This window comes from Rhamphochromis longiceps, linkage group LG16 (assembly GCF_057381845.1).
Source record: "Rhamphochromis longiceps isolate RC_006_pf linkage group LG16, R_longiceps_female_GT1.1, whole genome shotgun sequence".
Lineage (NCBI taxonomy): Eukaryota > Metazoa > Chordata > Actinopteri > Cichliformes > Cichlidae > Rhamphochromis > Rhamphochromis longiceps.
In genome coordinates this window covers 11,292,998-11,365,086 of record NC_140572.1, presented here as the reverse complement: position 1 = coordinate 11,365,086, position 72,089 = coordinate 11,292,998, and the positions used below count along the sequence as shown (strand labels likewise).

The following is a 72,089-nucleotide window of genomic DNA, read 5'->3' as shown; positions in this document are numbered from 1 at the left end:
TGTGAAAATCTACAGCATAAAGAACATAAAAATATACCAGTCAAACACAATACAGTTGTAAAACAGATGAACGCTTCCGTTTTTTGCAGATCAAAGTGGAATGAATGTGATTGGTTGAACAATCGCATGCTGTGTGTTCTGTGTTATTTGTATTTCCATCAGTGTTAAAGATTCAGCAGCAGATTCAAATCAAGTATAATAACATTTATAGGCTAAATTTAATAAATGACCAAATACAGGCATGTTCCTGTGATAATGCGCCGCACTGTTTGGTGATTTATAATGAAAACGATCAAACCTGCTCTGACAATTTGCATTTTTATTCCCTCAGCTGCAGATTTGCTGCTGTTTAAAAGTTTGAGAGCAAATATTAGATATAAAAACAAACGTCAAATATGGGTTCAGTCTACGCCAGTGTTGCCAACTTAGCAACTTAGCTGCTGTCAGAGCGGGAAATGTTCACCCCTACCCTAAATCAATGTACTAAAATACATAATTCTAATGACACAGTCACTAACTACTTCGTCCACTCTGTGCCCCTCTCTGTGATATATAGCTAAACATCTAGCTAGCTAGCTCATGATCTCTCAGTCTAAACTGTACACTCAAAATACAGAAAAGAGTTGGAATCAAACCCTGAATTTAAGGGGTGGTTGAAGTGGTTTATTGGAGATGATTCACGTGCATACTGCCCGTATTGCAAGGCTAATTTCTACGTCAAACTGAGTGATGTGAAAAAACACATGACAACTCAAAAACATACTCAAAAGGAAAAGCGTTATAACAGTTCCACCCAAAACAAGTTGCCATTTATGATTTTAAAAAACTGACTCGGCAAAAAAGGCAGAGGCCACCGTAGCATTAGCTATCGCTGAACACTGTTCCACGCTGGCATGTGATCATATCGGAGAGGGATGTAGAGCTGCTTTCTCAGACTCCACTGCTGCTACCCATTTAAAAAAGCACGGGATAAAGCGCACAGAAATGATCAATGGTTATATCCCGTTTATCGTCTCCAAAGGAGAGCAGTCACTCTGAGAGAAACACAAGCTCCAGCAGCTCTGCACTCAGGGAACAAACTACATTTACTTATTTTGTGCAGCATATTGCGCCGACATTATGTTATATGGGACAGCAGCTGCCCACTTAAACTGTGACTACCACCAGGTAGCGTGTGCGTGCTTCCTGAATCAGCAGCAGGTGTTAAACAGCTGACAGGTGAACAGGATGTGTGCAGGTACACTGAAGGTCTGTCGAGCTGATCCATGGTATGGAAGAAAATGGAACACCGGGGCTGTGAGCTCGGTACACTCTGTAAGCTGACTGTTAGTGAAGCTAGCGACATCTCCGAAAACATTGGAGCACTTTTGCAAACATGTTCTACGTTGACAACCTGACCAGATACACAGCAAATCCAGCATGTCCAAATTAACACTGTCGGATTTGATTTTAACACTATTAAAGTGTCTATATGGGTCCACACCAGAGAGTGTTAATTTAACTCTTTTTGGAGAGTTGGTACCTTAACTCTGATTTAGTGTTAAACACCAAATCTGTCTGGAGTTGATAATTTAACACTTGGTGTTAAGAGTTTATATATTAACTCTCAAAGAGTATTTTAGTTTAACTACGTAAGAGTTATATTCTAATTCATTCTAAAAAGCGGGAATTTTACTGTTCTGAACTTCTAGAAATTTCTTTTGGAAATAAACATTTACTAAAAAGATGCAATGGTTTTTGAAAAACATTTATTCTGAGCTGTGCACCACAATTTCAAAACATTTTCTGAAAGATGTAACAGTATACATGTTCTCACTTTCATTAGAATTTTGTTTATCAAAAGGTCTGGTAAATGCAAATAACAGCATTCTCATCACTTATTTCTTCAATACAATATGCATGTCCTTCAGTCATCCCTTTGTGGAACTTCAACGCACTTCTGCTCTCCCCCATATTCCATCTTCACAAGCATATCCTGTGCGGAGATTGAATAAACATTTGTTGACACTAATTAATGGCACAAATAATCCAGTAAACAATTGCAGCACAGAAAAAAAAAAGGAATCCTCTTTGAGCCATTATTTGTGTAAAGTATTTTCCCAAAAGACAAAGACACAGGCAACAGGTAATACTGAACTAAATGTAAAACCTCAACCTTTTTAATTTTTACCTAAACCATGTGCACAAAACTCTGGAGGGATCTAAATGCTAACTTAGAATCCAGTCAGGACGTCTGCTACTGCTGTTTGCTCGTTTTTTTTTTTTCGTTTTTATGGGCGATCGTTTTCAGGCTTCAAGTAGCACCATTATACCAACATTTCACATTCTAGACATTGTTTTAGGTGTATTTGACCAAAGGTTTGACTGAAAATTCACATGCAAGCTTTTTTTCCAAGGCTGTGGTATTTGCCTGCAAACAATACCTTTCAGCTAGCTAAAACAGAATGTTATGCTATCACCGAGCAACATGGCTAATGCCTTTCACACAGCTTTGTCTCAACTCCAAAGAGCCACAGAAGTAAAAGCTCATAATAATAATTGAAACAATCTTTGAAAAAATGACTTACCAAGCATGGCAAACAACTCAAATATGTAGAGCAAAATGTTCTGAAATGGCTTCACTTCAGCTTCGATTGGAGCCGTGCTGGGGGCGGAGTCTGTGAATTTACTCTATTGGTGTCAAAGCCCCTGTAGGAGTTCAGAGTTAAGAGGTCAAGAGTTAATGTTTCCATTGTAACACCTCCAGATTTGACAGAGAAACACTCATTTTTAACACTCAATTTTAACTACTATCATTTTACACCTCAGAGTTACATTAAAAGAATGTGACTCTACTTAGAGTAAAATTAACTCTACTTTTTCAAGAAGACTATTAACACCAAAACATTTAACACTTTTGAATTTGCTGTGTATGTTAAGATTATGTCACTACATTCTCAGATAAAACATTATTAAAAGTGTAGTTGGTGTAAAAGTTTATTGCTGCTTGTGATTAGAAATGCATTCTGGGATACCCGGCTGCCCCAAGTCCATACTAGTTCATAGCAATCGATTATCTACACAGTAAAAAATGGAGTGTCAATATTTCAGAGTAAACCTATTTTAACCTAGATAGAGTATTTACAACTCTATGAGGAGTAAACCAGCTCTAACATCAGAGTTAAAAGTCAGTGTAAAGTTTGTTAGTCACGCAGTGAAGACTTCACTCCACACAGTGTTGATTATTACCAGTCCGCAGGCGTGTGTGGCCTCAGAGCTCTAATGCGCATGGAATTTTCTCCGAAGAGCTGCCACAGTCAGGTAAGTGAAGTTAACATTCTCATACTGGTAACATTGTTTAAAAGGTATTTTTAAACTAAGTAGCTCTTTATAGTTTCACTGATGTCGAGTGAGGACATGTTAGCAGCATTTACCCATAGGTTTAATGGCATTCCAGTAGCTACATGCTAGCAGTTGCTAAAAGTTAAGATGTTCGTTATCATCCAACACAAAAAGAAAAAGAGGGAAACAGCTAAACATGAGAGGTTTTTGGACAAAGTTTGTATTTTTTCCATTGTTTAAGCACTGCTTCCAGCTAAGAGTGATACCATATATGCCCCATAGCTGCAGAAAAGGCTAACATTGTTATCTTTTTACAAAAAACCAGCTGAATATGAGAGGTTTTTGGACCAATTTTGTGTTCTCCATTCTTTAAGCACCGGTTTGAGCACCGTTTGAGCACCGGCACCGTTTCAAAAGTACCGGTTTGGCACCGGTATCAGATAAAACCTAAACGATACCCATCCCTACTTGAGATACAATTTAGGCTTAGATATATGAAAAGTGAGATTTGCATTATTGGAATTAGCAGTGAATAAATGAAGTGAAATAGAAATATATCTTTGGTTCAATCATAACTGCTAAGTTGATTAAGCTTCATTTTGTCGTAATAAAGAAGCAATTTCACTAAATACATTTTGACATGATTAAAACATGACATGATGATGAAAGATTTTTAATTTTGTGATTATGCTTAGTTGTAGCTTCATTTAAAGGAAGAAGAGCTTGTGAATTGGAACCAACACAGGAAGAGAGATTGAAGCCATATGTGTAGAGGAATGCGGTGACATACGATACTACCTCCTGTTTTAAACAGACAAGCTGGTGCTCTCCCTCTCTTTCTCTCCTTTTATGGGAATGTCTGAATTTCTATACATACAAAGTTGCCTCCTTTTTCAGCAGATAAGCGAAAGGTTTTCTCCTTTTAAGGAAAAATGATCAGTTCCATACATGCCACTCCTACTGCTGTGGAAACTTGCTTTAAGTATAAATAAAGGATGTTCTGAATGCCCTGGGCGGTTTTTCTGTGTCACATCTGTTGAGCAGTGACTGCCCATGCGCATGTAAAAAATAGATATCTGAGTTGTGAATTTCTCCTCACATTTTCTTGGTCCTCCGAGCCGGAGGAGGAAGCATCGGTCGCTGTGTCCTGGCGTCGTGGAAACTGCACTGAAAGTCTGTCGACAGCCTCTTCGGAATGAAAGTCCAGAGACGTGAAATTCGGGTTCTGGCCAGTGTTATTAAGTGGTCCACGGCGCTGGGATCCAGTGGCTGACTTTCAACATAGCCAGAGAATCTTGGGAAGGTAAAGAAACCACTCACTTACACTCACGTAAAACGAATTTAGAAGTAATCCACCGAAAGGATTTTCAAAATAAAAGAATGAGTCTGATCCACTGCACGGATCTGTAAAAAGAGGACTAATCCGCCGAAAGGATTTTAAAATTGGGAACTTTTAGGACTGACCTGCCGAAAGGGTCTGCGGAACTGTGTAAATGTCTGTATATATGTTTGTGTTTTCTGTGTGTTGAGAGTGAATTGATTTGAACAGCACAATACGCTGCTGAATCACTCTCATTGTTATTGTCATTTTATTTCCTGTCAGTAGCTGAAGTAGTGGTGACAAAAGAGAATGGTTGAGTTCCGCCTCATAAAACTGACACCGCTCCACTAAATAGAGTGGAGTAGAAGGGCGTAGTCAGTAACCACTCTTTAAGTCTAATACCAGAGAAATCTCTGCAGTTCTGTTTTAATGGGTAATCAGCCCACTAAGTTTACTGTTGACGAACAGTGGTTAGAAAAAAAATGTCCAGGCGCCGGACAAATTAGTGTGCAAAGATGGAGAAATCCTAAAAAGACCAAATGTTCCACCTGGGAAGGAAAATGTAGCCCATCTGCACTATCACAACTTAAAGGAGCATTACTGAAAGAACTAGGAGAGACAAAAGGTTTAAAGAAAAAAGGAAAACGCACGCAAGAATTAGAATATTTCCAAGTATGGAAGCGAGAGGCAGATAGACGATGTGAGAATAAACAAAAGAAACAAGAAAAGAAAAAAGAAAAAGCAGAAGTATCATACCCCCCACCATATGCGCCCCTCCCTGGAGCAGCATCAATACTGAAGCCAACCCCCACTCCTGCTGCTGTGAAGCCAACCCCCACTTCCGCTGCTGCACGGCCAACCCCCACTCCCGCTGCTGCGACCCCCCTTAAACTATCCTGTGATCTGTTTAGACCTCAATCTGGTCTTTATGCAGAGGCACAAAACATGTTAGATGAAATGGCACTCGGCGAAAATCCACAGGAAAAAATAGGAAAAGATCGTTACGGACGAGATATGGGAGGTGATGTCGATCCACCTGCTCCTCCCGGCATTTTTCCTATGATAGCAGTACCAAACCCCAGATACGGCCAACTCACAGGGAAAGGTGAAGCAGGTGGAGAGGCACAACGTGATAATAACCCAACTACATTCGTGTTTCGGCCGTGGTCACAAAAAGATAGGCAAAATGTGTTAAAAGACGTTCCCCCTCTTAATGAAGGTTTCATACCCTGGAGAGATGCGGTAGAAATGATCAGAAGACAGTGGTATTTAAATGGTCATGAAATGCTCCAAGTAATACAAGACATACTAGGTTTAAAAATGGGAACGGTTAGGGGAGATTTCACAGGTAGCGCCGCTGATGGAACGCCCTTAACACCTGTAAGTCAAGACCTAGAAACCGCCGTCGCAAATTTATATGATCGCATCAGAGTACGATTAGCTCCAAGGGCTGACTATGGCAAAATTGGCGAAGTGAAACAAAAAGAAAATGAAACAGCGTCCGATTTTTTAGATCGCCTGCGTCCGGTTTTTAAGCAACATTCAGGAATGGATTATAATGAAGGTCCCGACGGTCCTTACCAACAGCAGCTAACAAATGCATTCCTGAATGGCCTGCTACCCTCAGTGAAATCCCACGTTGAAAAACACTGGGTCACAATGAATACGGGACCACTAGCCGACGCATTGCAACATGCCGAGCACGCTCTCCATGTAATAAAGAAAAAAACTGCAAGAACAGGTATTTTCACATTAGATCCAGAAACAGGGTTTATCGCATTCTCAGGAGGATTTAGAGGTAACAGACAGGGACAGAGGAGAGGAAATAGAGGCAGAGGAAGAGGAGGATTTAGAGGAAAGGGCCAGAGATACGTAGGACAGACAGACTTACGCGAAAGAAGTGAAGAAAGAGATAATACGTGCTGGAATTGTGGCAAGGAAGGGCATTTCGCCAGAGATTGCAGACATAAAACAGACAAACGGCAATATTTAAATGAATGACTAAATGAGAAAAAGCCCAATGAAAATGACAAAAGTATTTAATGTCCATCAATTAGTTTCTGAAGTAGAAGGCAAACCTACGCTGACAGTATATGTGAATGGCAAGCCAGTGCAGATGTTATGTGATACAGGAGCTTGTAAAACCGTTTTGAACAAAAAACCACAGGAAGTACAATTCTCAGAAGATACTTTAATAGTAAAATCAGCATCAGGTCATACTACAGTGCAACGACTGACAAAACCTTTATTTTTAGTATTAAGAGACAGCGGCAGATCATGCAAAAATCAGTGCATCTATGACCCGTCATGCCCCGTGAATCTGTTAGGAAGAGACGCACTAAAAAAGCTAAAGATAGGAGTAGTGCCAGGAGAACAAGGCATGCATGCAGAACTAATGCTAAATGATGAAGAAATAGAAAGCATCGAACCACGCCCAAATGGTTGTAAAGCGGGACCAGAGCCCCATTACTACTAGACCCTAGATCTTCCCTCATTAGAGCCATTACAACAAAAAGCCAAAATGTATTTGCCACCTACATCTGTTGTACTTCCTTATACAGAGTATCACAACACACTGCAATATAAATTAAGCCCAGGCCCAGATTCTCAATATGATGAACAAATCCACAGACTAGGCCCACAACGTTTAACACTGTAGCATTTCTATGTCACAAAAAGTGGAAATGCAGTGTGCTCAGTGATACAGAGCGAGAAAATTCAGGAAATAAACAGGATGCCAAACCCACATGTGTCAGTGGCTCATAATGATAACACAGACTGGAGAGATTTAGGGCGGGTCCTCAGAAGTGTAGAAACTGACAGATATGAGAAAACAGGGGAAGCTCAGGAAGGATGGCTACAAGGCAGAAGGACAAAATGCATGCGTTACACATTAGGATGGGTAATGACAACAATACCCACAACTCATCTATCGGACGGTGCAAACGTCTGTATGACACAGAATGATAATGAGTGACATTCATTAACAATAGAAAAGTACCCAGAGCTAGAGCAATTGCCTGATGAGTTATGGTCTTCAGGTTCGACCGACGTAGGTTTAATAAAAAATGCAGATCAAATAAAAGTGGAAACAACTACTTCACACAGACCTGTAAAACCACAATATCCATTATCTAAAGAAGCTATGGAAGGCATTAAACCTGTAATCGCGGATATGGAACAAGCAGGAATTTTAATCAAATCACATAAAGTATCATGTAACACTCCCATTTTTCCAATAAAAAAGGCGAATACAGGAAAGTTTCGTTTGGTACATGACCTTCGTGCTATTAATAGCATTACAAAAACAGTACCACCAGTGGTGGCCAATCCACATACAATATTAAATCAAGTGACACCAAAAGAACAGTGGTTCTCAGGGATTGACCTTTTCTGTGCCCCTGCACCCTGACTCACAGCATCTTTTTGGGTTCACGTTTAATGGTGAAAGATACACATACACAAGGCTACCACAAGGGTTTCAAAATAGCCCAACATTGTATGCCGAAGCATTGAAACAATCTATGTCACTGTGTACATTACCTGCACCGGGACAATATCTGCTTTACGTAGATGACATCCTGGTAACAGGACACACACAGGAGCAATGCAAAGTGAACACCTTAACTGTGTTAAAACATTTGGCTGAACAGGGGCACAAGGTTTCGCAACACAAACTGCAATTGTGGAGCCCAAAGATTACATACTTAGGGCATACACTCACGGGAGAAGGAAAGAAACTACTAGATAGTAGAAAAGTGACTGTGCAAAATGCCCCAAAACCTTTAACAAAGCAGCAAATGATGAGTTTCTTGGGCCTCTGCAATTTCTGCAGGACCTGGATTCCAAATTATGCAGCTGAAGTTCAGCCATTACAAGACGTGATTTATGGAAAAAACTTAGCATAAAGCATAAAATACAGTGGACTCCAGAGGCAGAGAGGGCATTTATAGATTTAAAAAATGCATTACAAACAAACACTGTACTCGCTCTACCAGACTATGACAAACCATTCTACCTGCATGTACTGTAGATGGTGGAGCAGGGTACATGAAAGCTGTGTTAACCCAAGCTTTTGGCGAAAAACAACGCCCATTGGCGTTTTATTCCAGTAAATTAGACTGTTGACACAGGATTACCTACATGTGTACAAGCTTGTGCAGCAGCTGCAGAAGCAGTAAAAAAGTCAGCTGACATTGTACTAGGTCATACTCTAATAATTAGAGTACCGCATGCAGTAACCTCTATTCTGTTGCAAGAAAACTTATCATATCTGACTCATGCAAGACAACTATCCTATGTTGGCATTTTGTTATCACAGTCACATATACAGATTGAAAAATGCGGCCAGCTAAACCCAAGCACACTTTTAGCTACGCCAGGACAGGGTGACCCACACTGTTTTATAGAAAAGCTTGATGAAGACACCAAACCACGTGCTGACATCCACAGCACGCCACAACCTGGTTTCAGCGATATTTTTGTAGATGGTTCAGCATCTAAAAGTAGCACTGGCCAAAACTGCGTAGGTTATGCAGTAACTACAGCAGACAGTGTGATTGAAGCAAAACCTCTTACACCCTCACACTCAGCACAGAGTGCAGAACTGAAAGCAGTTATAAGAGCATGTGAACTACACAAAGGCCAATCTATAAATATTCACACTGATAGCCAGTATGTTTTCTCAGCAAGTACACCATTTTGCGAGAATTTGGCAAAATAGAGGTATGGTCACATCCACAGGTAACCCAGTACAACATGGGGACCTACTGAAGACTCTACTGGAAGTGATCACCTTGCCAAAACAATTGGCACTTTGTAAATGTGCGGCACATCAAAAAGACAACTCTGTTGTCACAAAAGGAAATAACTTTGCAGACCAAACAGCAAAGCAGGCTGCACAACAAACGATAACGCTTCTAACATCCGAACGTTGTACACAAATACCACTTGACGTACTAAGAGATGAACAAAAAGCTGCAACAACCACTGAACAGAACAAGTGGCTGAAATGTGGAGCACAACTAAAAGATGATTTAATGGTTTGTGATGGAAAACCAATATTACCAAAGTCTCTACACAAAACAGCAGCCTTAGTGACCCATGGTATAACGCATGTGTCAACAGGAGGGATGTTAAAGATAATTAATACACATTTCTACACTATAAATTTTGAAACTTCAGCAAAAGAATTTGTAAGAACATGTCTAATCTGTCAAAAACACAATTCACAAGGAAATTTAAGACCTAAGAGAGGCCAGTTCCCCACACCACCTCATCCATTTCATACCATCCACATGGATTTTATTGAACTGAATGAATGTCAAGGATCAAAATATGCTTTAGTGATTATAGATGTGTTTTCAAACTGGCCAGAGATATACCCAGTAAAAAGGAATGATGCAATCTCCGTTGCAAAATGTTTATGTAATCATTTCATTCCCACTTATGGCATTCCTTCATTGATTAGATCTGACAATGGCACACATTTGGTCAACGAAGTTATCAGAAAAGTTTCAGAAGTATTAGATTTTAACATTAAAAATCATTGTGCATACCATCCTCAGAGTGCAGGATTAGTAGAAAGAACTAACGGCACTATAAAACAAAGACTGAGGAAATGCATGGAAAAAACAAAAAGACCATGGCCAGAATGCATAGGTCTAGTAAAAATGTGGATGAGACTAACTCAGGGCTCCCAAAAATTGACACCATTTGAAATAATTCATGGGAGACCTTTTCCACTACCAATAACAAGGGAACCAATAGATAAATCTGTTGGAGAGATAACTTTAGCAGAATGGATGGTAAAGCTACTAAAAAACAAGGACATTGTGTTGAACAATAAACTGCCTTGTGATTCCTCTCCAATCTCTTGCAGATTAAAGCCAGGCGATTGGGTCCTTATACGAGTACTCCAGAGAAAGAATTGGAACTCACCCCGGTGGGAAGGTCCATACCAAGTACTCCTAACGACGCCAACAGCTTGCAAAATCGCTGAGAGGCCCTCTTGGATCCACCAGAGCCATTGCAAAAAAGTGGAAGTGAGTGACAGCACAACCTAAAGACACCACCACCCCGACTCTTTGGTGATCTACAGGTGAAGGGAGGGCTGATCGGGTATAACCCGCCTTCTACTTCTCGCCTGTAGTCTACTCACCAGAGTAAATCGGTGTGTCTGGTCATCATGAAGATTATTCTGTTTACCACCTTGGCCCTGCTACTTACAACATGGACTCTGATGCACTTAAAGGATCAAGAAGCCAACCTGCATAGAAGGGCATGGACATATGACAACTCACACTTGGCTGAAGTGACACAGGACCACATCCATCCCTGGATGAACAACGCCTGGTATAGATAATATATAATCGCACAGAAGGCAAAGATTGTTATATATGCTCACACATGCCTGCTACAACACAGCATGCTACATTATATGGCAGACCTATGAACATGACTCAAGTGACATGCGCAGCAAGCTTTGCCAGTCTAGGTTATCAATATTCAGGAATTGTCTTAAACCACAGCGACACCCTGACTATTGGACTTCGAGATGGCACCTGTGACCAATTCTTTTGGGTTAACTTGAAGGTTAAACAAAGACATGAAGCACTGCATTTCCCGGTATTCCTAGACAATCCAATAAAATGGGAGCATATGAGATGTTATCGCCAGACGATAGGAACCATCGATTTAGGGACCACCAGGAACTGTGTAGGAACGTAAACACATGCACTTGGTGGCCCAGTGAAGAACAACGGTCCATCTAACGTACCGTTATTGGGTACAGGGAATGGCATGGTTATGTGGACAGCATGCCTATTTCGTACTCCCAGAGCAGTGGACAGGCACATGTGCCCCTATATTCATCTCTGACCACACATTCAAGATAACGGCAATCAAGAGCTTCCAATCTACGAGAAGGAAGCGAGAAGCCCAGCAAGTGGAGCCACATGATTCCGTGTGGGGCACTGACGTACTGAAAGAATTTAAAACATGGACTGCTGGACAAAAGATTGCCCATGCAATATTTCCATGGATTGGAGTTGGAAAACATGCCCTGCGTATTGAAACTCTAGATTATCGTTTTGGGCTGTTTTTAAATGCATTGACCACCATCAACAACGAGCAAAATCAGGAAATTGATGCCATAAGAATAACTGTTATGCAACACAGAGTTGCTCTGGACATGATCTTGGCAGAAAAGGGTGGACTGTGTGTTTTGTTCAATACAACTTGTTGCACATATATTCCAGACAATGTGCATTCTGATAATATGACAAATGCTCTACAATTACTTAGAAATGTTCAACAGGCACAGGTAACCGATTGGGCAAATTCACAAAGTAATTGGTGGGATTGGTTTATGAGCGGCTCATGGAGAACATTGATGTTTAAGGTTTTGATGTTTTTTGGCCTAATACTTATCATGTTTTGTATCTGTACTACATGCATTATCCCCTGTGTAAGAGGAATTGTATCAAGAATGATATTTCAATCTCTTGTTGCATATGTCACTGTGCCAGATGAGGAAGAAGGAGAAGACGATGAGTATGAAACTAATGTGATGAATGATTATGTTTGAATGATACACATTTTATGACGACCAGACCGAAAGCACTCACAATGTAGGGTCTGTGTCTGAAACACATTGATGTATCTCTTTAATTTCAGCTACAAACAGGAGGGAATGGTGAAAGATTTTAATTTTGTGATTATGCTTAGTTGTAGCTTCATTTAAAGGAAGAAGAGCTTGTGAATTGGAACCAACACAGGAAGAGAGATTGAAGCCATATGTGTAGAGGAATGCGGTGACATATGATACTACCTCCTGTTTTAAACAGACAAGCTGGCGCTCTCCCTCTCTTTCTCTGCTTTCATGGGAATGTCTGAATTTCTATACATACAAAGTTACCTCCTTTTTCAGCAGATAAGCGAAAGGTTTTCTCCTTTTAAGGAAAAATGATCAGTTCCATACATGCCACTCCTACTGCTGTGGAAACTTGCTTTAAGTATAAATAAAGGATGTTCTGAATGCCCTGGGCGGTTTTTCTGTGTCACATCTGTTGAGCAGTGACCGCCCATGCGCATGTAAAAAATAGATATCTGAGTTGTGAGTTTCTTTATCTTCTAACAATTTCTCCTCACACATGACCTCAACTATCTCATTGTTATCATCTCAGTCTCCCTTCAGGCAGAGAACAACTTCTTAGCTGACACTACTGTTGAAGTTTTTGAAATTTTAATCCTATGATTTATTTCATTTGATTTAATGGTGAATGAACAGGCACATTCTTGATTTTAACCATGATTGTAAAGTTGTATTTTCCTAGATTGAATCATGGACATATTAATGGAAATGATTAATATTATATATATTCTTTTGTGTCTCCCTCCAGGCAGCTTCGCACACCCACTAACATCCTCCTCCTCTCTCTGGCTGTCTCAGATGTTTTTGTGGGTCTCCTGTTACTGCCATTAGAAATATTTAGAAGCCCCCGAGGCCCGGGCCGGGCCTCGGGGGCTCGGGTCCTGGTTGGTGTGTTGCCGGGGTTGTGGGCGGGTGGGTGCATGGGGGGCCCGGCCCTGGAGCAGGGTGCCGCCGGTGCATCGAGCCGCCTGGGGGGCTCTTCAACTGGTGGGGGGGATGGTCACATCTGGCAGGAGCTTTCTTCTCTCAGGAACTCTCTGCAGGAGGGGGAGATACAGGAGAGGTGGAGGAAGATCTCAGCCTGGGCGTTTACCGTCTTATGTAGTCTGGAAGATGTGTGGTTGGTGGGGTGGGTGCAGTTTTCTCTGTGGTGGGGTTGGGTGGACTGTCCAGGGCTCTGTGGAGCCGGGGGGCGCTACTGCACTGGGCCCCGGTCTGATGGGCCTGGGCCCCCCTTCCCTGGCGGGTCGCGGAGGGTGGGAGTGCCTACTGGGGTCAGCGGGGGAGCTGGCCCCAGGGAGGGGTTACCTGCCCCTCCCTTCCTTCCCTCCCCATCTCCAGCTGCCTCCCTCTTCCCGCTCCTCCACAACCACCCACACATGCAGGGCCTTGGAGTGGGGGTATGTCACCAGGGTGCAGAGGAGGCTACCCCCCCCCCCCCCCGTCCCCTTCTGGCTGCCTCTGCCTCAATTTTATCCCACATCTTAGACATTCACATTATTCACACTTTCATTACACATACATATAGGATCTTGGGGGTGGGCACAATCACGGAGTCCAAATCACCATCAGGGTGTATACCTCACCCCTGACGTCGTTGCCCACCTCTCAATTTTAAATACACTTAGTCATTGAGGGTTAGCAGGAGGGACTATGCGCTTACCTGCTGCTCCTTGGCAGGTAGCTCCATGCCCTCCTGGGTTTTAATTGCACCTTAGAACACATATGCATCAACACTACAATGAGCGGGTGGAGGGAGGTTTGGAGTCTTCTCCCACCCCCATTCTCTGCGGCCTGCTGGAGCGGGAGGGCTAGTAGGAGGAGTTGGCCGTCCGACTGCGGTCTGGGGTGTGGGGCCTCCCTGCTGCTGCGGAGTCGGGGTGGTCTGCCTCTCCCCACCGCAGGGAAAAGGGTAACACCACCTGGGTCTGGGTGCAATTCCCCCCTCCAGGGGCAAGGGTACCTAGACCCGGATTGTAGAGTACGCTTGGGGAGTGTGATTGTGTGTACAGCGTCTCTTTATGTCTGTCTCCACGTTGGTTGAGTGTGGAGTGAGTGCATATGAGAGCATGAGGGTGGGAATGGATGTTTGTGTCTGTGTGTGCCTGTATGTCTGTGTCTATATGTCAGGTTGGGTATCAGACGCCACCTCTCTGGGGACACCTCAGGCCCTCCAAGGTTTGGAGGCCTATCTCCACCCACCACCACTTCCCCTGCCGGTGGCGGACTCCCTCAGGTGTCGGTGTGTTGGTGGTTCTTTGTGTCTGGGGGTGGGCGTCCGGGTACACACCGGCTCACTCCTTGGCGGCCGCTTGTCGGGGCCTGGGGCCTGGGGCTCGCTCGGGCCCCCTTTGGAGGTGGGGTGCCCCCGGCCTCTCGGCCTAGGGCTCGGTCACTCAGGCGCAGCTGGGGGCCGGCGGAGCTCACGGGCGCGTCACTGCAACCCCCCCTGGCTTCTGCTCCGCGGCTGCTGAGTGAGCCCTCATCTGGGACTCTCCTCAGCTCTTACTGGAACAGTGGCGCGGCTGCCCCTCTGTTGGTCTTCCATGGTCTTTTGTGTTCTGGGGGCCTCTGGATGTCTGGAGTTTTGATCTCCTCCATACCCGCTTCACACCCTGGAGGACGGGGCTGAGGCCCCCCCACACTCCCTAGCAGATCATTACATGGAGAAACCTTTGGAATGCAAGCATGCTGATCCACACAGGTATGCACACATGGGTATTCACAGACGCGGACTAAAGCTTTCTTGGCTGCTGCCTCAAAGCACACTGTGCGCTGTCTATCTTGCGTGCTGCACAATATTGTTTATTACTTAGTAAATACTGATATCTATGACTAGCTAGTTTATTGTGATGGTGCTTTGTTTTCTCTATTATTATGTTGCTCTTTGTTGTTTGCTGTCTCCTCTGTTTGTTTGTTTGTTTGTTTGTTTTTTTTTCTCCATACAGGTGACCCAGGAGTTTTTTTTTTTTTTTTTTTTTTTTGTCTCTCTTCCCCCCCCTTCTCACCGTCTCTTCTCCCCTTTGGTTTTCTTTCTTTCTCTCCCCCTCTCTCTCTCATTCATTCCCCCTGTCCTATTTATTAAAAAAAAAAAAAAAAAAAAAAAAAATGACAAAGGATGAACTGAAGCTCTGCCATCACGTAATGTCGCATACTGCTGTTTCTGATGTCATTTAGGAAAAAAAAAAGAAAAAAAAAAAAAAAAAAAAAAAAAAGAAATATTTAGAAGTACAACCTGCTGGGTACTTGGTGATCTTATGTGTTTACTTTATATTTATATGACCAGCAACATTGTCTGTGCTTCAATAGGGAACATAGTTCTCATCTCAGTTGACCGTTATGTGGCGATTTGTGACCCTCTGCATTACCCCACCAGAATGACTGTGGCGAGAGTCAAATTTAGTGTTTGTCTGTGTTGGTTTTATGCTGTTTTCTACTGCAGTCTCTACATGAAGGATATCCTAGTTGAACCAGGCAGGTATAATTCCTGCTATGGAGAGTGTGTGTTTGTCATTAATGATATTGCAGGGATTTTTGACCTAGTTTTCTCTTTTTTTGCTCCAGTTATTATCATCACAGTTGTTTATATTTGAGTGTTTGTGGTGGCTGTGTCTCAGGCTCGAGCCATGCGGTCTCATGTCACTGAATCAAGCAAACAAATCGGAGCTGAAAGCAGCCAGGACTCTTGGGATTCCTGTAGTTGTGTTTCTCTCCTCTCTTTGAACTCTTGCAGAGTCTCCTGCACTATTTTACAGACATACTGCTTGTTTTCATAAACCTCTGTGCAGTTTTTCCCAGAGTAAATAACAGCCAGAGGTCTCCTCACTTCTCTGTTGTATATGGACTGTTGCGAAACAAAGAGGGGATGCAACACATAGTAAACATTGCCCTTTCCCAGAGACGTGTTGCTGCCATCATATTGAAACTGATCAATGTTCCCCCCACACACTATTAGATACTTAAATGGAGAAACCTCATGAACACAAGCATGCTCCCACGCACAGATTTGCACACAGATACAGACTCACAATATCTTAGTCGACTGCTGTCTCTAAACATGTCATGTATCATTAATACTCTGTCCTGCTCAGTAACATTTAATATTTATTATTTAGTGGTACTTATGCATATGTTGGTTGTTGCTATGGTTTGCCTGCTATGTTGTTTCTTTTTAACAGGCGTTGAAGCAGATGTTCAGTGTGTTTTCAACAATTCTGATTGCTGCACTGCGAGACAGGGCAAGCATAAAAAGTTCCATGTCCTCTTTTTAAATATTTGGTGTATTTTCTGTTACTTGTTATTTTGGGAATACAAATTGTATTTATGAGGTTTACAAATTATTGCAATTTGTGTTTTCTTTTTAATGTTTTTGGCATTTAGCCACGCAAATAGCCTGGTGTGGAGTCAAATCCAGGCCTTGGCAGTAGATTTTTGTCGTACGGGCTGCCTGCTCAATCAATCAACAATGCCAGCACCCTGCATTCTGTGTTTTTTTTTCTTTTTTTACATTTTACAGAGAGCCACATTTTTTTCCTTCATATTTTTAAAGGGTGCACATTTTCAAGATTCAATCAAATAGAAGTGCCTGTAATTTAACATTTATTGTTCATGTCTTGTCCCACAAGCGTAATCACAGACAACAGTTGATTCTGTGACTGCTGATTATAACTACGTTGACAGAAAAACTAAAAACTGTATAAAAGTCTGTATTGTCACTGCAGTTACAGAATGACTGAAATCTCAGTGCTAGGAGGTTTTGTATATATGTTATAACATCATCATATGAAACTGTATGATGTCAGTTTTGTTGGAACAACACTAACTTAGGTATCTTGATTATAAATGAAACTAACATAAGCATCAATTACACAGTAAGAACAAATTAATTGTGCCATAAATCAAGGATTGTATTGATTGCCTGTGTGTATTCAGCTTATCTGGATTAGGTGCTGCATAAAATATTCATCTTAACTCTTACATACTGATTGTAAAAGGAGAACAGAGACAATTGGATGGCTGATTTGTAGATGACTGTTTTTAGGCCCAAGTTTGTAGTTTTGGCCATTAAAATGTAAATCTTCTGGTTTTAATTGTGATAGATATGTTTGGATGGGAGACGGAGAAATCAAAAGTGAAAAGTACAAGAGGTTGTGTGCACAAAAAGAGGGAGGATATCATTCTCCAGGGAGCACAACAGTAGATGGGAGGTATGGTAGAAGGAGATAAATTTGTTGTATGACAGAAAATTCTGATTAGACTGCTGCAGGAACCTGATGATGGAGATCCAGATGCATCCAGAGGCAGAGCTCTGTTTTCCAGAGCTACTGAACAGTTCCTGCAGGAAGCCGACACTTCACTGGTCCAAAACGGTGCTCCTGAACGTTGGGCTTTCGTCCATCTCTCTGATCACTGCTGCTCTTAATCTGTTCATCATCATCTCAGTCTCCCACTTCAGGCAGAGATTAACCTCTCAGATGAAACTAAAGTTCAACTTTTAGAAAATCAAGTTTAGTAATTAGTTAGTAAATTAGTTAAGTAATTAATGAATTATGTCAAGATGAATGTCCTGTGTGTACTTCATCATGACTGTATAGGTTTTATTTCCTTAATTGCACCATGCCTCTAATAGAACATCTTCATTGAAGATATTTTGACATGATTAATGTGTAATTTATAATTTTCTGTCTCCCTGCAGGCAGCTCCACACTCCCAGTAACATCATCATCCTCTCTCTGGCTGTCTCTGACTTTTTTGTCTGTTTTTTGTTGATGCCGGTAGAAATCTTCAAAAACACGGCCTGCTGGGTATTTGGTGATCTCATGTGTTCACTTTATACTTATCTGAGCTGCATTCTTATCAATGCTTCATTTGAAATGATTATTCTCGTATCAGTTGACCGCTATGTGGCTATTTGTGACCCTCTGCATTACCCCACCAGAATCACTGTGCCGAGAGTCAAACTCAGTGTTTTTCTGTGCTGGCTTTATGCTATTTTGTACAACATCATCTATACAAAGCATGCCCTGATAAACTCAGGCAGGTATGGTTCCTGCTATGGAGAGTGTGTTTTTGTTGTTGATGATATTATTGGAATTGTTGACTTTGTTGTATCTCTTATAGTTCCAGTTACGATCATCGTAGTTCTGTATACGAGAGTGTTTGTGGTGGTTGTGTCTCAGGCTCGTGCCATGCGCTCTCATGTTACAGCTGTCACACTTCAGCGGCCACTGAATCAAGCAAACAAATCTGAGCTGAAAGCAGCCAGGAACCTTGGGATTCTTGTAGTTGTGTTTCTGGCGTGCTACTGTCCATTTTACTGCTACTTTTTTCTTGCAGGCAATGATCCAGCTGCTTCTTCTGCATCTTCTATCCTCATTGTTTATTATTTTAACTCTTGCCTAAACCCATTAATGTATGCACTGTTTTACTCCTGGTTTAGAAATGCTGTTAAACTTATCATCACTCTGCAGATATTAAAGGCTAACAGCAGTGAGATCAACATACTACAGAGATAATGCGGAGTGACTTGACTAACATCTGCTATATAAAGATTTCAAATCCAGTAAATGAATGTGTCCATAGTCTGGAAATATAAAAATGCTGTCTTCTATGTATTGAGATGTGTATGAATTCAGTACGATAAAATTTGTTTAAATGTTAACATTTAAGTTAACTTGAACATGAAGAGCATTCAGCTTAAGCCACTTTCTATTTTATAACCAATAATGACATTGACTTTGGCTGTGTTTCTTAAACACACATTGATTTACAGCTGTGTTGTTTTTCTAGCTCTGATACAATTGTATCATATGCTTAATACCAAAATTTTTTTTTCTCAAAAATCAAAAGTTAGCTAACTATTTCCACACCTGTGAATATGGCTAATATATTAATTAGCATCTCAGTAAATGTTACCTTTTAAATATATCATAACAGTTTTGAGGAAAAAGAAGGCAATCATGCTAAAAATCCATCAATAGAAGAGAAGCAGGTATGTAGGTTGTTTAAGTAGATTGTTTTATCTAGTTAATAAAAATGTTTTTTCTAGCTTTAACTGCTGTTTTTAATGAACTTTCAAGATAATGAAGTTGACAAATATGTAAACTTCCTTGAGAAAAAGTAAAGAATTTCCATGAAGGAACTGTTACTAAAATATAGTTAAAAGTAGAAACTGATAGCACACCATTAAACATGCCCTGCAAAGTTTGCCTCCCCTAATTTAGCTGAGCTGAGCTGAGCTAACGTGGCTAACTAGCCTTACAGTTATGCTGTTTTTTGATGCATTAGCATTGCAGTCTTCTTTCAAACCTCACTTTTAAACTTAGTATTCTGTAAACCTCAGGTGGGTTACGTTTGCATCTGGCAATAAATATCTATATGTACATAATTTTTCTGTTGTAAGGATAGTTGAGACTTGCTAGAGTCTTAAGCTACTTTCATTTTCATTAATGCTTTATAATGGTACGACACTCCATTTACATGAGGTCAAACAAAATACTTAACAACTAGTAAGTGCCTGAATTAACTATGAATTACAATATGAAATAAGTATTAATAAAACCTCCATTAACACACTCAAACAATGCACTTATATCTTAATCATTATATATATATAAATGTGCTTCTAAATACTTGAATCACTTATTTAGACTTTGTACATTTTACCATGAACAAGTTATATATGAGCAACACTTTATAAATGATCAGAGGTGGAGGAAGATCTCAGCCTGGGCGTCTATTGTCTTGTGTAGTCTGGAAGATGAGTGGATGGCGGGGTGGGTGGAGTTTTCTCTGTGGTGGGGTCGTGTGGGCTAAGTCCTGGGCTCTGTGGGGCCAGGCAGCGCCGCCGAACTGTGCCCCGGTCCGGATGGGCCTGGGCCCCCTTTCCCTGGCGGGTTGCAGAGTATGGAGATGCCTACTGGGGTCAGCAGGGGAGCTGGCCCCAGGGAGGGGTCACTTGCCCCTCCCTTCCTTCCTTTCACCCCTGCGTCATTGCCCACCTCTCAATTTTAAATACACGTAGACACTGAGGGCTATCAGGACAGGCTATGCGCTTACCTGCTGCTCTCTGGCAGGTAGCTCCATGTCCTCCTAGGTTTTAAATGCACCTTAGAACACACATGCATCAACACTACATATGAGCGGGCAGAAGAAGCTTTGGAGTCTTTACACACCCCCGTTCTCTGCAGCCTGTCGGAGTGGGGGGGCTAGGAGGAGGAGATGGCCGCCCGATCAGGGTCTGGAATGTGGGGCCTCCCTGCTGCTGCCGAGTCAGGGCAGTCTGCTTCTCTCCACCCCAGAGAAAAGGGTAACACTACCTGGCTTGGGTGCAGTTTCCCCCCCTCCGAGGGCACAGCTGGCTGCCGGCGGAGCTCACGGGCAGCCCCCCCTCCTGGCTTCTGCTCCGCAGCTACTGAGTGATCCCTCATCTGGGACTCTCCTCAGCTCTTTCTGGGACAGTGGCGTGGCTGCCCCTCTGTTGGTCTTCCTTGGTTTCTTGTGTTCTGAGGGCCTCTGGATGTCTGGAGTTTTGATCTCCTCCATACCTGCTTCATGCCCTGGAGGACGGGGCAGTGGCTCCCCACACCCTCTAACAGATCATTACATGTAGGAACCTTTTAAATACAAGCGTGCTCATGCTCACAGGTGTACACACGGGTGCTCACACACACAAACTACACCCTTTTTGGCTCCTACCTCAAAGCACACTGTGCGCTGTTGTTTTTCCCTTTATCCCCGTCCCTCTTCCCTGCTGTTTTTCTTTCCCTCTTTCTTTCTCCCCTTTCTTTTCCCCAGTCAAGTCTGTCCCGTATTTAACAAGTGAAAATAAAATAAACAATAAAAGGTGAATCAAATTGACCATTACGGCAAGGCTGGGATGGTCAATTTGGTAAAGTAAATCCGTTGGGCATCTTTCTTTGCCTTTAGACATTAATTCTGATGGCAGAAGAGCCAAACGGGACAGGCAAAAAAAAAAAAGGGTTCATTAATAGGAAGGGATGTAGAAGTGAAACCATGGGTGTGGTCTGTACAACAGTTGGTCCAGTTTCAATTTCTTTAACACTATGACTTTGTGTTAAATGATTATGCCTCTTCCTGTTAACCATCATTTGACACATTGTTGTTATTGTGACCAGAAGATCTCTTTTTTTTTTATCCATGTCCACTTTCTTTGAACCCAAAGCCTTTCTTACTCCCTCTTCCCATGCTGCACGTGCCTTATCATAATTCTCTTTTGCTTTTTGATGCAGGGCTTGTATTGTATCATTAGTTGGGAGTGGTGCTCCTGGATGTGTAGTGAGAAATCCTTTTTCCCACGCCATCCAGACATCATCGAAGCATTTTTACGATTTTGCCCTTTTTTTCTTCTCCGTTTCTCTTTCCAACATTTGGCATTTACAAAGTCCTTGAGGTGTCTCATATTGCTGGGAGCTGCTAGTTCTTCTTCATTGAATGTTGCAGGGGTGGTAGTAGCCATTGTAATTTTTCTTTTATATTTCACTCTTCCTATATAATTATACCTTAATTATTTTGTTGCTCGTGTATTCATTTACTGTTTTTAATTTGTTATTACTTATTTCAACATCATCTGTTATTTTATTATTCTTCCAATTATTTTCAATTTCTTTCTTTCGTTGCTTAATCTTTTTTTGAATTGCCAGTATTTCTTTATGCTTTATCACTACTCTTTGTTGATCAATCAATTAATTTTTTTTATCCTGTCCTCAATTTTTTTCCTTAAGTTCTTACTCAATGAATTTATTTATTGTACTTGTTTTATTTATTAACAGTAAATGGACTAATTCTATACTACTTTGATACTACTTTTTCACTTTTATTCAGCCCTCCCTCTCTACAGGTTTTACACCTTTTAAACAAAACAAGTACCAAACCAAAAACAGACAAATACATACCACAACAACTACACGTAAAATAATCACATCGTGACGCCTCTGCCTTTCTAAATGGAGGGACATTAACTGCGCGTGTATGTAAGCGTGTAAAACCTGCAGATAGTCAGATTAACATTTTGTCTCTATCTGCCATTCTGCAATTTATTCCATATAAACAATAACGTGGCGCACAGCGTGACGTGAAAAAAGGCACATACCTTTGACATTGCGTGACGAACTCTGTATTTCTCGTCCACACTAAACGCAAAAAAGGAGTTTTAAAAAAATCTCAGTTTTCGGTGATTCGAAACGCCGTTTACGTGTGGACGAAACAGCTGCGTTTTCACAAATACCCGTGTAGGTGTGGACGTAGCGTAAAAGAGTTAGTAGTTTATTTCATTGCTACCTGTAATTTATTGCAGATTACTTGTATTTGCTTAATTGTTTACTAAATGTTTGAGGTGTGAAATAAACTGCAATGGAGCAAAATATGGGTGTTTGTGGTTGGAGGATGTGTGCGTGTGCACGCGGGTGCGTGAACATTTTTCTTGTAAAACAAAGGGGGGCGCAGCAAAAAAAGTTTGGGAACCACTGCCATAGACCCCTATGCTCAAAACCATATTCGGCTTGCTCCTTACTTATTGAAAAAATCTGTGTATATGCCCCGTTTTTTCCCAAGTTCAGACACGGGTTGATTCTCAAAGAAAATAAATAGCAACATTAATTTGACATAGCATAGACCTTGTTAGCTGATTGGAGTAAAACCTTAAATTGGAGGAACAGGTCCAACTTGCCTACACCAAGTCTACTTCCTGTGTGCAGAGATGTGTGGAGTCTGTAAAAGTCCTTAAAGGTTTCAAGTAAAATGTCCAAAAGTCTAGGGGAATGTGTGTGTGTGTGTGTGTGTTTGAAAGGGGACAGCAAGTTCAAAATGGCGTGAGATTTCTGTTGCAGCTGGCCTACCACACTCTGTTTTGGAGCACGGGAAAAAATCAACTGGTCCATCAACAGGATTGGCTCATCATCAATATCAGATCCAATCTAACGCATTTAACAAAAAACCTGACCTGTCAACGACAGTGTCATAGGACATACTGAGTTTGTAAAAATTAACACTTCACAATTTGTTAGCAAATAAAAAATTACTGCTTGTAACATTAACCATGCTTACAATTGAAAATAAAATACCAAAATATGTAACACTCTTTTTAAATGCTTCTTCAGTCTTCTCTCAATAATTTAAATATTTACAATTTCAATCACATTCTGAATAAAAAATACCACTGCAGGACATTGCCTCAAGTTTTCTTTTAAGCAAAATAAAGTATAGCTTTCTACAAAACATTGTAAACTATTTCTTCAGTAAATGTTAGAAATATTTTACTCACAGTGAACTCATAAAAAGTGAAAATAAATAATGAACAGGTAAAATAATTTGCTCACCGATCTCACAAGAGGACATTTTAGAAATGACACTCTCTCTAAGCCCTGATTTTCTACGACCAAAAATGCAGAGAGAATCAGAACTAGTTAATAGTAATTACATTTGAACACACTGTTTTAGCAGTATACATGCATAAAATAATTTTTAGTATCTGCAGTGAGTGCTAACTCTTCTTTCTGTATCATTTTTGTAAGTTTTACTGTGAATCTCGGTGTCCTTATTTTGTGCTAGTGTGCTCAGAGCTCATGTGGCAGCCACCAGAAAAGAGGAAGGTCTGTGCTCTCTCAGATGGAGATGGCAATTGGGACAATGCACCAACTACTAGAGATATTAGAGGAATATTAGAGATTGGATATTAGGGATGAGGTCCACAGACTAACCCTGATAGGTCCCCTTCTTCACTTTGATTGCTCCCTTCAGCCAGTTTACTAATAGTTTATTGTAAGAACAAATTATGTTCACCAAGTGAAAGTTGCATTTGAGAATACAATAGGTGAAGTGAAATTGGAGTGGAGCAGGAACTCCACAGGTGAAGCAAATGCAAAGAAATCAAAATTGCCCACATGAGAGAAAGACAGAAATAACAGGAGAGAGGACTGGGAGAGAGAAAAAGAGGCACAGCAGAGCAAAGGAAAGAGAGGTTGAACAAAATAAATTAGGTGTATGACAGTCCAAGAGGTTGTGCAGAGAGAAATAGGAGCGAATTCTACAGAGCATGAATGAGAGGAGGAGACAGATCAGACGCAGAGATAAATCTGCTGTATAATAATGAGATCAGGTCAGAGAGCTGCAGAGGTTGTAGTTGTCTGATGATGGAGATACAGAAAGGAGCTGAGCTCTGTTTTCCACAACTCCTCAACAGCTCCTGCAGGAAGCCGACGCTTCGCTGGTCCAAAGCTGTGCTCCTGAACATTGTCCTGTCCTGCATCTCTCTGCTCACTGCTGCTCTAAACCTTCTCGTGATCATCTCAGTCTCCTACTTCAGGCACATATAATGTTTCTAAAACTTAAACTGTATCTTCATTTAAAAAGTTTAACACCATGATTTATTATCTAAATTGAAATTAATTTGGCACATTCTTGGTCAATTTAAACCACAATATTTAATTTTTATACACCTTAATGTCTTTGTCTTACAGTCTTAATAATGGACCTTTTTACATTTTAAAATTACTAATATATTCTTTTTTGTTCTATTTCAGGAAGCTTCACACACCCAGCAACATCCTCCTGCTCTCTCTTGCTGTCTCAGACTTTCTCATGGGTCTCTTGCTGATGCCAGCAGAAATCCTTAGAAGCATGACGTGCCCCAGTAGAATTTCTGTGGCAAAAATAAGACTTAGTGTTTGTATGTGTTGGTTTTATTCAGCTTTCTACAGCACTCTTTGCACAAAGAATATCCTGATTGAACCAGGCAGGTATAATTCCTGTTATGGTGAGTGTGTGCTTGTCATCAGTGATTTTGCTGGAATGGTTGACCTTATTTTATTTTTTATTCTTCCAGTTTCTGTCATCATAGTTCTGTATACAAGAGTATTTGTGGTGGCTGTGTCTCAGGCTCGTGCCATGCGCTCTCATGTTACGGCTGTCACACTTCAGCGTTCATTGAATCAAACAAACAAATCTGAGCTGAAAGCAGCCAGGACTCTGGGGGTTCTTGTAGTTGTGTTTCTGTCATGCTACTGTCCATTTTATTGCTACTCTCTCACTGATAAAAATGCTGTCAATGATCCAGCTGCATCTTTTGTGATCTTTATCTTTTATTTTAACTCTTGTATAAACCCTTTGATCTATGCCCTGTTTTACCCCTGGTTTAGAAATGCTGTTAAACTTATTATCACATTGCAGATATTCAAGCATAACTCCTGTGAGGCCAACATACTATAAAAAGACTATGAACCCTGCTCCAGTAAACTGCTTTAAATCAGGAAATGGGCCCATGTGGTAATCTACTGCATTAATTACAGAGGGGGAAAAAAGCATTTTTGACCACTTCAATTCCACGAACACTAGCATTCAAATTACTTATGCCAGTAATCATCCACAACTATTTTCAGTTGCAGATGATAAAGGACTCAGAAACTTTATTCATGCAAGCCCATATGACAGAGAATGTGCATCTTTTTGCTTTGCATATTTTAATTTATATTTTATTGTGTTGTGGTTTGCAGTGTTTTGTGTTGTTTCACTTTAAATTTGTTTAAAAGGAAAAAGCTGAAATTTAAATAGTTAGGAGTTGAAATGCAAATAGTTGGTTTTTGTATTTTATAATTTATTTATTACATTTTACATGATGTGAATAAATAAAAGTATCACCCAAGCGAAAATATAACAAAGTGCGCCATACAGTCAAATGCCACAACGAGCAATCCCTTTCACGTCCCCATAGCATAGCTACCCGGAAGCCATTATGTCCTAAACTGCACCTAGCTGCTACTGTGGGGATACTTCCAGGCCTAACCTGGGCTTACCATAGAACCAAGTTCGCCAGAGCTCATATTATATTTTTACATGTTGTGGAGCCATTTTTGGGAGCATTTCAAGTTGATATACATCAGTACAACCATTATAGCCCAAATTTTAATAATATGTCTGCATTAAGTGCATAGTACTTACATAAATTGCAACAAAGTGCAATAAACTACAAAAAGAATTAAAATTGTTTTTTTTTAACATATATTTCTAGTTAGAGAAATTTAAGAGGCTTATCCCTCAAAACTGTAAATACAAAAAAGTTGCACAAAATAGTTTCCCACCACAGGAAATTTATTTTAAGTGTCTTCATATTATTATTTCTGAAATACACCAATTTTTATATACTGCAGCAAAAACGAAAATAAATATTATAATGCAAATTTGCAAAAAAAACCAGCATATGCATCAAAATAAACTATTTTCAGCAGTGCAATATGAGTCCTAAGCATCCCAGAAAATTCTTTATTTATCACATGCATAGTCATACGAGCACAACACACAGTGAAATGTTTCTTGAATGCTCCTTTGACTGTGCAAAAAACAACATTATATGCAAATGGTGTTAGAGGAATGGCTGTAACCCATATCCCTTATAATATAAGAGTAAATGGAACAACCAAGGTTAAAAAATAGTCCCAGTAATGCAGCGTATGAGAATCACACATTCTCTCTAGCAGGGATTACATCTGCCTAGTTGAATTGGATTATCTGTTGCAAACACACTGCTATAGAAAACAGAACAAGGCTAAGAATTGCTGACAAAATTGACCAATATTAGCACATGCATGAAGACAGACATGTCTGTCTGTCTTCCGAACTTGTCCCTTTGGGTCCCATTTGGAAACACTGTGGACAGACCACTCAAAGTGCAGGGCCTATTGCCCATTGGTACATTATTGCTACACAGCAAATCCAGCATGTCCAAATTAACACTGTTGGATTTGATTTCAACACTATTAAAGTGTCTATATGGGTCCACACCAGAGAGTGTTAATTTAACTCTTTTTGGAGAGTTGGTACGTTAACTCTGATTTAGTGTTAAACACCAAATCTGTCTGGAGTTGATAATTTAACACTTGGTGTTAAGAATTTATATATTAACTCTCAAAGAGTATTTTAGTTTAACTACGTAAGAGTTATCTTCTAATTCATTCTAAAAAGCGGGAATTTTACTGTTCTGAACTTCTAGAAATTTCTTTTGGAAATAAACATTTACTAAAAAGATGCAATGGTTTTTGAAAAACATTTATTCTGAACTGTGCACCACAATTTCAAAACATTTTCTGAAAGATGTAACAGTATACATGTTCTCACTTTCATTAGAATTTTGTTTATCAAAAGGTCTGACATGGTAAATGCAAATAACAGCATTCTCATCACTTATTTCTTCAATACAATATGCATGTCCTTCATTCATCCCTTTGTGGAACTTCAACGCACTTCTGCTCTCCCCCATATTCCATCTTCACAAGCATATCCTGTGCGGAGATTGAATAAAAATTAGTTGACACTAATTAACGGCACAAATAATCCAGTAAACAATTGCAGCACAGTAAAAAAAAAAAGGAATCCTCTTTGAGCCATTACTTGTGTAAAGTATTTTCCCAAAAGACAAGGACACAGGCAACAGGTAATACTGAACTAAATGTAAAACCTCAACTTTTTTCATTTTTACCTAAACCGTGTGCACAAAACTCTGGAGGGATCTATGCTACCGTAGAATCCAGTCAGGACGTCTGCTACTGCTGTTTGCTCGTTTTTTTATTTTTTTTTTATGGGCGATCGTTTTCAGGCTTCAAGTAGCACCATTATACCAACATTTCACATTCTAGACATTGTTTTAGGTGTTATTGACCAAAAGTTTGACTGAAAATTCACATGCAAGCTTTTTTTCAAGGCTGTGGTATTTGCCCGCAAACAATACCTTTCAGCTAGCTAAAACAGAATATTATGCTATCAGCGAGCAACATGGCTAATGCCTTTCACACAGCTTTGTCTCAACTCCAAAGAGCCACAGAAGTAAAAGCTCATAATAATAATTGAAACAATCTTTGAAAAAATGACTTACCAAGCATGGCAAACAACTCGAATATGTAGAGCAAAATGTTCTGAAACGGCTTCACTTCAGCTTCGATTGAAGCCGTGCTGGGGGCGGAGTCTGTGAATTTACTCTGTTGGTGTCATAGCCCCTGTAGGAGTTCAGAGTTAAGAGGTCAAGAGTTAATGTTTCCATTGTAACACCTCCAGATTTGAAATAGAAACACTCATTTTTAACACTCGATTTTAACTACTATCATTTTACACCTCAGAGTTACATTAAAAGAATGTGACTCTGCTTAGAGTAAAATTAACTCTACTTTTGCAAGGAGACTATTAACACCAAAAATTTAACACTTTTGAATTTGCTGTGTACCTAGTGGTATTAGGTGTAGTCTAGAAATTTTGAAAGAAAAAAAAAAAAAAAGCTACTCTTAACTACATTACCCACATTAACCATTCATTATAGAGTTGATTCGGCAGATTTTTACACTAGACACCCTTCATGACATAACCCTCAAAGGATTTACGTTTTCTCTCAAGCTTGAACCAGGGATTGTTTGCTTGACAGTTAAACATATAAATCACTACACTATGGATCAAATTGCCTTCAAAAGGGATAAAAAAAAAAGTTTAGTATGACTTGGAATGTAGCTCGATATCTTTCACTTCGTGAACAGTTTTGCATCAATCCATCCATCTTCTTCCACTTATCGGTGGCTGGCAGGGGCAGCAGCCTAAAGAGAGAACCCCAGACCTCCCTCTCACCAACCAACTCCTCCAGCTTGTCCAGGAGAGAGCATCCCAGTGAAACACTAGGACCATCTCTGAATTGTGGCCACCGCCCTTACATCTTATACACAGAGACAGAGACAAAGAACATTCCACAAACTCTTACATGTTGGCCCCTCTTGGGGAGGGGGGGGGGGGGGGGGGGCTATACCTTCTCCCTTGCAGAGAGAATTATTACCTCGTTTTCTGCTTGGCCGTCACCTAAGGACTTACATCCCTGATGTGATTAACACAACAGAAAAGAAACCTGCTTCCACAAACACCTAACACAGAATGTGCGTGGGATGCATCATTATCAGATGCTTGAACCACCTCAACTGGCTCCTTTCGATGTGGAGAAGTAGCAGCTCTACTCTCAGCCCCTCCTGGATGGCTGAACTCCTCACCCTATCTCTAAGGGAGAAAGAAACCAGCCATCCTTCAGAGAAAGCTTATTTCCGCTGCTTGTATCCATGATCTCATTCTTTTGGTCACTACCTAAACTTTGTGACCATAGGTTAGGGTGGGGACAGAGATCGACCGGTAAATCAAGAGATTCACTTTTATGTTTAACTGTCTCTTCACCCTTCAGACTGGTACAGCGTCTGCGTCATTGTAACCACAGCACGAATCCGTCTGACACTTTTTGTGCAAAATATAGCTTCAGTTTCATGATCTTAGTTGTTTGTTTGTAATAAGTGGTTATTTTGGGTTCTGTTGCCTTCCTATCAGCTTGAAGTAGTCTAGCCATTCTCCTCTGACATCAACAAAGGATTTCAACCCAGAAAACTACAGCACACTGAATAATTTTCTCATTTCAGACCACTCCATAAACTCTGGAGATGTTTGTGCAGAAAAATCTCAGTACATCAGTATGTCTCTGAAATACTCAGATCCACTGGTTTGACATCAACAATTATGCCACATTTACTCATCTTTTTTTCATTTTTTGATCCTCGGTTTGACCTCCAGCAGGCACCACCTTGATTATATCGACATGCCTAAATGCTTTGACTATCTCTACTTTTAAAATTAGGCTTAAAACTTTCCTTTTTGCATATAGTTAGGGCTGGATCAGGTGACCCTGAATCCTCCCTTAGTTACCCTGCAATAGTTATACAGGGAGTGCAGAATTATTAGGCAAATGAGTATTTTGTCCACATCATCCTCTTCATGCATGTTGTCTTACTCCAAGCTGTATAGGCTCGAAAGCCTACTACCAATTAAGCATATTAGGTGATGTGCATCTCTGTAATGAGAAGGGGTGTGGTCTAATGACATCAACACCCTATATCAGGTGTGCATAATTATTAGGCAACGTCCTTTCCTTTGGCAAAATGGGTCAAAAGAAGGACTTGGCAGGCTCAGAAAAGTCAAAAATAGTGAGATATCTTGCAGAGGGATGCAGCAGTCTCAAAATTGCAAAGCTTCTGAAGCGTGATCATCGAACAATCAAGCGTTTCATTCAAAATAGTCAACAGGGTCGCAAGAAGCGTGTGGAAAAACCAAGGCGCAAAATAACTGCCCATGAACTGAGAAAAGTCAAGCGTGCAGCTGCCAAGATGCCACTTGCCACCAGTTTGGCCATATTTCAGAGCTGCAACATCACTGGAGTGCCCAAAAGCACAAGGTGTGCAATACTCAGAGACATGGCCAAGGTAAGAAAGGCTGAAAGACGACCACCACTGAACAAGACACACAAGCTGAAACGTCAAGACTGGGTCAAGAAATATCTCAAGACTGATTTTTCTAAGGTTTTATGGATTGATGAAATGAGAGTGAGTCTTGATGGGCCCGTGGCTGGATTGGTAAAGGGCAGAGAGCTCCAGTCCGACTCAGACGCCAGCAAGGTGGAGGTGGAGTACTGGTTTGGGCTGGTATCATCAAAGATGAGCTTGTGGGGCCTTTTCGGGTTGAGGATGGAGTCAAGCTCAACTCCCAGTCCTACTGCCAGTTTCTGGAAGACACCTTCTTCAAGCAGTGGTACAGGAAGAAGTCTGCATCCTTCAAGAAAAACATGATTTTCATGCAGGACAATGCTCCATCACACGCGTCCAAGTACTCCACAGCGTGGCTGGCAAGAAAGGGTATAAAAGAAGAAAAACTAATGACATGGCCACCTTGTTCACCTGATCTGAACCCCATTGAGAACCTGTGGTCCATCATCAAATGTGAGATTTACAAGGAGGGAAAACAGTACACCTCTCTGAACAGTGTCTGGGAGGCTGTGGTTGCTGCTGCACGCAATGTTGATGGTGAACAGATCAAAACACTGACAGAATCCATGGATGGCAGGCTTTTGAGTGCACTGTAATCCCTAACAGTTGTTCTAGCTCATAACTAATAAGCTCATAACACTCAAATGTCGTTTTGTAGTTGAGCAAACTATAAAGTATTGAGCTCTGTTGGCTTTTATGCAGCTTTAATTCAACAGGGCTCAATATTTTTTAGCTAATTTTTTTGGAACGCTCAAAAAGTTTAAGAAGCATATATTAGTGACGTTCTGGTGGGTGGAGTCTTGTCGCTCCTTCAGGAAAGCTGTGTCAGCCATCTTGAATTTACCTTGATGCGGGGAAGATTTGGCCAGCGTCATTAATTAATTATTTTTTTAATTAAGTTGAAAAATATTGAACATTTTGAGTTTATTACTCCCTAATTATAAGTTGAGGAATATCAACATTTATGAGTTAACATTGAGGTAATTTAAGGCAACTGCAACTATAATTTTTAGTTAAACTTAAAACTTTTAAAAACATCACTAAAAAATTGTGTAATCTGTTACACAACAATTTTTGAGTTCTGTGAACTTATTAGGTTTTACAGTGTGTCCTTGCAAAGAAAGGTGGCTATATTGGTCGCTGATTTGTTTTTGTTTTGTTTTTGAATGTCAGAAATGTATATTTGTGAATGTGGAGATGTTATATTGGTTTCACTGGTAAAAATAAATAATTGAAATGGGTATATATTTGTTTTTTGTTAAGTTGCCTAATAATTATGCACAGTAATAGTCACCTGCACACACAGATATCCCCCTAAAATAGCTAAAACTAAAAACAAACTAAAAACTACTTCCAAAAACATTCAGCTTTGATATTAATGAGTTTTTTGGGTTCATTGAGAACATGGTTGTTGTTCAATAATAAAATTATTTCTCAAAAATACAACTTGCCTAATAATTCTGCACTCCCTGTAGGCTGCTGGGGGATTACCATGATGAGTTTTTCCTTTCCAGTCACCTTTCTCACTCACTATGTGTTAATAGACCTCTCTGTATTGAATTGTACCTGCTATTAATCTTGGGCTCTGTTCCACAGCATGTCTTTTATTCTGTTTTCCTTCTCTCACCCCAAGCGGTCGCAGCAGATGACTGCTCCTCCCTGAGCCTGGTTCTGCTGGAGGTTTCTTCCTGTTAAAAGGGAGTTTTTCCTTCCCACTGTCGCCCAAGTGCTTGCTCATAGGGGGCCATATGATTGTTGGGTTTTTCTCAGTATCTATTATTGTAGGATCTACTGTACAATATGAAGCGCCTATGTTGTGATTTGGCGCTATATAAATAAAATCGAATTAAATTGAATTGGTGCTGATGAGAAAGGCTAATTAGAAATATGGATTATTGTGGCGAGCACTGGAGTAAAGTGTAACTGATAAAGTGGTTGCTGAATGTATGTACAGGGTGGGCCATTTATACGGTACACCGTAATAACATGGGAATGGTTGGTGATATTAAAGTCCTGTTTGTGGCACATTAGTATATGTGAGGGGGCAAACTCCTTAAGATGGGTGGTGACCATGGTGGCCATTTAGAAGTCGGCCATCTTGGATACAACTTTTGTTTTTTCAATAGGAAGAGGGCCATGTGACACATCAAACTTATTGGTAATGTCACAAGAAAAACAACGGTGCGCTTGGTTTCAACCTAAGTTTATTCTTTCATGAGTTATTTACAAGTGTCTCTTTGTTCACAGCCATTGACATGTCGAAGAGGTTAACACATGAGGAGCGGATCGAAATTGTGTTGATATCTGGTGAACGCAGTAACCGGGTCATTGCAGCAGATTTCAATGCAAGACACCCTACGAGACCACCCATCTCCCATGCTACAGTTAGCAAACTGCTTGCTAAGTTTCTATATATATATGACTAGAGATGGGTATCGTTTAGGTTTTATCCGATACCGGTGCCAAATCGGTACTTTTGAAACGGTGCCGGTGCTCAAACGGTGCTCAAACCGGTGCTTAAAGAATGGAGAACACAAAATTGGTCCAAAAACCTCTCATGTTCAGCTGTTTTTTGTAAAAATATAACAATGTTAGCCTTTTCTGCAGCTATGGGGCATATATGGTATCACTCTTGGCTGGAAGCAGTGCTTAAACAATGGAAAAAACACAAACTTTGTCCTAAACCTCTCATGTTTAACTGTTTTCCACTTTTTCTTTGGTCATTTTAGCCTTTTTAGCCAGGGTGAAGAGAGTATCTGCCATCAAACAAGAAGACAGCCGCATGTAGCTATGATGATGTTTGCTAGTTCACCTTACATGCATTAATGTAATAACGTGGTTAGCCTACTCACGCAGAGAAGAACGGCTGCTGCTGCCATCATCATCCGTCATCATTTCTGCTACACTGGCAGGGCTAGGGGCCAGGACTCTCCTCTTCGTGTTTTTGGGGGATGTTGCATAACAGGCAACCCACCCGCAGTAGATGTGCTCGGTGTGAGGTCTCGCAGCAAGCTATCAAATACGGCGCATTTCTCGGCTTTTAAAAAAAACGCTATGCGTCGCCAGGTGTTTCATCGGATTTCAGGTGTTACCTCCTTTGACAGTATCACAGTATCAGCTTAAAGCACTTGTTGCAGGCTGCTGAGTTTGCATATTTTGCTATGAAGTACAGCCAGACTTTTAACCGCTTCGCCTTGGACATTTTTAATCTGTAGCTCTGCTCTAAAAGAACGTACGTACCTGGCCCCGCCTACTATCCTCGGAAACGTAAAATGATTGGCTAGAATCTAAAGTGTATCACAGCTCAGGAAAAAAAAGCACCGAAATAAAGCACCGAAATGTGCGCTGCTTTTCGGTCTGGTTACTACCGTTTATGTCAGAACCGGTGCCATCATGGCACCGGACACCGGTACCCATCCCTATATATGACTGACATAAAATGGTGTTTACAAACCAAAAAAATCTAACAGCTGAAAATAATGACATAGCTCATAACTAATAAGCTCATAACACTCAAATGTCGTTTTGTAGTTGAGCAAACTATAAAGTATTGAGCTCTGTTGGCTTTTATGCAGCTTTAATTCAACAGGGCTCAATATTTTTTAGCTAATTTTTTTGGAACGCTCAAAAAGTTTAAGAAGCATATATTAGTGACGTTCTGGTGGGTGGAGTCTTGTCGCTCCTTCAGGAAAGCTGTGTCAGCCATCTTGAATTTACCTTGATGCGGGGAAGATTTGGCCAGCGTCATTAATTAATTATTTTTTTAATTAAGTTGAAAAATATTGAACATTTTGAGTTTATTACTCCCTAATTATAAGTTGAGGAATATCAACATTTATGAGTTAACATTGAGGTAATTTAAGGCAACTGCAACTATAATTTTTAGTTAAACTTAAAACTTTTAAAAACATCACTAAAAAATTGTGTAATCTGTTACACAACAATTTTTGAGTTCTGTGAACTTATTAGGTTTTACAGTGTGTCCTTGCAAAGAAAGGTGGCTATATTGGTCGCTGATTTGTTTTTGTTTTGTTTTTGAATGTCAGAAATGTATATTTGTGAATGTGGAGATGTTATATTGGTTTCACTGGTAAAAATAAATAATTGAAATGGGTATATATTTGTTTTTTGTTAAGTTGCCTAATAATTATGCACAGTAATAGTCACCTGCACACACAGATATCCCCCTAAAATAGCTAAAACTAAAAACAAACTAAAAACTACTTCCAAAAACATTCAGCTTTGATATTAATGAGTTTTTTGGGTTCATTGAGAACATGGTTGTTGTTCAATAATAAAATTATTTCTCAAAAATACAACTTGCCTAATAATTCTGCACTCCCTGTAGGCTGCTGGGGGATTACCATGATGAGTTTTTCCTTTCCAGTCACCTTTCTCACTCACTATGTGTTAATAGACCTCTCTGTATTGAATTGTACCTGCTATTAATCTTGGGCTCTGTTCCACAGCATGTCTTTTATTCTGTTTTCCTTCTCTCACCCCAAGCGGTCGCAGCAGATGACTGCTCCTCCCTGAGCCTGGTTCTGCTGGAGGTTTCTTCCTGTTAAAAGGGAGTTTTTCCTTCCCACTGTCGCCCAAGTGCTTGCTCATAGGGGGCCATATGATTGTTGGGTTTTTCTCAGTATCTATTATTGTAGGATCTACTGTACAATATGAAGCGCCTATGTTGTGATTTGGCGCTATATAAATAAAATCGAATTAAATTGAATTGGTGCTGATGAGAAAGGCTAATTAGAAATATGGATTATTGTGGCGAGCACTGGAGTAAAGTGTAACTGATAAAGTGGTTGCTGAATGTATGTACAGGGTGGGCCATTTATACGGTACACCGTAATAACATGGGAATGGTTGGTGATATTAAAGTCCTGTTTGTGGCACATTAGTATATGTGAGGGGGCAAACTCCTTAAGATGGGTGGTGACCATGGTGGCCATTTAGAAGTCGGCCATCTTGGATACAACTTTTGTTTTTTCAATAGGAAGAGGGCCATGTGACACATCAAACTTATTGGTAATGTCACAAGAAAAACAACGGTGCGCTTGGTTTCAACCTAAGTTTATTCTTTCATGAGTTATTTACAAGTGTCTCTTTGTTCACAGCCATTGACATGTCGAAGAGGTTAACACATGAGGAGCGGATCGAAATTGTGTTGATATCTGGTGAACGCAGTAACCGGGTCATTGCAGCAGATTTCAATGCAAGACACCCTACGAGACCACCCATCTCCCATGCTACAGTTAGCAAACTGCTTGCTAAGTTTCTATATATATATGACTAGAGATGGGTATCGTTTAGGTTTTATCCGATACCGGTGCCAAATCGGTACTTTTGAAACGGTGCCGGTGCTCAAACGGTGCTCAAACCGGTGCTTAAAGAATGGAGAACACAAAATTGGTCCAAAAACCTCTCATGTTCAGCTGTTTTTTGTAAAAATATAACAATGTTAGCCTTTTCTGCAGCTATGGGGCATATATGGTATCACTCTTGGCTGGAAGCAGTGCTTAAACAATGGAAAAAACACAAACTTTGTCCTAAACCTCTCATGTTTAACTGTTTTCCACTTTTTCTTTGGTCATTTTAGCCTTTTTAGCCAGGGTGAAGAGAGTATCTGCCATCAAACAAGAAGACAGCCGCATGTAGCTATGATGATGTTTGCTAGTTCACCTTACATGCATTAATGTAATAACGTGGTTAGCCTACTCACGCAGAGAAGAACGGCTGCTGCTGCCATCATCATCCGTCATCATTTCTGCTACACTGGCAGGGCTAGGGGCCAGGACTCTCCTCTTCGTGTTTTTGGGGGATGTTGCATAACAGGCAACCCACCCGCAGTAGATGTGCTCGGTGTGAGGTCTCGCAGCAAGCTATCAAATACGGCGCATTTCTCGGCTTTTAAAAAAAACGCTATGCGTCGCCAGGTGTTTCATCGGATTTCAGGTGTTACCTCCTTTGACAGTATCACAGTATCAGCTTAAAGCACTTGTTGCAGGCTGCTGAGTTTGCATATTTTGCTATGAAGTACAGCCAGACTTTTAACCGCTTCGCCTTGGACATTTTTAATCTGTAGCTCTGCTCTAAAAGAACGTACGTACCTGGCCCCGCCTACTATCCTCGGAAACGTAAAATGATTGGCTAGAATCTAAAGTGTATCACAGCTCAGGAAAAAAAAGCACCGAAATAAAGCACCGAAATGTGCGCTGCTTTTCGGTCTGGTTACTACCGTTTATGTCAGAACCGGTGCCATCATGGCACCGGACACCGGTACCCATCCCTATATATGACTGACATAAAATGGTGTTTACAAACCAAAAAAATCTAACAGCTGAAAATAATGACAAAAATTAGTTGGAGAAGAGTTCAGAGTCTTTTATAGTATGTTGGCCTCACAGGAGTTATGCTTGAAGACCTGCAGAGTGACAATAAGTTTAACAGCATTTCTAAACCAGGGGTAAAACAAGGCATAGATCAAAGGGTTTAGACAAGAGTTAATGTAAAAAATAATGATAACAGTAGATGCAGATGGATCATTGACCACATTTTCTTCAGCAAGATAATAGCAGTAAAATGGAGAGTAACATGACAGAAACACAACTACAAGAACCCCCAGAGTCCTGGCTGCTTTCAGCTCAGATTTCTTTGCTTGATTGCTTGAATGCTGAAGTGTGACAGATGTAACATGAGAGCGCATGGCACGAGCTTGAGACACAGCCGCCACAAATACTCTCATATAAAGAACTATGATGACAGAAACTGGAACAATAAAAGATAAAAAAAGGTCAATAATCCCTGCAATATCACTGCTGACAAACATACACTCTCCGTAGCAGGAATTATACCTGCCCGGTTCAATCAGGATATTCTTTATATAAAGACTCCAGTAGAAAATAGCATAAAACCAACATAAGCACACACTGAGTTTGGTTCGTTTCACAGTAATTCTGGTGCGGTAATGCAAGGGGTCACAAATAGCCACATAACGATCAACTGATATTAGAACTATGTTCCCTATTGAAGCACAGATAATGTTGCCGGTCAGATACCAATAAACAGAACACATAAGATCACCAAGTACCCAGCAGGTCGTGCTTCTTAATATTTCTGCTGGCATCAACAGAAGACCCACAAGAAAGTCTGAGACAGCCAGAGAGAGGAGGACGATGTTACTTGGTGTGTGAAGTTTCCTACAAAGAGAAAAAAAAAAGTAATTCATCATTTCAAAAGGTCTTCAGTAAAAATTCCATCAGTGAAAAAGTCCTATTAATAAGGCATGATTCAATCGAGGCAAATAAAAATTTCAGTTGTGATTAAAATACACCAAGAACATGCAAAATTGATTCCACTCATCACTAAGCAATTTCAGTTTGAAGTGTCTGAAGTGTAAGATTAGGATGAAAATAAGACTGCTGACAGCTGCACTGAAAATGTTTTGTCAATCATGTTAAAACCATCTTAGTGAAAATGTTTCATTATTAAGACATGAAGAAGCCTATTCAACTTAACAGTGATAACTGAGACAAAGATATTTATTTATCTAACAAAACGAAAGTAAAAATTAAAAACAGAGATATTTATCAGTTGCATTTCATTATTGTCAATAAAAAAAATCATCTGTGCCTGAAGTGGGAGACTGAAATGATGACGAGAAGGTTTAGAGCAGCAGTGAGCAGAGAGATACAGGAGAACACAATGTTCAGCAGCACGGCTTTCGACCAATGAAGTGTCGGCTTTCTGCAGGAGCTGTTGAGAAATTGTGGAAAACAAAGCGCGGGCACTTTCTGTATCTCCATTAGGCATGTCCAGTTCCTGCTGCTCTGTGATCAGAGCCGTAGGGTGGATTTATCAACCCCCACTCCAATCCCCTCGTCTTCACTCACGTACACACACGCGCACACAAACACACTGTCCCTCCTATTTCTTTGCGCACAATCGGCACTTCCACTTTGTCAGACTCACTATGTCACGCAAAGCGTATTAATGTCTTCTTTATTTGAACTATTAAAACCAGTCCTACAGCTTGTCACTACAGAAGTTGTCATGGTTTAATATCTTCTTAATACACAAGGGTCACAATTATTAATCAGCTTCAAACCATATTCTTTTTTAATAATACTAATCGGAGGTAATTCTCTTTTTTTTTTTTTAAGTGTATTTACCACAGATGCTGATGGTACAGGGCTAGAACAGCAACTTTGTTAACCAACTATTTCTTCATATCCATTTGCTTTAACTTTTCTGGTAAAAATGACTGTATTGGGTCCAATGATGAAATGGGAAAACAAGTCCAACAACATGCAATCAGTCTGCTATTAGTTTTTTGACAAGACAAGGTTTCATTGGCACTTTCATGCAGTCTGTTTGCTATGATACTGTACTTATTTCTGATAAATCTTGATTGATTGATTGATTGATTGATTGATTGATTGATTGATTGAATCTTTATTTTGAACATGTTGAAAAAGTATAAAAAAAAATAGAATTAAAAGAGACAAATGAACAAAGCAAACAAAAGGAAAACGAGCAACCACAACTCCAAATAACGTCCATGTTCAAAAAGGAGCAGGAAGAAGCATAAGCTTATTTAATCCCACCCCTTTTCCACTATCTAGTATCAATAGACTACAGAAATACCTCCTTGCAATTACATTATATGTTATGTGTAATTTTTTTTTTTTTTTTTTTTTTTTAATATATACACATATATGTTTCTATCTATCCATACATACGTATATACACACATACGCACATATACACATTTTCAATAACCCCATTAACACCTCAAGGATACACAGCCTACAATTATATATATATATCCATACCAACAAACCCGTGCATGCGCACACACATGAAAATATTAGACAAGAACACCCTATCAAATCTCTACCTTTTCCCTGTACCCTGTAAAAACCATATCCTTAAACCGCTTTTTAAACTGCGCCATGCTTGGACATTGCTTCATATCTTTACTTAGTCTGTTCCACAGCTTCACTCCACACACAGAGATGCAAAAACTTTTTAATGTTGTACGGATACGAGGATGTTTTAAATTTAATTCCCCCCTCAAATTGTATCCCCGTTCCCTTTTAGAAAACATTTTTAGAATATTGTCAGGAAGCAGGTTATTTATTGCTTTATATATAATTTGTGCTGTGAGAAAATGAACCAGATCTGTGAATTTTAGAATTTTTGATTTTAAGAATAGTGGATTTGTATGATCTCTGTAACCAGTTTTATGGATTATCCTTATGGCCCTTTTTTGTAATATAAAGATTGATGATAGCGAACATTTGTAAGTATTGCCCCAAACCTCTGCACAGTAATTCAAATACGGTGCAATCAGGGAACAATAGAGAATGTGGAGTGATTTGTGGTCCAGAATGTGTTTTACTTTACTCAAGATTGAGACACTTCTTGAAATTTTGTTATGTATATGATTTATATGAGACTTCCAGTTTAATTTATCATCTATAATCACACCAAGAAACTTATGTTCAAGTACTCTTTCAATTTCCACACCATCTACATGAATCTGCACTTGTGCATTTCTAAGGGAATTCCCAAATAAGATAATTTTAGTTTTACTTAGATTTAGCGATAGTTTGTTCCTGTTAAACCATTTTTTAATTTTGCACATTTCTGAAGTAATTGTATCCAGCAGCTCCTTTAGATTCCCCCCAGAACAAAAAATATTAGTGTCATCTGCAAATAATACTAATTTTAATATATCAGATGCCTTACAAATATCATTTATATAAATAATAAATAATTTTGGACCCAGTACAGAGCCTTGTGGAACACCACAAGCAATGTCCAAGCATGATGAGGAATGGACACCCAGCTTCACAAATTGTTTCCGGTCACTTAAATAATTTTTCACCCATTGCAGTACAACCCCCCTAATCCCATACTGTTCCAGTTTATTAATTAATATGTCATGATTGATTGTGTCGAATGCTTTCTTGAGATCCAGAAATACTCCAGCTGCATACTGTTTCTGATCTATAGCATTCGTAATCTCCTCAATTGATTCGATTAATGCCAGAGATGTTGATCTTTTTGATCTGAATCCATATTGACTGTCAGAGAGTAATTTATATTTATCTAAGAATTTGTCTAATCGTTTATTAAACAGGTTTTCTAGGATTTTGGAGAATTGTGGTAGTAAAGAAACAGGCCTGTAATTTGTGAAGTGGCGTCTATCCCCGGTTTTATACAGCGGCACAACTTTAGCTATTTTCATTTTGTTTGGCACTTTTCCCGTCTGAAATGATAAGTTGCAAATATATGTTAGAGGTCCTACAATTCCTTCAATGACCTTCTTGACGATTTTCATGTCAATATCATTACAATCAGTAGATGTTTTATATTTACACATGTGTACAATGTCAATTATTTCTTTTTCCTTAAATCTTAAATCTTTTGACGTTTGCATCAGATGTGTAGTGCTCGAAAGAGCCAGGGGCTGAAGCAACACCAGCATGAAAACCATACATTGGGAGCAACTCTCTCACCCACGGACTAGGGCGGAATAAATGGAACAAATTTGTAATTTATAAAGTTTGTTAGTTAGTTCTAGTTAGTTCATTATATTAAGCTGATCTAATGTAGTGTTAGTCTATATTACAAATACCAGTTAATTGGGTATTATGGCACCTGTGGTTGGCAGTGTCATTGCCAGTGTTTCTGCAGGTGTCTGTATTTGTGGTCTTTTTCTGTGTGACCTGTATCGCTGATTTTTGATGAGATTGCAACTTCCTTTGTTTTTGACTGACACACTGTTTCAAGTCCACACTTTTAGCGCAAGCTGAAACAGAGACACGATGATGGTCCTTTTTCCTCAATCGGTCATGTGATTTGGATGTGAGCTGGTCAAGAACTGTTCGAGACTGAACATTAAGTAATATGTAATATGGCTCTATTAGTTAAATAGAGCCATATTACTCATCGAGGGTGGTTAATATAGGAGGGACTCAGCATAAGTGAGCAATTCACACTCCCCAGAGCTTTTCCATGCCATCACAATAAGCTGTGGGTGTCACGGCTGGCGGGGTGAGCCGTGTGGTGTTGGAGGAAAGGAGGACCCAAAATGCAGGCAGCCGACTGATGATATGAGTGAGGGTTTATTTACAGGTGACAGTGGCAGAACAGACAACGAAGCATGAGAAAACAACTGAAGAAACCTAAATTGGCAGAACTAAATGACAAACCTGAGAGCATACAAAAGGGGTGTGGGGCAGAGACAGGAACGGAACACCATAGAACGCAGACGAGCCGACAATGAACACAGACCGACACCCACTAAATATACACATACAAGGTAATCGGATAATCACACACAGGAGGGAAGAACAGCTGAACCCAATACACATGAGGACCGGAGGAGACAAGCTGAACACAATGACAACAGACACAGACTTTCAGAACAAAACAGGAAATCTAGAACCCGAACCGGACACAAGGGGGGAGGGCACAGAAGAACTAGAACAGAGGAAAATGATCACAAAACACAAAACGCTGGGTCAACGACCCAGGACCATGACAGTACCCCCCCTCCAAGGGCTGGCTCCAGACAGCCCAAAACAAAAACAAACGACCAACCCAGGGCGGGCGGCGGGGGCCCAGGACGGAGGGACCAACACCGAACAAAAACAAGCTCCAGCGAACCAAGTGAATTGTCCAAAACACAAACACACATGCTGGAGTTCAATAACAAAACACAGTTCAGGAGGCCGGCCCGGAGGCTGACAACTCAGAAGTCCAGGACGATTCATCGTCTGAGGCCGGCCGCGTTGGCGTCTGGGAGGTCGTCCATATCGACGATGACGCCCAACTAGCGGCCTGGCAGATGACCGCCGATGTCGAGGCGGCGGTTCGGGACCCAAAGGCTGCGTGGCCCCTGCAGAAGCAGAGGCCGGACCAGGCGAGGCAGAAGCAGAGGCCGGACAAGGCGAGGCAGAAGCAGAGGCCGGACCAGGCGACGCTGAGGATGCTGAAGCCGGACCGGGCGACGCTGAGGATGCAGATGCCGGACCAGGCGAGGCAGAAGCAGAGGCCGGACCAGGCGAGGCAGAAGCAGAGGCCGGACCAGGCGACGCTGAGGATGCAGATGCCGGACCAGGCGAAGATGAAGCTGAAGCCGGCGAGGATGATGAGGCTGCAGCTGGCAGCTGGACGGGCTCCTCGGGCCCTCCAGCTGACGAGGCAGGAGGCTGGACGGGCTCCTCGGGCCCTCCAGCTGACGAGACAGGCAGCTGAACGGGCACCTCGGACCCTCCAGCGGAGACAGGCGGCTGAACGGGCCCCTCGGACCCTCCAGCGGAGACAGGAAAGTGCTGGCCGGGCTCTCCAGAACCCCCAGCGGAAATAGTCACTGAACCAGCGGGCACAGGGGCCCCTGGCACACGCAGGGCTGAACCAGCAGGCACACAGGCCTCTGGCAGGAACGGATCAGAGCCAGCAGGCGCACGGGCCTCTGGCAAACACAAAGCAGCCTGCAGCTGCACAGAGCATTGACTCAGCTCAGGCAGCGACAGCCGGGTGCAGTCCTCAGCTGGCTTCTTAACCTCCAGGGGTCCAGAGTCACACTCACAGTCTCTGAACTGGCCAGCTTTTGAGGACTGATTACAATATTGGGTGGTTTGTCTCTCTGCTTGGAATGAACAGTTGAAAAATACACTGAACAAAAATATAAACGCAACACTTTTGTTTTTGCTCCCATTCCCCATGGGATGGACGTAGAGACCTAAAATTCATTCCAGATACACAGTATAACCATCCCTCCCAAACAGTGGTCACAAATCAGTCCAAATGTGTGGTAGTGGGCACATCTGCTATATTGAGATAATCCATCCCACCTCACAGGTGTGCCACATCAGGATGCTGATCTGACATCATGAGTAGTGCACAGGTGTACCTCAGACTGCCCACAACAAAAGGCCACCCTGGAATGTGCAGTTTTGTCTCACAGCAAAATGCCACAGATGCCACAAGCAATGAGGGAGCGTGCAATTGGCATGCTGACAGCAGGAATGTCAACCAGATCTGTCGCCCGCGCATTGAATGTTCATTTCTCAACCATAAGCCGTCTCCACAGGCGTTTCAGAGAATATGGCAGCACATCCAACCGGCCTCACAACCGCAGACCTCGTGTAACCACACCAGCCCAGGACCTCCACATCCAGCAGGTTCACCTCCAAGATCGTCTGAGACCAGCCACCCAGACAGCTGCTGGAACAATTGGTTTGCACAACCAAACAATTTCTGCACAAACTGTCAGAAACCGTCTCAGGGACGCTCAACTGCATGCCCGTCGTCCTCATCGGGGTCTTGACCTGACTCCAGCTCGTCGCCGTAACAGACTTGTGTGGGCAAATGCTCACATTCGATGGCATCTGGCACGTTGGAGAGGTGTGCGCTTCACGGATGAATCATGGTTCACATTGTTCAGGGCAGATGGCAGCTGAGAATGTCTCAGTTCTTGCATGGCCAGCATACTCACCGGACATGTCACCCTTTGAGCATGTTCGGGATGTGCTTGACCGGCATATACGACAGCGTGTACCAGTTCCCACGAATATCCAACAACCTCGCACAGCCATTGAAGTGGAGTGGACCAACATTCCACAGGCCACAATTGACAATCTGATAGACTCCATGCGACGATGTGTTGCACTGCATGAGGCAAATGGTGGTCACACCAGATACTGACCGCTTCTGGGTCCCCAGACCCCCAATAGCGCAAAAAACTGCACATTCCAGGGTGGCCTTTTGTTGTGGGCAGTCTGAGGTACACCTGTGCACTACTCATGATGTCAGATCAGCATCCTGATGTGGCACACCTGTGAGGTGGGATGGATTATCTCAATATAGCAGATGTGCCCACTACTACTACACATTTGGACTGATTTGTGACCACTGTTTGGGAGGGATGGTTATATTGTGTATCTGGAATGGATTTTAGGTCTCTACGTCCATCCCATGGGGAATGGGAGCAAAAACAAAAGTGTTGCGTTTATATTTTTGTTCAGTGTAGTTCTTTTCGGGTTGGATTGACTCAACTTGTTGTACAGGAGGAGTTGGTGAAGACGATGGCTGAGCTGATAATAAGGCTGATGAGTCTCCTACCAACTGAGCTATTGACTGGGCTATGGACTGTAACATGGTGTCTAATAAGTCTGACTGTGACTGTAACTGGGCTATGGGTAGTGAGGCTGAATGAGATGGAGGTGACGGCTGGGCAGTTAACTGAGCTTCTGGCTGGGAAGCTAACTGGGGTAAAGACAGCTGAGCAGGAGAATGAACAGGCAACAAACAGTTCTCCTTGTCATCTGCTGCACAAAACAAGGCCCCTGAATAAACTGTCCCACAGTCCAAAAAAGGGTCCTTCTCACTCACCACAGCCGGCAGTTCTGAAGTCCTAATATCCGGCTGTGGGGTGACGCGCTGACGGCGTGATCGTCACTTCCTCCCTGCCGACTGCTCCGGCGGGCCGGGCAAAACCTCCGGCGGGCCGGGCAAAACCTTCACCGCCGGGCTGGGTTGGGAAGCGGTAGCGGCTGGAGGTGAAGCTCGTTAAGAATGAAGTCTTGTGCGAGCGGGTGAAGAGAGTCCAGTAGCCAGGAGTGAGAAGAAATTAGCTACTGTAGCCTGGCTTCTACAGCGCGGTGAAACTCCTCTCCCTCTCCACGTTCGAGCCACAGGTTGACCAACCTTGAAACGGAGTCGATTACTTCCTCCCGAAACTCCTGGGAAGGTGCGGATGCTGCTGGGTCCATGTTTGGTCGGCTTGTACTGTCACGGCTGGCGGGGTGAGCCGTGTGGTGTTGGAGGAAAGGAGGACCCAAAATGCAGGCAGCCGACTGATGATATGAGTGAGGGTTTATTTACAGGTGACAGTGGCAGAACAGACAACGAAGCATGAGAAAACAACTGAAGAAACCTAAACTGGCAGAACTAAATGACAAACCTGAGAGCATACAAAAGGGGTGTGGGGCAGAGACAGGAACGGAACACCATAGAACGCAGACGAGCCGACAATGAACACAGACCGACACCCACTAAATATACACACACAAGGTAATCGGGTAATCACACACAGGAGGGAAGAACAGCTGAACCCAATACACATGAGGACCGGAGGAGACAAGCTGAACACAATGACAACAGACACAGACTTTCAGAACAAAACAGGAAATCTAGAACCTGAACCGGACACAAGGGGGGAGGGCACCGAAGAACTAGAACAGAGGAAAATGATCACAAAACACAAAACGCTGGGTCAACGACCCAGGACCATGACAGTGGGTTGATGATGATGAGGTCTTTTGATTACTTACATACTAGTGTAACAAGATGGTTATGGCAGAACCCCCCACAGGACTCCATACACTCAGTTTAACTCTACCTAGTCAGGTAGACTTTCCTAGAGTAATATTGAGACAAATTAAGGGAGATGTGTTTAATTGATAATAGGCAGCATGACCTGGCACTTCCGCTGAACCCTCCACACCTCCCCTGCAGCTCAGCCATAAATCACACCGTGCCACACACACACACACACACACACACACACACACACCCACTGATCACCTTGAACTTGAACAATTGCAGAGCTGGATACCAATGCAATTAAGGCAGTGACATTATTAATGCACTGGAATGGTCTGAGCAGAGGTTTGAAAGGCCATCTGGTACAGAGACATCAGTATCCACCAGCCTATGGACACAAACACCCATATGCATACACACTCAAACACACTGTCCCTTCTAACTAATAGGAGGTAACAATACTAATAGGAGGTAACTCTCTCTCTATCTTGAACTTGAATGTTGGTCACCCCCTGGATCGCCAAGCACTCTTTCGCTCAGACAACTTCTTGCTGTACACAGTTGATGTCACGGTTCGGCATGGCAAACCGTGGGGGGTGTGGAGAAGGAGGACCCAGGCGCGGTGCTCTATGTACAAGCAGTGCGTTTATTTACAGTGATGGAACTGATACACAACAATAATACATCCCCGTGTGCTCCCGACTTCCACTCCGTGTCTTCTCCCAGTGTTTGTGCCCATGTGCCTGCTCCCTAGTGCCAGTGCACTCTGTGTCTGCTGCCCTCTCATCCAGCAATCCTTCCTGGGAAAATAGAGGCAGTAGTTAGTACCCTCAGTTCACTTGGTAAGCTCACACTCACAAACAGACCAGCTCGGGTGTGGCCAGTCCGCCAGCAAGGCCACACCCACCAGGCCTGAAGGCGCCCGCAGAAACACATACACACACACACATACAAGCAGGGATAACGAGGGACAGCAATACAAAATATATATTATAATATTAGTCCATAACTGATCAGGGATCCTGGGTCGCTCAGACCCAGGACCCTGACAGTTGATCCTTTTGCTGACAAAACAGGTAGGTAAGGGGGCTGGTCAGTAAATAAAGTGATAGCAGCTGACCAGCCCCCCAAAACCGCCTCACCTCTGTTTTTGGTTTTGGGGGTCTGGCAGGATTCGATTGCCGCTGTCTTTCCTGTTTGAGGGTGCACCTGCCCATCCCCAAGTGGTACACCAAATACTGTACCTCCGTATGTCCAAAGCACACTTTTTGGGGGCAGCCAAGAGCCCCGCTTGCCTCAGAGACTCCTGCATCATGGCCATCATCTGTACATGCGCCGACCAGGTGTCATTGTCTTTGATAATGTCATACAAGTAGGCAGCAGCACATGCATGTGCGGTTGCAGCACCCTGTACATGAGAAAGTGGAAAGTGGCCTGGCTCTGAACAAGCAGAGCTGAAAATGAATTGGCAAAAGCCATACAAGATGTAGAAGGTCATTTTTTCCTTAGACTCTGGAGACTAGTTAATTTGCCAGTATCCCTTGGTCAAATCTAGTGTTGTGAAAAAAGAGCAGTGCCCAATCAGTCCCGGAGCTCGTCAATTCAGGGCATAGGATAAGCATTAAACTGTGTGTAGGCCGCACAGAACCATATAGACCCATTCGTAGGATATTCGTAAATTTCACCATGAATACATTTTAACTCCACAATTCTCCGGGCTGAACCAGGGTCTGAGCTCCTTCACCATCCCTCACCAAGTCTCGATGCACATACGAGAAAAAAAAAAAACTGCCTGCAAACTCAGCAACTGGATAGTCATATGGAAAAAGAAGTTTTCATGAGTGTAAATAATCCTTTGAGATCTTATTTCAAAGGTTGCAATAGCTTAGTCAGAACATAAATTAATTTGTTGTACAAACTTAAAGTCACATTACCAAATCATCTTTACTCATGTTTTAGATAAAGCATATCATCTTCCATGAATTTATCCATTTGTAATTTTTATAACAACTCATTCAACTTTTCATAAACTATGGTCTTAAGTTTCATCATACTGGTGTTCCATGGTCAGTATGGGCAGATAATTATGAATAATTTATGGCAGTTGACAATAATTTTGTGACTGATTCAGGTATTTACATTTAATGGAAAAAGGTCAAAGCATGTCCTGTGACTGTTGGTGTGACGCTGTAAAATCTATTTTTATCATTTGATATAAGTCTTTACACATTACATTATATATGATTATATATTGTGTTTAAATGCCATTGTACATCTAAGGTCTATTTTTGCAAACCATGGTATTTTGGAAGTCATTTGGAAGATAATGGCCCTCAGTTTTCATGACATCTCTTTGGCATTTTTGCAGTTACATATGGGTCATGGATCATATAGATTGAAGCATCTCACCAGCAGTCCAAGGTTTCCAAAGAGTATTGGTACTGGCTGTTCAAACTGTTAAAAAAGCCAGGGATTCCTATCTGGCTCTTCTTGACTATAGATCTATCCCCCTTCAGAGTGGTTACAGAACAGCTCAGCTCAGCTTTGCACCACAGTGCTAATACTTCCTTCTCTTCTGGATCCTACCTGGCCCGACATCATTATGTTCACTAAGGTAGAAAAGTTGAAGAGGATGTTAGATGCTAAGGAGTACAACAGGCATCACACTGGCATAGATGGTCTTCCTGTCGAATTTTACAGATCTTTTTGGTCGGTGATGGATGAGGATTTGCTGGAGGTTATCACGAATAGTCTGCATAGAGGCTTTCTGCCTCTGAGCTGTAGAAGAGTGGTCATTACTCTGCTACCAAAGAAGGGAGCTCTATGCAATTTGAAAAACTGGCAACCAGTCTCTTTTCTGTGTTCAGACTGTGAGATTCTTTCCAAAGCCTTGGGGACTAAACTTTGGGATATGATGGCTTCTGTCATTCATGGAGACCAAACAAGCAGACTAATAAGTGATAATATCACTTTAATTCAAGATATTTTGAAAATCTCTAGCTCTTTGGACATAGATATTGGTCTCATTTTTATAGACCAACAAAAAACTTTTGACCGGGTTAAACACCAATATTTGTGGTAAACTTTGAGTGCTTTTTGCTTTCAGCCCAGGTTTTAAAGCAATGATTCAGGTTCTGTACCATGACATTATGAGTGTACTGAAAATTAATGGAGTCTGTTAAGGGTTCAATATTGAGGAGGAGAGTAAAAACGACCAAGCTCTTCTGGACCATGGTTGTTTTTACTCTCCTCCTCAATATTCTTAAGTGGTCCATTCAATTTTCTAATGGGGATGAGGCATGGATATTCTTTGTCAGTGTGATGGCTGCAGTTTCAGCCACACAGTGGCAATATCAGTGTAGAGGCTTATACATAACACTGGATTCACATTTGTCTGTCTTTAAATATAGGAATTAATTTAAAGGACAGTGAATAACTGGTTTTGGTTTAGAATTAGTTTGTTATGTTAGTTTCAGTTAGGCTTTGTGTGTTTTTACCCCTTTTTGTGTTTTTGTGGGCTAATCAGCCACTATTTAAGTTTCCCCTTCATCGTGTTTAGTTAGGTCAGTGTCAGAGTTTTACCCCTGATACTGCTGGATAAAACAGAAACTCACTCAGGAACAAGGTCACACAGAGCTCAAGTTTTCACTCGCGAGGGGGAAGCAGCTGTCTCCAACCCACTTCAACTTGCTTTCCCCCTGCAGGTTGTTTTTATTGGTTATACACATGAATATTCATAAAGCTTGTTGCTGTATTACCTATGAGAAATTACTATAACTAGATACAAAGTGTGATTGTGCTGTGCAAGCGTGATTATACATTGTGTGTGGTTATATGATGGGAGTGCAGCTCTCCCAGATTGTTGTTGGTAGAATCTGTTCTTCTCAAGGCTGCTTGTTCCCCTTATCAAAGTCATGTACGTAGTCATATGCTTAGGTTACCGAGATAGCAAACAGAAGCATTCTAGCTTTCTAAATGGCAACCTACAATACATACATTAAACCTAACAGTCAGCTTGTTTGAGTTATCAGTATTGTTTTTTTGTCAACCTTGAGTAGAGTTCTGTTACTTTGACCTCTTTTATGGGCTCAAGATTTAGATTTTTTTGGTCTTTGGTCAGTGGGTTTTGGTCAGTGGTTGTTGATCAGTGGTCATGAGAATTTGCATAATTATGATGAAGGAACTGACCTCCCAGCCCATTGTCCCTTCAGTGGGCTGGTTTCAGTCATTATGCAAATGTACTCTTAATAAGATTGGGGAAACCTGCAGTCAGCTGAAGAAGTCACTTGGGTGAGTGACGAAACGTTTCTCTCACAAAACGCTACGTCCAGATGAACAGAATCAACTTTTGGAGATTTACTTTTCTGGATGATTGAGAATGCATCAAGACTTTATTCAAGTAATTAAATCGAATGTTTTCTTCTTGTTTATGGAATAATAAATCACCTCACACAGGAAAAGAATTTATGGAAAGACCAACACATAGGTGGGCTTTCACTGCCAAACTTGCACACGTATTATTGGGCGGCAAATCTTAATGCCATCCCTTTATGGCTAAAGGACTGGAATGATAAACTATCAAAACTTGGTACGACAGGGGCATTCACAGCATTGAAGATTTGTATATTATTGATACTGTCACAGCCTGGGGGATCAGCAGGGCGCTCATCAGCTGTTTCTCTCTCTCTCGATCTCTCTCTCTCTCTCGCCTCCTCTCTTTCTCTCTCTTCCTGTATCTCGCCGGGGTTCACGCCCTCGGCCCACGCCCCTTGGAGGAGGAAGCACCTGAGGCTTATTAACGCAACCAGCATTTAAGCCAGACGATGACTGCTGTTCTTCACTTGATCATTGTGTTTGACTCGCGTTAGTGTCATCAAGTTGCCAGCTAAGTTTTCCCTTCGTGTTTCTGAGCATTGAACTACCGAACATTTCCCTGTGTACAGACTCCCAGGACTGTTTTCCCGTTTCCCGTGTGGTGAGTGTCGGAGAAAGAGAGCCTGATCATGTGTGTGGATTGTTGCAAGAAGAGCGAAAGTCTGTTTCCCTGGATTTCCCTGGAGCCCCATCACCCCACTTTTGTACATAACACTATTTCTGCAGATTTGTGTATACGCTCGGTGAACTGTGTAAATAAATTGCTTGTGAAGCTTCCTAATTCAGAGTCCTGCATGTGAGTCCTCATGGCAAACAGTAACAGATACGTTTGCTAGCTTTGAACAACTATCTGGAAAATTTGATCTGAATAATAATAATTTTTTGCTATACTTGCAAATTAGAGATTTTATATGTAAAAAGGGTTCTAACTTTGCTACATTACCCGCTCCTCCCTGTTTGGATTCCATACTAAGGGTCAATGAGATGAAAAAAGGCAGAATATCATTTATTTACTCAAATATCATGAATAGGTGTAACCTGTCTATTACACACATTCGAGAACAGTGGGAGAATGATTTTTTTAACACTACAAATAAAGTGTTAAAAAAAAATGAGGGGTAGATTACAGCGAATGGGTGAATTGGGCCCCTGCAGCAGCCCCAACTGGATAATATGGTGCTTATAAAACACCAAGATGATGACACTATATAATAACAAGAGAAAACATGAACCACTGAAGTTAAGAATATTTTATTACTTTGAGCCAAAATCTGAATATACTGAAAAAGAGTGGGAGTGAGATTTAGTAGGAAACATTTAACACATCCAAATTCATAATTTTTACTTAAGAAGTCATCATAAGTGCAAAAGTTAATTTTACTTATAATTTACTGGTAAGGACATACTGCAGTCACAGTTCATATCTTTTTTCATTTTTACATCTGTACTAATCATTACTGACATCATCTATCACTAAATATACCCATAATTCAAAGTCAGTTTCAGTAATACAGTAAAAATGCATTCTTTTCCTTATGCTTATCCAAATCAGGGTCCAGATAGGTGGCCAGTCTATTTATGGCCAACACATAGAGACAGGCAACCATTCACCAGCTAACTTCCATTTTTAATTTCATGCATGGAGTAGCTGCAGAAACCAGAAACTAAACACAGAAAGACCCCGGGGTTTTCTTGCTGTGGAGTGACAGCGCAAAACATTGCACAACTGATTTTATATCTTAGTAGAGCAAGTTTCATACTCTTTTTATAGTATGTTGGCCTCACTCATGTTATACTTGAAAATCTGCAGAGTGATGATAAGCTTAACAGCATTTCTAAACCAGGGGTAAAAGAAGGCATAGATCAAAGGATTTAGACACGAGTTAAAGTAAAATATAATGACCACAAAAGATGCAGCTGGATCATTGATTGCATTTTCATCAACAAGAGAAAAGTAGTAGAGTGGACAGAAGCATGCCAGAAACACAACTACAAGAATTCCAAGAGTCCTGGCTGCTTTCAGCTCAGATTTGTTTGTTTGATTCAGTGAGCGCTGCAGTGTGACAGATGTCACATGAGAGCGCATGGCACGAGCCTGAGACACAGCTGCCACAAATACTCTGATATACAGAACTACAATGACAGAAACCGGAACAATAAAGGAAAAAACAAGGTCAACAACAACAGCAATATCATTGATGACAAATGCACACTCTCCGTAGCAGGAATTATCCCTGCCTGGTTCAATTAGGATATCCTTTGTATAAAGACTGACGTAGAAAAAAGCATAAAACCAACACAGACAAACACTGAGTTTGACTTTCGCCAAAGTAATTCTGCTGGGATAATGCAGAGGGTCACAAATAGCCACATAGCGGTCAACTGATATTAGGACAATGTTCCCTATTGAAGCACAGACAATGTTGCTGGTTAAATACCAATAAAGAGAACAAATTATATCACCAAGTACCCAGCAGCCTGTGTTTCTAAGGATTCCTAATGGCATCAACAGGAGACCGACAAGAAAGTCTGAGACAGCCAGAGAAAGGAGGAGGATATTACTGGGTGTATGAAGCTTCCTGCAGAGACACAAAAGAATTTAATGCACATTATTAATGTCAAACTGTCTTCATTGAAAATGCTGCATTAGTAAGGCTTGATTCAGTCTAGGCAAACAGGACATTACAATCATGGTTAAAATACATCAAGCAAAATTCACTTAAGTGATATAATGTACATTAAAGTTGTCATATATTTAAAATTAATCTCTGCCTGAAGTAAGAGACTGAGATGATGACGAGAAGGTTTAGAGCAGCGGTGAGCAGAGAGATGCAGGACAGCACAGTGTTCAGGAGCACATCTTTGGACCAGTGAAGTGTTGGCTTCCTGCAGGAGCTGTTGAGGAGTTGTGGAAAACACAACTTGTTTTCTTTCTGCATCTCCATCATCAGACAGCCGCAGCTCTCTGATCAGAACTTTTTCTTATAAAGCTGATTAATCTCCACCTTCTCACCAAGCTCTTTCAGTTTTCAAGATGAGGAGCCTCCTCTTTCTCTCAACCAAACCTGTTAACGCAACACAACTTTTTTTTATACTCACTGTCTCACACACAATTGGTAAATAGTTTTGTCATTAACCTGGTATTAATATTGCTCATTATAGTTAGATTATTGTCTTGTTATGGTGACCTCAATTAACATCAGGTTTCATCCACACTCTGCAATGAGCAAACAACTTTAACAAGCTGTTTCCCCCACAGTTTGCAGAGGTTCAATTCTTCGTAAGAGGACACAGACATGCCCATCGCACAAATTGTTGATTCCAGTGGCTTGTAGTGAAGTTAGCTTCCAGACATGACAGCCAACTGTGGCCACAGATGGCAGCAGTCTACAGGATGGAGGCAACTGTAGGACATCCTTTGTGTGGCAGAACACTGTTTGAACAGGAACTGTAAACAAAAACAGCGGATCATACTGGAAACCACTACTAAGGTCTTACTGAAACTTAGCATGTTATTCATTTATAATTCCTAATTTTATATCTCTTGGAGATATATCCTTTATATATTTATAAATGCACCATGCGGCTTAGAGTGAAACAGCATTTTGGTACACTGTATACTGCAGGGGTCTCAAACTCGCGGCCCGCGGGCCATTTGCGGCCCACGTCACCTCTACTTGCGGCCCGCATATTGATGTGAAGAAATAGTTGTAAAAAAATATGAAAAATATATTTAATATGAAGGCAGAGTGTTACAAGCACAGCCCTTTAAGACTGTAGCCTTTTTAAATGCACATAGACACTAAGGGTTTTCGGGAGGAGCCGGGCTGCTCTCTGAGAGGAAGCAGGAACCATGCTCTCCTGTGTTTTAAATGCACTTTAGAACAGCACACAGCAACACTACATATGAGCGGGCGTAGGGAGGTTTGGGGTCTTCACTCACCCCGGTTCTGTTAGCCGTCAGATTGGGGTCTGGGATGCGGGGCCTCCCTGCTACTGCAGATAAGGAGGTGGTCCGCTTGCCTCCACCCCAGAGAGAAGGGTTACATCTCCTGGGTCTAGGTGCGGCTTGCCCCTCTGGGGGCGAGGGTACCTGGACCCGGGATATAGAGTATGATTGGGGAGTGCGACTTTCTGTGCAGTGTCTATTTGTGTCTGTCTACACGTTGGGTGAGTGCCGAGTATTTGGTTGTGTATATGGGGGTGGGAACGCACGTTTGTGTCCGCGTGCGCCTGTTTGTCTGTGTCTATATGTCAGGTTGGGTCTTAGACTCAACCTCTCTGGGTACATCGCAGGCCCTCCAAAGTACGGAGGCCTATCTCCCCTCACCACACTCCCTGCGGTTCCCCCCCCTTTGGTGGTCCTCCTCGGGTCCTTGTACTCTGGGGCTTCTGGATATCTGGGGCCTAGATCTCCTCCATACCTGCTTAATGCCCTGGGGGACGGGGCTATGGCTCCCCACACTCCCTAGCAGATCGCTACATGGAGAAACCTTTGGAATACAAGCATGCTGATCCACGCAGGTGTACACACAGGTGTACACACGGGTGTTCACAGACGCGACTACACCTTTCTTGGCTGCTGCCTCAAAGCACATTGTGCACTGTCGATCTTGCGTGCTGCACAATATCGTTTATTTTCAGTATCTACTGTTATCTACTGCTAGCTAGTTTATTGTGATGGTGCTGTGTTTATTATGCTGCTCTTTTTTTGTTTGCTTTCTCTTCTGTTTTTTTTTCTCCATACAGGTGATCCAGGTGTTTTGTTTGTTTTTCTTTCTTTCTTCCCCCCTTTCTCACCGTCTCTTCTCCCCTCTGTCATGGTGCTGGGTCGTTGGCCCAGCGTTTTGTGTTTTATGATTATGTCCTTCTGTTCTAGTTCTTCGGTGCCCTCCCCCCTTGTGTCCGGTTTAGGTTCTAGATTTCCTGTTTTGTTCTGAAAGTCTGTGTCTGTTGTCATTGTGTTCAGATTGTCTCCTCCGGACCTCATGTGTATTGGGTTCAGCTGTTCTTCCCTCCTGTGTGTGATTACCCGATTACCTTGTGTGTGTATATTTAGTGGGTGTCGGTCTGTGTTCATTGTCGGCTCGTCTGCGTTCATCTGTGTATCTCTGCGTTTTTGGTATCCTCCGTCAGTCTGCATCTCTCTGCTTTTCACCCCGTGCCCTGAGGATTTCTAGTTGCTCTTTAGTTTTCCCAGTTTAGGTTTCCGTTAGTATGTCTCATGATTCGTTGCCTGTTCCTGCCACTGTCACCTGTAAATAAAACCTCACTCATATCATCAGTCGGCTGCCTGCATTTTGGGTCCTCCTTTCATTCCACAACACGACTGCTGCCCCAGCCGTGACAGTACGAGCCGACCAAACATGGACCCAGCATTATCCGCACCTTCCCAGGAGTTTCGGGAGGAAGTGATTGACTCTGTTTCGAGGTTGGTTAACCTGTGGCTTGAACGTGAGGGAGAGGAATTTCACCGCGCTGTAGAAGCCAGGCTACAGCAGCTAATTTCTGCTCACCCCTGGCTACTGGACTCTCTTCACCCGCTTGCACAGGACTTCCTTCTGAAAGAACTGCACCTTCACCTCCAGCCGCTACTGCTTCCCGACCCAGCCCGGTGGTGAATGTTTTGCACTGCCCGCCGGGCAATCTGCGGCCCGGCCCGCCGGATGTGGAATTACCCGGCCGGTCGGAGCTATCCCCGAGAAGGAAGCGACGTTCACGCCGCCGACGCCCATCGCCACAGCTGGGTCCCGAGGCTTCTGAGTTGCTGTGGTGAGTGGAAAAGACACTCTGTCTGTTTCGCCAGACCTTGTGACTGTTTATACCGGGGCTGTGTTTTTTGAGTCAGCTGCCCAGCCGTCACCTCCATCACATTCAGCCTCACAATCCATAGCCCAGTCAATAGCTCAGTTGGTAGACGACTCATCAGCCTTATCATCAGCTCAGCCACCTATTCAGCCATCATCTTCACCAACTCCTCCGGTACAGCAAGCAATGACAGTTCAGCCCATAAAGGACAGGTCAACAACTTCCTATTCTATTTTATTTTTCTATATATTACTTTGGTTGTAACTATCTTTCTCTATAAAATTTAATTGACTTCTACGGTGGCCTGCTTTTGTTAATAGTAACATGAGTAACGTCCAACATTTTCTCCCCTTTAGCATTTGGCATCTTCCCAACTATATAATGTACTACCATAATCTAAACCCAGTCAATAAAACAGAATTTTCTTAAAGCAGACATCAGCGACCCAAAAAAGTCTGCAGCTCCAAACTCTCATGTGAACCTTTCAGTCTCCCCTCCGTTCTCTCTTCTCCTCCTGCTCATGGCAAAGCAAAACAAAGCAAAGCATTCCCCCTTCGCATCCTAACCTTGGTCCCGTCTTTGTCTCAGTGTCAGGTCACATTTCAGTCACACATTCAGTCATTCACTCAAGATATTTGCTGACAGTGGAGACTAATAATCAAATTCTCCACCCTCAGCAACATGAGCTCATTCATTTGTTTTATTTTGTTTTGTTTTTTGTTTTTGGAAAAGAGTTCTTTATTATCTTACAACCTGATCAGATCGACACAGATGGCCTTCTCCTCAGCCAGTTGTAATCTGGAAAAGGTCATCTTAAATTTGTTCTCCCAAAACTTTTACAGCGCTGTTAATTCAATCTTGCAGGCCTGCTTAGAACAAAAATGAGAAAAAGAGAGCTGATTATTAGCTCATCAAAACACAAAACATAATCACCTGCCACGATTTCCCTAAGTGCACTGTTACAATTATAAAGGCCCATTATAGACATGTCCATGTTTAATAAAACTCCCTCTATTGAAATAAGAAAACAAGCCAAACCTAACTGACAGAATCAACCCATCAATAAAACAACAACCCCAAAAATCTTAATCAGAGAAAACTTTTGCTTACTAATCTAACAATATGTTGGCCTCAGGTTCTTCAGCATCCTGACACTCTGAGGTCAACTGACATAATTTCACCTGCTAAATACACAGAAAATCTTGTTAAAAGCCACACAGTTTTGCACAACATTAACATTAATTCCCATTAAGCCCTTTCTAAAAACATTATAACAATCGATCATCACTAAATTCTAAATTTCTTTTCCAAATCTGGAATACTGCACTTAGTCACAGACCTGACCACTTTATTTAATTATCCTGTATTTTACCATTATATATTTTACCAAGCAATTCTTCTCATTCACAGACATGTTGTCAGGCTCAGGAGGGACTCGGAGGCAGACCGTCACTTAAGTTCGTGATTTATTTACACACACAGACACCAGGTGCGAATATATATGGGTGAGGGGGCACAGGAAGAGGGTCTCCGGGGAACACAGGCACGGGAAGAAGAGGGCTAGGTACAAAATCCACTGAAGCTCAGGTAGCTCGGACTCCGGCTTTAGCTCACCAACGGCGGTCCTCAGGCTGGCGAGAATTCTAGCACAGAGAGGAAAGGCAGGTAAGTAGTGGCACGACAGAAACTCGAAAAACGGCTCAGATAGGTGATGACACTGACGAGTGTTACACAATAATCCAGCGAGGAAGCACTCTCAGCAGCCGCCTTAAGAAGTGGGTGAGATGATTGCTTGCAGGTGTCCGAGCCAGGGGCTGGAGCCGTCACGACTCCGCCCCGGTAGAGCGCAGTGCGCGGGAGGGGAGAGAGAGAGATGCAGCACAACAAAAACACTTGTAGCCATACAGAGTCAGCCGAGAAGGCACAGGGTCATGACACATGTTTCTTTCACAGCCAGAAAGGAAGCTTCAGTTCTTTTTTTTTTTTGTCGCCACACATTCAGCTAATTTTCATACTCTCTCCTCTCATAAGAAGTTGCCTTGACAAGAGAAATGCATATTTAAAACATTACCACATAATTAAATTATTATTTTATTTTCTTTCTAGAGTAATAACTTGTTTTGCTCAATTGGCACAAAAGCACTTCTAATTCACTATTCTAAAACTACTTTACACTTCCAATCACTGGTTTATCCTTTTTCCTTTTCACAAAAATCCCTCTATTTTCATGGAACTCCCTGAGTTATTCCTCAACTTCAAACTTAAGTGTGTTAAATCTCCACCATTTAGCATTTATGTCATGTATTCGCATTCATGAATGTAAGCATGTCTTCATTGCGTGTATGTATTTGTATTCAGATTAATATTGAGTGTAAGCTGGTCTTCATTGCCTTGATGTGTTTTTATAATCAGGTTTAATTCATGCATCTTTGCACTGAGCTGTGGATTCAAACTGTCTCACTTCTGATTCTTTCTTAAAAATAATTTCACATGTAACAATTTGTATATGTGTCTTTTCTATTCAATTGTTCAATTCAATAATTGTTAGTTTATTTATTTCTTTATCTCTCTCTCTCTCTTTTTTTTATTTTTTTATTTTTTACCTCTCTGTTGTGATGTTCTGGACATTTCTAAACCTCCATGAGTTCAGTCTCAATCTTCAATCCAATTTCCCACATGCTTTCACTGCATCATGTCTCGGTTCACCTCTCACTGATCCTCGTCCCTGTTCTCACAGTTTTCTGTGTGGCCTCGCAGATCAACACAGGCCCAAATCAGCTGTTTCCTCTCTCCATTCCTTCTCTCTTGATCTTTTCAGTCTTTTCTTGGAGGATATCTCCCAGCATGGCAAATATGAAACTCAGTATCCAGTACTGTCCAGTGCTTTTGCACAGTCATCCCACTGTTCAACTTCCCAGCTTGTAATTCAGAGTGCATGTTCCATCAAGTGTTTCCTTACATGCTGCTGCTGGAGTCTTCAGTGTTATAGGTCAGTTGCACTGTCTTTTTGCCTGCTGTTAATTCTTCGAGTACACGGTGTTCTGTCTGTCTTCTGTCTTCATCAGGAGACTGACTGTCCTTTAAGCTTCTTCTCAGGATGAGGACAGAATGAGAGGTGAAGCTGTCAAATCTTTAAGCCAAAGCCTGGCCTGTTTTCGTCCCAATTCTGTTAATCTATCATTTTGCCGCTGTACTCACGTTTTCAAGTTGAGAAGAGTCCACCTGTATTGACACACTAAAACATTTATTTAATATCATTTTCATTACCATTTCTTAACACTACCTAGATTTTTAACACGTCTCTCTCTCTCTGATTGCACACTCCACATATCAGCCAGTTTCCTTTTATGGGCATGCAAGCTTGTTCACTTCCTGCCAGACACACACACACACACACACACACACACACACACACACACACACTCTTCTCTTCAGTAAATTTTCATCTACAACCTAACCGAACTCTTATTTTATATTTACAGTCTATAGACCCTATGTAACTCTGCTACGTGTTAATATAAAAAGAATGGACCCTCAGTACACACACACATGCACACACTTTTTTTTTTTCTTTTTTTTTTGCCTGTCCCGTTTGGCTCTTTTGCCATCAGAATTGTTGTCTAAAGGCAAAGAAAGATGCCCAACGGATTTACTTTACCAAATTGACCATCCCAGCCTTGCCATAATGGTCCATTTGATTCACCTTTTATTGTTTATTTTATTTTCAGCAGAAGCCAGGGGGAGTTGCAGTGACGCGCCCGTGAGCTCCGTCGGCAGCCAGCCGTGCCTGAGTGACCGAGCCCCAGGCCGAGAGGCCGGGGGCACCCCACCTCCGAAGTGGCCCGAGCAAGCCCCAGGCTCCAGGCCCCGATAAGCGGCCGCCAAGGAGTGAGCCGGTGTGTACCTGGACGCCCATCCCCGGACACAAAGAACCACCAACGCACCGACGTCTGAGGGAGTCCGCCACTGGCAGGGGAAGTGGTGGTAGGGGGAGATAGGCCTCCATACCTTGGAGGGCCTAAGATGTCCCCAGAGAGGTGGCGCCTGACACCCAACCTGACATATAGACACAGAAATACAGGCACACACATATACAAACATCCATTCCCACCCTCATGCTCTCATATACACTTACTCCACACTCAACCAACGTGGAGACAGACATAAAGAGACGCTGTACACACGATCACACTCCCCAAGCGTACTCTACAAACCGGGTCTAGGTACCCTTGCCCCTGGAGGGGGGGGAACTGCACCCAGACCCAGGTGGTGTTACCCTTTTCCCTGCGGTGGGGGGAGGCAGACCGCCCCGACTCCGTAGCAGCAGGGAGGCCCCACACTCCAGACCGCAGTCGGACGGCCAACTCCTCCTCCTAGCCCCCCCGCTCCAGCAGGTCGCAGAGAATGGGGGTGAGAGAAGACTCCAAACCTCCCTCCACCCGCTCATTGTAGTGTTGATGCATGTGTGTTCTAAGGTGCATTTAAAACCCAGGAGGGCATGGAGCTACCTGCCAGAGAGCAGCAGGTAAGCGCATGGTCCCTCCTGCTGGCCCTCAATGTCTACGTGTATTTAACATTGAGAGGTGGGCAACGACGCCAGGGGTGGGGTGTGCACCCTGATGGTACTTTGGATTCCGTGTACACATGCACACACTTAAATATACTCAGCTCTTTGCATTTGCAAGCACTCACATCAAAATCTTCAATGTGCTTATCAGAGCTCTTTTGGTACAAATCCTGAGGACAATTAACAGTTTTTCCACACATATCACCATTCTTTCAGCTCAGTTTTGTAGCATCATTCACACAATACTTTCATCAGCATTTTGCACACTTCCCTGAGCTTCCTTAAAAGATAATCGTCTCACACACACACACACATACCACACCCTTTTCTCTCAAAACAATGTGCACCTTTAATCATTCATCCAAATAACAATTTTACACTTCATTTATACATTCACACATTTATAAAGACACCGACTGCCAAGATAAATAATTTTCCTTTCCAAATCACAACTTCACATCATCTTCCTTTAGTACTAGTCACCACTGACAATTAACCAAGGTCCCAAGTCTTGGCAGTGTGGTCAACTGAGATACCGGAGCGAAGGGGGAGGTTCTCACCTCTGAACTTGTGTGCACTCCTGGGGGTCACACCGCCGTCCTAGATTAATTTAAATAACTTTAAAAACATTACTGGGGACTCTAACACCCAGTTTACTGATGTCCAGGCCCAGCCTTCTGACCAAAAGGGACTCCTACCCTGAAACCAATGTCCAATTACCTACTCTCTAATCTCTTTTCACTTGGCTGAAAAGATTACACTCAACACATCAACTTTAAACTTCACTTTATCATTAACAACAATAAGCTTTTATCAAATATTCCTAGACTTTACTTTACTTCACTCAAAATTACCATGGACATGTCACCCGAAATCTACTTAACAGATTTTATAATTGACTTTAATTTCGCCACTACTGAGCCAATTTGACGGTGACGATCATCAACTCGGTGAACAGATAATTTAGATTTCATCCAATATGCACAATTTTGCTTTTACTTTGAACAGGCTTGTGCCTACCTTTAAATCTTTTTAGACCGGTCTGTTGTCCGCCTCATATCAGATTGTACCTTAAGCTCCGAATTAGTCCTCTCAGCCGCAAAAGAATCCGGGTCACTGCACCAATTATTAAATTCAGTTCTTTGCATTCTTTTGGTGGCAAAGAAAAACATGGCTCAAAGTGGTCTAACTCAAAAAATGATCTTTAATTTTACATTTCCAAAAAAGGAGACTGAGCACACACAGCTCTGAAGCAGCAGCAGCCTGCCTGATGTACATATATACTTCCTCTAGACGTCACGCACACTTTAAGTTTCGATCCAACACTTAGTTTCGCTTTCTTTCTGCACCTCATATGCTCTGCAAAAGCATGCAGTTTCCTGTCAGTACGTTTTGGCTCAGACTCTAGTCAGAGCTGGCCCTTTTAGACTACATTAAAAACAAGTAACAATATGCACTAAATAAGCACTAACAATATATTAATTTCGTGACAGCGTGAGGGAGGGAGAAAAAGGAAAGTGAAAAGTACAGGTGCTACCGAGCAGAAACGGGAGATGGAAGCATGTAAATATAAAAATAACCACTGCAGCCAAAAAGAGTGCCTGACGAGCCCAGTAAGCTATTAAGACTCGACTTTACACTGTGTTCGTGTTTTCCTGCGAAACAAAAAAGTTCTGCTGCAGCAGCCTTTCAAAGCCTCTTTCTGTCTCTCGCTTGCAACGTAGACAGTAAAGCTAGTTCCCGGCTACGAGCCCGACACGGAACCCAAAGTAATAGCCAGAGGTCTCCTTACCACGGTTCGGAGCCGCGGACCTGGCCGAGGTAAGAAGAGAGTGCAAACATGTTGAGGCCTGTGTTAGTTCAGTGAGAGATTTATTTGGAAAGAAAACAATTTTCACTTGCAGTCGAAAACTAATGTGTACACTTATGCCTGCATTTTTATTTTGTTAAATACAAACAAAATTGTAGCAAAAGTGCTGCCACGTGTCTGGCCAGAAAGAGCTGTTTATTTGGTAGTTCAATGAAACTACTGTACTATACTGTACTATACTGCTGAGTGACTGTCTTCTGGTCAAATACATTTCATTGCAATGTTGACCCTGCGCTAACTTGCGTATGACAAATGAAACTGAAACTGAAAGGCTTCAGATAGTTAAGAGTGAGGAAAAAAATTGCATTCATGTTTGCAATTTTGTCTTGTTACACAATATTTGGAATTAAATTTTTAAAAAAAAAACCCACTACGTTTTAAGAAATATTAGTGGGTGTTTTCGTTTTTGTTTTTTTGTACTACTTGGACACTAAAGTGGCCCTCCAATGAGATGACGGTGCCAGAAGTGGCCCGCGGCTCATTTGAGTTTGAGACCCCTGGTATACTGTGTAGACCACTGTACTGATAGTAAAGCTCTTGAATCTTTAATCTTGAATCTTATAAGCATCAGGGTTTCTGGAGCTCTGGCATTAGGCTTTTCACTCTGCCTCACATTTTGACTCCAAACCAACTCTGACATCACTGACTGTGAGGTGGGGGCAATAAATCCAGCTGTGGCTGTCAAGCCTATAGTGTTATTTTACCCTAAAAAACTTTTTTTGCTATTTGACATTGTTCTCAAGCTCTCATTATGTCAAGCTTATCTGAGAAGCTTATCTAGTTTTAGCTATCGTCTTTTTATCTTGGTTCTAAAATGTAGTTTGTGGTTCTTTGTAAAGCTGTTCTGGTTTTTTATTCTTTGTATATTGTTGTTATTTTAGTTTTTATGTATTTCCCTTTCCATTTCTGCTGACAGTGTCAGCCAGATCATGACTATGAACCCTGTGTGAAGCAGTTGTTTCTCCCGCTCTATAATACACAAATGGTACATTAAGGACAATAACCACCTGGCGAAATTCTATTTTAATTAGACCCTAAATAGAACTTTTTTTTCTCATGCCAAAAGCACCGCTTGATCTCTGATATTCCAAAATAATCCCCCTGTAGTCATTTTTTACTGTTAATGCCATTGTTTTAGTTTTAGCCTTTATCTAAGCTGAAGTCTTTCAATGTCTTGAGGACCATCAAAATGTATATGAATGTGGTTGGTGTGATGGAAAATTTGTCTTTCCAGTCATCTAACCTCTGTCAATTATTGGTATGTAATTTGAACTGTCTTGTACAAAAATGTATTTGCAAAGATGGGAAAACAACTGACTCTAAGTTGTGTTGATGGCCACAGCACAGTTCATGATCAGGCTGGTGCTCACATGATGTTGAGAATTTAACTCCCAACTGCTGAACAGACAAAGATTGTATCCACACAAAGGGTATAAAGGAACTGCTATGATTGTGCTTTTTGCTGAAACCCTACTTGGTTCAAGTATGTGGATGACACCTGGGTGAAAATCAAATCTGGACATATCAAGGGATGAACCAACACATCAAGTTCACCAGAGAGGATAAGAAAAATTACAGGTTAGGCTTCTTAGACTGTGAGACTTTCATCAGTAATGGGGGACAGTTAAAAGTCAATGTGTACCCTAAACCAATACATACGGATCAGTTTTTAAGGTTTGACTCTCAGAGCAAACACCATCACCAGACATACAGTGGCCAGCAGAAGAACGTCATATCATGGAGGCCCTGAGTAAATGTGGTTATCCCAGTGAGACATTTGTCAAAGCTGGGAAGGCACCTAAAGAAAGCTCCAGGCGATCCAGGAGAGAAAGACAACTGCTGTCTAAGCGAAAACCCTTAGTGATCCTTTATGTGTCAGGATTATCGAAACAGTTGAGAAACATTATCTCTAAACACCGCGTCTCTGTGGCTTTTAAACCTCAACACAAGCTGTGCCAAAAAGTGGTGCACCCCAAGGTTCGAATCCCCTGACACGAACAGAGTAATACAGTGTACGCTGTCAAGAGCCAAGAGGATCGCCATGATTTATACATTGTGAAAACCAAACAACCGCTGCCTAAGTGGATTGTACAACAGGAGAGATAGACAGTGGACACTCTTTCAATGATGAGGATGTACACATCCTGAACAGGAAGAAAGTGAGGAGTCAAGGAGGCCATATACATGAAAAAGGAAAAGACCTTCTTTGAATTGAGGTGGACAGATCTTGTAATGCTGTGATTGCAACCATTCCCCAACTCTCTGAGAATAGTACTCATGGCCATTGTCACTGATCAGTGATGAATGATCAATATCATTGTCTTTGATCTGTGGTTGTTGGGGCGACCGTGGCTCAGGGGGTTGGGAAGCGTATCTGTAACCGGAAGGTTGCCGGTTCGATCCCTGGGCTCTCTGTCCTGGTCATTGTGTCCTTGGGCAAGACACTTCACCTACCACCTACTGGTGTTGGCCAGAGGGGCCGATGGCGCGATATGGCAGCCTCGCTTCTGTCAGTCTGCCCCAGGGCAGCTGTGGCTACAACCGTAGCTTGCCTCCACCAGTGCGTGAATGCGAGAGTGAATGAATAGTGGCATTGTAAAGCACTTTGGGTGCCTTGAAAAGCGCTATATAAATCCAATCCATTATTATTATTATTATTATTATTATTAATGGTCATAACAATTACCATATTAATGATGAAGAAACTGACCTCAAAGCTCATTTTTTGCCAGTGGCGCTAGATTGAGTTATTATGCAAAATGTACTTTTTATAAGAATGGGGAAACGTGCAGTCAGCTGAGACTGAAGAAGTCATTTGGATGAGTGACGAAATGTTTCTCTCACTGAAAATACTACGTCCAGACGAACAGAATCAGCATTTTGGGATTTTCTTACCTGGATGATTGAGCATGCATTAATACATTATTACACAATGTAATAAAATTGTTGTGTAACGCTTCTCAAAGTTTTAGCTATAAAACATCTTGTTTAATTTGCATTTATTTATACCTTATTTTGCTGGAATAGGCAGCCAGTCTGTCTATGATGACATCATACACACTGTGTGAGGAGTTGTCGTTATAGGAGTATAATTATACAAATATTGGTGTCGGGACAACAAACACCTAACAAAACTATGACCACTAAGCCCTAAACAGTCTTTTCAATGGCAAAAATGTATTTTTAAAACACAGCTATTGTTACATTTCTTACATTACATTTTATTATTGTTGTATATAGATAATTATATAAAATGAGTAATAAAAGCTTAAGCCTGCTTATACATCTGTCTTATTTTCATTACTTGTCATTTCCAGTTAATGTTAACATAATTTTGGAAAGCCTTTAAATTTGGATAGAAAGTTATTTTTATGGTATGACCTATTTCTGTAGGCCCCTTTAAAAATAAAATACATGGTAATATGGTACTTATGAAACCAGTATAACAGTGGTAAATGATAATAGCAACAGACAGAGAGACAATACTAAAGTTAACATTTGTCCCGATTCGTGATTGAGGTGAGAGACAAACGACCACAAGTCCAAGTGCGTCAAAACAATGATTTTATGTGGAGGAAATACACCATCACAATCCTCAGCATGAATCCCCCAAAGAAAGCTTACTCAGAATGTTTTATGTATTATTATGCCCCTTCATGCGTCAAAGCAGATACATAACATGCATAAACTACAATAACCACAACCTTTGACACATTCAAAAAGAGCATTTTCTCCGTCTTGACGCCAGGTGCTTCCTGTTGATCTTCTTACTCTCGCTTATCTCTGGAACATCAGAACCACATCCTACAAAAAACTGTCACTTATGCAGGCACAAAATGCAGTTACAAGCAAAATATGAGTCTATATACTATGTGTGTGTGTGCAGGCAAACTGTGTGTGTCTCGCACTGAGGTCGAGACACCTCAGTGCACTCTGTCTCATGTCTCACCTCGCCAAGTAAAGCTTATAACCTCTTACTAGACAGAAAGCCAACTTCTCTGTAACTGAAACTATATGTGTAATATATTGAATAAATGTTTTAATCAAATGCCGCTACTCAAAGCTTAATAAAAAGGATATAAACGAATAAAAAGGATATGAATGAATAAACATGATATTAAAATGATATAATCCCCACACATTCTTAATCACACTGAGCCAAAAGCTGGATAAAGTCTATGTAAAAAGTATTAGTACCTTTAAAAAAGTACTTCATGAAATTTTACTGGCAATTTCCTTCTCGGAAGTGGCATATAATATAAATAATCAAATAAAAATAAGAAATAATAAAATACATTGCCGCAACACTATCATACTTTAATGACATTTTCTATATTTCCTCATTTGTGACAAGGTCAAAATTTTCATTTTCAGATTTCTGAATTTATTGATTTATTGATTTCAATTGTTAGTAGAGTGGATTTCCTTATCTTTTTAAAACATGTTTGCTTCACTAGTGTCATGCTTAAAAATCTGCAGAGTGATAATAAGTTTAACAGCATTTCTAAACCAAGAGTAAAAAAGGGCATACATCAGTGGGTTTAGACACGAGTTAATGTAAAACACAATGATCAGAAAAAATGTAGATGAGTCATTGATCACATTTACTTCAATAAGAGAGTAACAGTAAAACGGAAGGTAACATGCGAGAAACACAACTACAAGAACTCCAAGGTTCCTGGCTGCTTTCAGTTCAGATTTGTTTGCTTGATTGCTTGAACGCTGAAGTGTGACAGCTGTAACATGAGAGCGCATGGAACGAGCTTGAGACACAGCCACCACAAACACTCTCATATAAAGAACTATGATAACAGATACTGGAAAAATAAAAGATAACACAAGATCAATAAACCTTGCAATATCATTAATGACAAACACACACTCTCCATAACAGGAATTATACCTGGCCGGCTTAATTAGAACATCCTTTGTTAAAAGACTGCCGTAGAAGGTTGAACAAAACCAACACAAACAAACACAGAGTTTGACTCTTGCCACGGTAATTCTGGTGGGGTAATGAAGAGGGTGACAAATAGCTACATAGCGGTCAACTGAAATGAGAACTATGTTCCAAGTTGAAGCACAGAAAAGACCGGCTGTCAGATAAGTATAAACAGAACACATAAGATCACCAAGTACCCAGCAGGCCGTGTTTCTAATTATTTCTAGTGGCAGCATAAGGAGACCAGTGAGAAAGTCTGAGACAGCCAGAGAAAGGAGGAGGATGTTAGTGGGTGTGTGAAGCTGCCTAAGGAGAGAGAAAAAAAGAATATATTACACATTAATAATGTAAAAATGTCTTCACTAATTCCATTGGTTTTTAAGACTTAAACTACAATTTCAGCTGAGAAGTTAATTTCTGCCTGAAGTAAGAGACTGAGATGATGACGAGAAGGTTTAGAGCAGCAGTGAGCAGAGAGATGCAGCACAGCACAGTGTTCAGCAGCACAGCTTTGGACCAGTGAAATGTTGGCTTCCTGCAGGAGCTGTTGAGGAGTTGTGGAAAACAAAGCTCGGCTTCTTTCTGCATCTCCAAAATCATACAGCTGCAGCTCTCTGATCAGAGCTTCTTGTCACATAGGGGATTTATCTCGCCACACCTCCACACCCCCTTCACCTCTCCTTCTTCTCTTCCCTACCAACAGAACCTCATACACAATCAACAGATTGTGGTTCTGTTTTATTGTGTCCTCCAGCAACGTACTGATCACTTTCAGTCGTCAAGAACTGAATGACAGTGGCCTCAGCCTGAACGCACACTTTACAGCATCCCACCCGAGACTGCAAGATGATCAAGCACTCTGTGGGTTATTTTTGGGCACAGGAAGCAATGCAGATGATAAAAGAAACACTGCAAAATCTCCAGTGTTAAATTGACACTAGAAAGTGTCTATAGTTGTCCACTCTTTTGAGTGTTAAATTAACACTTTTGACAGTATTAGATTTCTAATAGTAACCTAGTCAGTATTAAAGATTAACAATGACTAACATTAGCAGTGTGTTTTTTCTAACACTGAAATGTTACCAGCATTTTTAGTTATTTTCCAGTGATAGAAAATCAGCACTACTCAGTGTTAGTCATTGTTAATCTTTAACACTGACTAGGTTACTGTTAGAAATCTAACACTGTCAAAAGCATTAATTTAACACTCAGGAGAGTGGACACATAGACACTTTCTAGTGTCAATTTAACACTGGAGATTTTGCAGTGTGGGCTGCAACCAACTCTCTCTTATCCATGTGCATATGCTGACCATCAACATAAACCTGACCAGCAACGGGCTTTAAAGAAGCTTTACTGAAGCCTTTGACAAAGCAAGGGCAGCTGTCGAGCAGGACCACTATGACAGTGTGATTGAGGTTCAGGGCTTTAGCAGCAAGGACCTGTTTAGTGAGGAGTTGTAATACTGTAGTGGCAAAGATGAACAGCTGGAGGCAAGAGACGAGGCAGGATGCTATGGTGTGGAGTCCAGAGCAGTTGTTGGGGGAGGATGAAGTGTGAAATCAGGTTCATTCGCCTGGGATTCTTGAAGGCTACTGATCTAATCCACCCATTCACAGCCTCACTGTGGTCCAGATACATGTCAGTAAGAATCTCATGGAAATAAAGAATTATTTCTCAAAGAGCTTATACTCCTCTTCCAGGCTGACATCGTTATGTGGTTGTGGGGCGGTTGTCACCACTCATCTTGAGGAGTTTGCCCCCTCACATATACTAATGTGCCACAAACATGACTTTAATATCACCAATCATTCCCATTTTATTACGGTGTATCCATATAAATGGCCCACCCTGTACTATGACCACAGAATATGTAGATGAATGTGGCGGTCTGTGGCGTGGGGAGGCAGACACACCTGAGTGGCATGAGTAAACATGCCACACCTGTACTAAAAGAATGAACTAGGTCCTCACTGTTGTTGTTATTAGCGTCTGTGGCTGTGAGCTGCAAAGCTGCAACCAGTGTGTAAACAGTAACAATAAGAAATAAAGTTTGTGAAAAGCGTAAAAGTGGGTGTGATTCCTGTCACAATGAATTACTGTCTACATATTCTACAACAAATGCAGTATCTGTAAAGTGACAATTAGTTTCAAAGCTTTTATGAAAAAAAGGATAGAACAAGGCATAGATCACTGGGTTTAAACAGGAGTTTGAAAAGAACAGACTGATCACAATGAGCGCTGTGATGTTTACAGAGATTTTATTTTGAAAGGTCGAATGTTAGGCGGAAGGAGAGGATAGAAAAGAGGGACAATGAAAAACGGTAGATGAACAAGTTAGCGCTGCAGACTGTGTTGCCGCTGCAAGCCTGCGAATTAAAGAATGGAACTGAGAAATACTGAAGGTGTCATCATTAATGTTTGAGGCATGCAAACATTACAGGAGCTACTGAGCTAAAGTCCTCCCTTATAAGAGAGACACAGTAATATGGGCAGAAACACAGTAGAAACACAACTACAAGAACTCCAAGTGTCCTGGCTGCTTTCAACTCTGATTTGTTTGCTTGATTCAGAGAACACTGAATTGTGACAGCTGTAACCTGAGAGCGCATGGCATGAGCCTGAGACACAGCCACCACAAATACTCTCATATACAGAACTATGATGACAGTAATTGGAAATATAAAGGATAAAACAAGGTCAATAGTCCTTGCAATATCATTAATGACACACTCTCCATAACAGGAATTATACCTGCCTGGTTCAATCAGGTAGTCTTTTGCATAAAGACTAATGCTGGAAATAGCATAAAACCAACACAGACAAACACTGAGTTTAACTTTTGCCACAGTAATTCTGGTGGAGTAATGTAAAGGGTCACAAATAGCCACATAGCGACTGATATTAGAACTATGTTCCCTATTGAAGCACACGTAATGTTGCCAGTCAGATACCAATAAAGAAAACAATTAAAATCACCAAGTATCCAGCAGGTGGTGCTTTTTAAAATTCGTAACGGCATCAACAGGAGACCCACGAGAAAGTCTGAAACAGCCAGTGAGAGGAGGAGTATGTTGCTGGGTGTGCGAAGCTGCCTGCAGGGTAACAGAAAAAATAAATAATACACATTAAAAATGTTACATTGTTTTTAGTGAAAATTCCATTAGTAGAAATGATTTATTAGTAAGGCATGATTCAATTCTTGTTTAAAATACACAGAATGTGCCAAACTAACTTAACTCATCACTAAATTAAATTACAGTCTAAAGATAAACCTCACCTTTCAGCTGAGGTTTATCTATGCCCAAGGTGGGGCAGCGAAATGATAGTGATAAGATAGTTGAGATTATGTCATATGTTAATTATGTCAAAATGTATTTAGTGAAATTGTTTCCTTATTAAGACACGGTGAACCTTACACAACTTAACAGTCATGGTTGAGCCAAAGACATTTATTAGTTTCACTTAATGTATTCTTTGCTAATTCCAATGATGCAAATCTCACTTTTCATATATCTAAACCTTAATCTAAGTTAATTTAAAAGTTGGTCTCTGCCTGAAGTGGGAGACTGAGATGATGGCCAGAAGGTTTAGAGCAGCAGTGATAGAGCAGCAGTGATCAGAGAGATGCATGACATCACAATATACAGCAGCATAGTTGTGGAATAGTGAAGTGTTGGCTTTCTGCAGGAATCGTTGAGGAGTTGTGGAAAACAGAGCTCTAGTCCTTCGTGTATCTCCATCATCAGGCTGCTGCATCTCATCAAAGCTTTTCCTCACAGAGCTCATTTATCTATTTTGTCCTTCACCCACCAGTCCCATCCCTCCTCTTTCTAATGACACAACCTTTGGAGCTTTCTTTTTTTCAAACTCGCTCTCTCCCACAGTCAACTTATAAACCTTTATTTTTCTGGACTCAATGTTGAACATTTCTATACAAGCAGACACTTGGGTCATAATTGTTAACCATCTTCATCTTTTTTTTAACAGTACTAAAATGGGATGACTATTTTATTTTCAACTTATGTCTGCAGATGATACTACAGGCAACTTGAGCAGACAAGCCTCATCTTCCTATTGAAATCTGAACCAGGATAACCAAAGGGGATCACTCAGTATCCAGGAAATCACAGAACTGTGTTACGGAATAAATATATATTCTTAGTGCTTATTTTCTATTTATATTGTTTTATAGAGGCCAGTGTAGAAAAAACGCCACTTTGAGTTAGAATGTGTGCTAAAGGTCACAGAGTACTGTGTAAGACAGGAAACTGCAGAAGACGCTTTGTGCAGGCCTGCAGAGTACAGGAAGTGAAACTAGAGTGCAGCGCAGCAGTTGTTTTGATCAAAACCATGTGTGACGTATGACTGATTATGTTATGCTCATTTGGCTTGTAATGCTTCAGATCTGCTCAGGATTTAGCCTGTGCACATCTACTTTTCCAGAAATGTAGACTAAAGAGGATTTTTGAGCTTTGACCACACTGAGTCGGGTTTTTTCTTGGTCAGTAAAAGAATATAAAGGAACTGGATTTGATCATTGGTGCCG

General features: G+C 41.5%; 4 protein-coding genes and 1 long non-coding RNA gene across 5 annotated transcripts; 1 reads left to right on the top strand and 4 right to left on the bottom strand.

Annotated features, from left to right (window-relative positions):
* The first annotated feature begins 17,584 nt into the window (after positions 1–17,584).
* LOC146650682 (trace amine-associated receptor 13c-like) lies at positions 17,585–18,811 on the top strand. The gene is made up of 2 exons (XM_085383590.1): positions 17,585–17,751; positions 17,992–18,811. The coding sequence occupies exons 1-2, from the start codon at positions 17,585–17,587 to the stop codon at positions 18,809–18,811; spliced, it is 987 nt and encodes a 328-aa protein (XP_085239716.1).
* Positions 18,812–27,337: 8,526 nt separating this feature from the next.
* Positions 27,338–28,267, bottom strand: LOC146650681 (uncharacterized). The gene is made up of 2 exons (XR_014908048.1): positions 28,177–28,267; positions 27,338–27,586 (listed from the first exon to the last, which is right to left on the bottom strand). It is a non-coding gene; the product is annotated as an uncharacterized LOC146650681 (long non-coding RNA).
* An 8,755-nt stretch (positions 28,268–37,022) lies between these two features.
* On the bottom strand, positions 37,023–38,442 carry LOC146650680 (trace amine-associated receptor 13c-like). Its single transcript, XM_085383589.1, has 2 exons — positions 38,270–38,442; positions 37,023–37,836 (listed from the first exon to the last, which is right to left on the bottom strand). The coding sequence occupies exons 1-2, from the start codon at positions 38,440–38,442 to the stop codon at positions 37,023–37,025; spliced, it is 987 nt and encodes a 328-aa protein (XP_085239715.1).
* A 13,676-nt stretch (positions 38,443–52,118) lies between these two features.
* LOC146650679 (trace amine-associated receptor 13c-like) lies at positions 52,119–53,301 on the bottom strand. Its single transcript, XM_085384456.1, has 2 exons — positions 53,126–53,301; positions 52,119–52,932 (listed from the first exon to the last, which is right to left on the bottom strand). Exons 1-2 carry the CDS (start codon positions 53,299–53,301, stop codon positions 52,119–52,121), a joined length of 990 nt encoding a protein of 329 aa, XP_085240582.1.
* Positions 53,302–67,032: 13,731 nt separating this feature from the next.
* LOC146650678 (trace amine-associated receptor 13c-like) lies at positions 67,033–68,140 on the bottom strand. Its single transcript, XM_085384563.1, has 2 exons — positions 67,962–68,140; positions 67,033–67,846 (listed from the first exon to the last, which is right to left on the bottom strand). The coding sequence occupies exons 1-2, from the start codon at positions 68,138–68,140 to the stop codon at positions 67,033–67,035; spliced, it is 993 nt and encodes a 330-aa protein (XP_085240689.1).
* Between the last annotated feature and the right edge of the window lie 3,949 nt (positions 68,141–72,089).

Bases quoted from the DNA above. Each gene is read 5' to 3' on its own strand.
- LOC146650682 (XM_085383590.1), top strand. From the start codon at position 17,585: ATGCATCCAGAGGCAGAGCTCTGTTTTCCAGAGCTACTGAACAGTTCC. The intron at 17,752-17,991 runs GCAGAGATTAAC...GTCTCCCTGCAG, and splicing joins ATCTCAGTCTCCCACTTCAG to GCAGCTCCACACTCCCAGTA.
- LOC146650678 (XM_085384563.1), bottom strand. From the start codon at position 68,140: ATGATTTTGGAGATGCAGAAAGAAGCCGAGCTTTGTTTTCCACAACTC. The intron at 67,847-67,961 runs GCAGAAATTAAC...CTCTCTCCTTAG, and splicing joins ATCTCAGTCTCTTACTTCAG to GCAGCTTCACACACCCACTA.
- LOC146650680 (XM_085383589.1), bottom strand. From the start codon at position 38,442: ATGGAGATACAGAAAGTGCCCGCGCTTTGTTTTCCACAATTTCTCAAC. The intron at 37,837-38,269 runs GCACAGATGATT...TTCTCTTTGTAG, and splicing joins ATTTCAGTCTCCCACTTCAG to GAAACTTCACACACCAAGTA.
- LOC146650679 (XM_085384456.1), bottom strand. From the start codon at position 53,301: ATGATGGAGATGCAGAAAGAAAACAAGTTGTGTTTTCCACAACTCCTC. The intron at 52,933-53,125 runs GCAGAGATTAAT...GTGTCTCTGCAG, and splicing joins ATCTCAGTCTCTTACTTCAG to GAAGCTTCATACACCCAGTA.